At 42.2% G+C, this 72,089-nt stretch overlaps 2 pseudogenes; one reads left to right on the top strand and one right to left on the bottom strand.

Moving 5' to 3' along the window:
* The first annotated feature begins 31,478 nt into the window (after positions 1-31,478).
* On the top strand, positions 31,479-32,717 carry LOC118975297 (60S ribosomal protein L4-like; annotated as a pseudogene).
* Positions 32,718-41,390: 8,673 nt separating this feature from the next.
* On the bottom strand, positions 41,391-42,324 carry LOC118975301 (60S ribosomal protein L9-like; annotated as a pseudogene).
* Between the last annotated feature and the right edge of the window lie 29,765 nt (positions 42,325-72,089).

Genomic DNA, 72,089 nt, shown 5'->3' on the forward strand with positions numbered 1-72,089 from the left:
TTTTACAGTTACTCATTCTCCCCAAGTGTTCACAGAACCAGGTCCTGAGCAGAGGGGCATAACACTTGCGTTGATACAGAAGTTAAAGTTGGATCATTTAAACACTTGCCTTGGGGGAGGTATTGATTTTTTAGAGAGAGGTGAAGGGAGAGAGAGAGAAAAAAAACACATTGATTTGTTGTTCCATTTATTGATGCACTCATTAGTTTGGTTCCTGTATGTACCCTGACCAACACCACAATTGAACCTGCAATGTTGGTGAAGCAGGATGATGTTCTAACCAACTAAACTACCTGGCCAGGGATAAGCACTTGTGTTTGAGGAAAGGGAGTGGGGGCAGGATTATACTGTGGCCCAGTGTTATACAGGATTATATTGTGGATCTATTCTGTGAACAGGAGGAGATTAGGTGAGCCCCACACCTCAGTGGGGTTTAAGGGAAATGGGAAAAGTCCACGTGAGAGCGTGAGAGGGGAATCCAACCCCAGCCCTCACCCAGGACCCACCGCTTCATCATGCTTTGTTGAGTTTTTCTGCTTGTCAGCACCTGCAGCCACAGTTGTCTGGGGCTGGGAAGCAGGGATCAGGAACAGGTGCTGCGCTCTGCAGGGCATCTCCCCTGTGCAAAAAGGCCCCAAAGACACTACAGCCCTGCTATTGCCTATGGGGAAAAGATACTGTGGGATCACTGAGGGCTAATGGGGTGAGATCCTTCTCTAATTCCCTAGGTCTGTCTAACTCTGTCAGCCTGATGTCAGAGCTAGCATGTCAAGTGGCCATTCCTACCACCCAGCTTGTGGAATGGTATAACCCCAAAGACTGTCAACTCCAGGAACGCCCTGTGAAAAGAAAAGATTGCCCTCCTCAGTGTTATTCGAAAGGCATATACCCCCCTCCACCACCACCAAAATCTTAGACCCCCTTACTAACACATTTCTCTCTGTCACGATCAATTATCTACAGCTTTCTAATAAACCTTTATAGTCCCGATTTCTTTCCTCTTGAGATAGTTTCATGATTTTATTACCCATTACATAAAAGGGCTGGTAGTTCCACTGACTTGTTCTAATCTCAGCGATCAAGTTCAAGCCTATTGTAATATTTTTAGTCAGAGCAACTACCAGTGTCACCATACCTACCAGTGCCAAGGTCATTATTGAACTTGAACTAGAGTCAGTGCCCAGGGGGCATTCACAAACCAAGCCAACCCTGGCCTTAGGGATTGAATGGCACTCATTGCTGTCTACCTTTCTGAGAATTCTAGAGAGCCATTGCCTGGGCCTCTGGACTCGGCTAGATTACCACCACTTGGAGCTGAGGCTGCGGGTCAGTCTCTAAAGAAATTGTTGGGAACTCATTTGGAACTACCTTCAACAAAGCATGATCAATTGTTTGTGTCCTTCCTCGATGTCACCACAACACTCCCTTAGGCATGCGCCCTGTTTCCACATCAAAAGTTAAACTCTGCCTCTTCACATCAAGGAGCAAGATCTTTTCATTCAAGTAAAACTAGTTCACAGGCCACAGGTTCATACGAGCTACTCCACCTGTCAGGAGTGGAGCTGAAGTTCTCCCCTGGTGTGAACATCTATCATCTCCAGCTCATCTCAGGCTACTGCATTTCTACAAACTTGAGATAGCTATCATTTCTTCAGGGGATATCTGAACCCAAACAGATTAATTTCTGAATCAAAAAAAAAGTAGTATAGGATTAAATGGAAGTATCTTTAAGGGTATCTCAACTCTCCATATTTGAGCTTTATCCCTTTCTTTTATATATTTTAATTGGAAAGTTGTGAAAAGTGTGTTCAAGTAAGGAAACATTGTGTTTAGAATTTAGATATATAAATTAAAATATTTTACACAGGCTCCTTAGTACTTACATAATTGCAAATAGGTTTTTCTTCAGAACCTTGGGCTCCTTTGGCACTGTGGTGACTATGAGGAGTCCATATTGCTCATCTGGAAAAACTGATTCTAAAATATTAAGCAGGCATTGGTTTGGCCACACATTCAACTCATCCAGTCTGACAAGCAATGATCTATTCCTGAATGTAAGTCACTGAATACTGTCACTTACTTTCAAGTCATAGGTCCTTGTCAGGTGCTATAAGCCTTATCTCTGGCTTATAGAGGCTTTTGATGGATAAATTTATCCTGGTTAGTGAGTTTTCTGTTATCACTTTCACATAAAAAGTTATCCATGTAATTTAACAGTTCCATTTGTAATTTGCTAAAATATGCTCAACCTGGGTTCATGAGTTCAGGGAACTTATATAACCCAAGTCTCAGATAAATCTGAAGCCCAGGTGACCATCAGAGCGGGCTGTCTTCTGGAATCGCTGAATAAGACTTGCTGCAAAGATCAGTGTAAGGTGCCATGTGGGTCACACCTTCTACTTTGGACATTAAAGCCAGCATAGGGGAACATGATAGGACTCATTGTTAATATCATTGTTTGATGAGCTCACAGAGTCAATAGAATATAATATGGACTCCTTAACATGTTGCTGTCCTAGGGCATTCCAGCATTTTCAGTGGGTCATATTTCTCCAGTATATGTGAGGGTCTTCTCCATTATATTGCCAATTGATGGTTAGGTCCTCCTTGTAGGGGATATTTTAAAAGTATACATCTGAGTTCACTGTAAACCTATAATTTTTACTTTACATAACATCAGGTATATCTTGTACTGCTATTTTTAAAATGGTCAATTCGCAGAAATACTCTTGCTACATTTTCATTTTTATTTTGAATATTTTAAAGTCTTCTCACTTGGTTCCTTTTTAAAAAAAGTTCAAAGGATTAACAACCTAAAAAAAAACAAAAGAAAACATATCTGGACCAAAGATACTCACCAAAGAAGATATTTTGATGACAAATAAGCATATTAAAAGATGCTCCACATTATACATCATCAGGGAAATGCAAATTAAAACAACAGTGAGACACCACCACATACCCATTAGAATGATCAAAATCTAGAACAATGACACCACCGAATACTGGCAACGAAGGAATTCTCACTCATTGCTGGTGGGAATGCAAGGTGCCACTGCCACGTGGAAGACAGTTTGGTAAGTTCTTACAAAACCAAACATACTCATACCAATGATCTGGCGATCACACTCCTTGGTGTTTACCCAAAGGAGCTGAAAACTTAAACCTACAAAAAACCTGTACACAGGTGTTTATAACAGCTTTATTTATAACTGCCAAAACTTGGAAGCAAGCAAGATGTCCTTTGGTCTGGCCAAGGTGGAGGTGTAGGTGGAAACACTGTACCTCCTCGCACAACCAAGTTTATGAGCAACAAATATTTAAAAACCAGAACACAACCAAAACAGAGAGAAAATTAAACTGTACTGAAGTCCAACAACAACGAACCATTCATCCAGACCAGTAGGAGGGGTGAAGTCAGGTGCTGGTGGAGAGGGGTCACGCAGGAAAAAGCAGCTGGACCAACTCAAGTGTGCAGGCAGCGGATGGCAGATCCGAGGTGAGGGGTAGCAATGGGCAGACCCAGTGAGGGCGCAAGGTGGCTAGCTGATCGAGGTCACACATTCACATGTAGATAAACCAGGCAAAGGAGCAAGCAGTGAAATAGACCATGCAACCCAGGGTCCCAGTGCCAGGAAATAAAGCCTAAAAGCACCAACTGGAAAAACTCCCAGGGGTCAAGGTTCCAGAAGAGGCTCCAAGGCTCACAGAGAGTTCGTTGGAGAGACACACAGGGTTCTGGAGGGTGCACAAGCCCTAGTGAAGACCTAAGGCTTCGCACCTCATACGTAACAGGTGCAAACAGACCAAAACATTATGGCTCAAGAAGAAGAATAGCTCAAAGACCCAGAGCCAATACTTCTAAGCAACCAAGAGATAACTAACCTATTGGATGCACAGTTCACAACACTGGTGATCAGGATGCTCACAGAACTGGTTGATTTTAGTCACAAATTAGAGGAACAAATGAAGGCTAAACTAATTGAAATGAAGGAAAATGCACAGGAAACCAATAATGTTGGAAAGGAAACTGGGACTCAAGTTAAGGGAGTGAACCAGAAGAAAGAAAAAAATAACCAAACAGAAAAGAATGAAGAAACAAGAATTCAAAAAAATGAGGAGAGGCTTAGGAACCTCGAGGACATTTTTAAACGTTCCAACATCTGAATTACAGGGGTACCAGAAGGAGAAGAGGAGGAGCAACAAGTGGAAAAGTTATTTGAACAAATAATGAAGGAGAACTTCCCCAATCTGGCAAAGGAAATAGACTTCTAGGAAGTCCAGGAAGCTCGGAGAGTCCCAAATAAGTTGGACCCAAGAAGGAACACACCAAGGAACATCATAATTATATTAGCCAAGATTAAAATGAGGGAGAGAATCCTAGACGCAGCAAGAGATAAGGGGACAGTCACCTACAAAGGAGTACCCATCAGACTGTCAGCTGATTTCTCAAAAGAGACCTTATAGGCAAGAAGGGGCTGGAAAGTATTCCAAGTCATGAAATCCAAAGACCTACATCCAAGATTGCTCTATCCGGCAAAGCTTTCATTTAGAATGGAAGGACAGATAAAGTGCTTCTCAGATAAGGTCAAGTTCAAGGAGTTCATCATCACCAAGCCATTATTATATGAAATGTTAAAAGGACTTATCTAAGAAAAAGAAGATAAAAAATATGAACAGTGAAAGGACAGCAAACTCACAATTATTAACAACCACACCTAAAACAAAAGCAAACCAAGAGGACAGCTAGATCAGGAGCAGAACCATAGAAATTGAGATCACATGGAGGGTTAGCAACAGGGGAGTGGGAGGAGGAGAGAGGAAGAGAAGGTACAGAGAATAAGTAGCATAGATGGTAAGTAGAAAATAGACAGGGGGGAGGACAAGAATAGTATGGGAAATATAGAATCTAAAGAACTTGTGACACATGGACATGAACTAAAGGGGGGAATGGTGGGGGAGGGAATGTTCAGGGTGGAGGGGAACAAAGGGGGGAAAATGGGACAACTGTAATGGCATAATCAATAAAACATATTAAAAAAACATGTCCTTTGGTAGGTGACTGAATAAATAAACTGTGATACAGACAGGCAATGGAATATTATTCAACGCTAGAAAAGAAATGAGCTGTCAAACTGTGAAAATGCATGGAAGAAACTTAAAGGCATATTACTAAGCAAAAAAAAAGCCAATCTGCCAATTTTATGATGTTCTGGAAAAAGAAAACTATTCAGACAAACTATAAGAGAAAATACTAGTGGTTGCCAGGGATTAGGGGGAGAGATGAATGAAAAGGCTGAGCACAGGAGATTTTGGGGGCAGTATCTGTATGATACTATAATGTCACTATGCATTTGCCCAAGCCCACAGAACACACAACACCAGAGTCAACTCCAGTGTAAACTATGGACTTTGGGTGATGATGGCGTCAGTGTAGGTTCCTCAGTTGTAACAAGAGTTATACATCCTCTGGTGGAGGACGTTGACGACGGAGGAGGCTGAGCACCTGTGGGGGCAGGCAGCCCCCTTATTATTTCCAATAATATAGGATATCTCTGTACCTTCTTCTCAGTTTTGTTGTGGGACTAAATTGCTCTTTTAAAAATGTCTTTAAAACCAAAACAAAAAGCCAAAGGATGGTTGGAAACAGATTGGTCCGAAAAAGCGGGGCAAGGGCACACACAGACTGTCTGAATATTCTAGTGCCTCCGGTGCATCTCTGCACGCGCTGGCAAGTGTCCATTCTGTAAAATCCTGCTGGTTTTCAGTTTCTGCTTTGTCTTTTTATGAGCATAGCCGGCACACTCCCGGCCCACAAGATGAGCGATTAGGGAGGTGTCAAGTGGAGAGATGCTGCCAAGCCTTGCAAATGAGTTTGTAGTTAATGCTGATGCCAGTTACTTTCCAGATGCTTTCAAATATACGAAGGACACTCCCTGAATGATGAGCTTTTAACCTGGCAGCTGGTCATTTATTTTTCTGATTAGAACGTGCCCCTGTCTCAACTTCCAGGTGGTTGTTCACCGTGAGCAATAATGGCCTCTTGTTTACTAATCTCCAAACCGTGCCATGTGCCACGGCTCATTACTGTGTGTGGTCCCGCCTCTGAGTGCCAAACATTAGTGGATAATCACTTTTGATTCTTTTCGCTTTGTTGTGTTAGAGAAAGCCGTAGAATACTTAAAATTCTAGCATTTACTTAGGGAAGCAAAAACTGTGTTTGTGCATATGTGTTTTAAAACCAGAAACTTGAAATCAGGAAGTTCCAGAACACAGAGCACACCCATCCAACAAAATGTGCTTTCCAAAGTAAACTAAGAAATGATGAAACCCCAGGTAAAAGCTAATCCTCAGGAACATTTTATCTTAGCCAATCAAGCCCTGGGGGCCACACTCTGCTACTTTATGATTTTGCATTTCCTTTGTGGCTTTTATAATTTACCTCTTCTCTGTCCCTCTGTAACCCTCACCCACCATCTAAACTTTAATAAAACCAGGGATTTTAGCAAAATTCCCAGTGGGGTGTACTTTCAGAATTGAGCAAAATCCCTTTATTATAGCAGACTCTGAATAACCGTTTCATTCTTTCAGTGAGACAAAGCCATGATTGCTAAGCCACAGCGGTGTGTAATATGGTAAATCAGCTTAATGATGTGTGAATAAACCTACATTAAGAAAAAAAGGGCTGTTTCTCTGGATTCAAAAGGGAAGGGGCAAAAAACAATTCTGGGCGCTGGGAGGCTGAAATTTCTGCGCCACAGAATTCTAGGGTGTTTTTTTTTCTTCAAAGCTTTAAAACAACATGAGAAAACTGAAGTTTCGTAGACAAAAGGCAAGCTCATGAAACCCACTGTGGGTGAGACCTGAACTTGGTTTGTATTTACACATTATTATCCGTGAGTTAAAAATTTAAAAACCACCAAAGAACTAACCTCGCTTTGAAGGGGTGAGCTGGGGCTTGAAGGGAAGGCACTTTTTCCCCCATAACAACATGAAACCCCAGTGTTCACTGCATTTGTCGTAACAACTGTTTTTAAATAAATTTTTATTATTCGACAAATACTGGCATCCCAAAAAGGGCCACCTAAAACTTCTTACCTATTCTTATCTTCATAAAAACTGGCTTCTGTGGCTGAGGAAGAGAGAAGGCGGGATTCTCAGTTCTAGGGGCAATTTTCAGACTTTTTGTCTGCATTGCCCACCATCCCAATTTGCTCCCCCAATTTCCCATTCTCACAAGCTGTCTCCTACCTGGGCTAGAAAACAGACAGGGCACAGAGCAGAGATACCATGAGGCCAGTTCAGGCTGCTGTGCACTAAATGAGAAACCTAGTTGCTGAAAGAGATTGGATTTCAGGAAAATGCCACCCTGAAATCAGTATGTTCTAAAACTCTCTCTCATACAGGCTATTTCCTAAGACTTTAAGATGAGTTTTTAAAAAACGGTACCTCTTACACATGGAAATTATTCACACAATGCAAAAGACTTACAGGGAATCCTAAACTCCTTTCCTATCCCAGGTTCCCTCCAATACTAACCCCAGTACTGGGTTTCATGCGTATGCAAACAGATTCATTTTTGTCTTTCCTTTATTGTCATGCAAATATTTAAAACAGTACACATACTATTCTGCACCTGGCTCTTTCCACTTAACACGTCTTGGAGAATATTCCATATCAGTATTTTGAGCGGGCTGCTTTATTCTTTGTCACAACTGCGCTGCTCCATTCCTATTGGTTGCTATTTAGGTTGTATTGAGAGTTTCGCCCCTGTAAACAGGGCTGCAACAAATAGCTTTGACCTTTTTTCTGTATTGCCCTAGCCTGATAATGAGCCCCCTTGCTTTCCATATTAATCCTTTCCAATTTTCTAATCCCCCACATTTCTGCCTGAACGATCTAGCTCCACAGCAATGCGGATTCTGTCACATCACAGCTTTAACCCTTCAAAAGTTTTCCCATCACCCACAGAATCCGTTCAAATTTATCAGCACATAAAAATCTTCCATGGGGTCCCATCTGCCTTTTTTGTCTCACCTCTTACTGCTTCCCACCAAACCACTCAGGGTGAAACAAGAATTCTTAAAATGTTCCAGCTTACCTGTGCTCTCATACCCTTGGCATCACTTACCTTTATTCTTTCTGTGATTTGTTGGATGTGCCACAGGTAATGTTGGGATCGACATTTAGTTCTGAGATTGGACCCTCCAGGGAAACCATATTTAACTGCTTGCTGCCATAGGTTTTTACCTGCTAGTCTCAGATGAGATTCATACCAGGCATTAGCAATTAGCACGTCTGGAGTTCTTTGTACAAAGTGGGACTTGACCTGTTGCTAGAGTTTGCCTCCTGACACCCTACCTGAACCTCAGATCTGCTTTGCTATAGCCTCTGCAACCCACGAGATGCCAGAAGCAAATTATATGCCTGGCGTGTAAAGGAATATTCAGATATATTCTTTCCTACAACAGTCTATTTCATGAAGGAGTTATGTCTTATTTTTTTCCCACTTAAACATCTACTTTAAATATTCTGGTCCTGGCCAGGTTGTTCAGTTGTTTGGAGGGTCATCCCACACAGCAAAATGTTGTGGATTCAATCCTGGTGAGGGTGTGTGCAGAAGACAACCAATCAATCTCTCTCTCTCTCTCTCTCTCTCTCTCTCTCTCATCTCTATCACTCACTCTCTCTCCCCCGCCTCAACTCCCCACCACCTTTCTTTCTCTCTAAAATCAATAAAAGTGTATCCTTGGGTGAGGATAAAATAAAATAACTGAATAAAGTAGCAGTTGCTAAATACAAATATATAGAGACTTTTCCTTTTGCAGTGACATATTGCTGCCCCTACCGAAGTACTTCTACCCCACTGCCCCGCTCTGATCAAAGTTCCAGACTCATTTCTTGGTCCTAGAAACTAGCTTTCTGCCCCTCTTTCAGTCTGACAACATCTGGCATTTCCAATCTTAGCAGTCAGCAACTTTCCTTTCTCCAAATGCCCTACCTGGCATTATGTTACCCAGGTTAAATATCATATTTCCTCAATTCTAAAGTAGGTTGATTCTGTCTAGCTAGTGAAATGCCATTTCCCCCCTGTACAAAGATGTCAGCACACAAAAAACTATTTGCTCATCAAGCAATGTTCTGACACAAGTTACAAAAACATGCTAATAGTGGGATGTCTCCCTGTTCCTTTTCCAAAATCAAACATTATTTGTGCCATAGACAACCAACTGAAGGAGTACACACGTTACCATGTGAGTGTGGCTAACTGGTGTACTAGTCACGCATGTTCGAGGGCACAGTTGACAATGACACAATATGCCAAGTGTAGACAGGAGTACCTTTAATCAATGCCATTTAAGATGCATACTGAGTGTGATTTCTCCCTTCCCTCTACAAACAGTCATCAGGTAAGAAGGAGTAAGTTTCTCTTTTGAGTAGGATCATTCATGGACAAATGGAAGGACATGATGAAAATAACAAGTGAACTATTTTAAAATCTCTTCTATGAAATCAGTTGTTCTATTTATTTCCTGCGCTAAGGCATTGTCTAAAGAAAGACAATATTAAAACACAAACACCTCTCTCAGCAGGGGCAGAGATACGTTGATGGAAAAAGAAAAATATCTGTATATTTATATGTAGCAATTGCTACTCTGTCGAAGAATATTTTAAAGTATATATTTAAGCAGGAAAAAATAAGACATAACTCCTTTATGAAATAAACTGTTGTAGAAAAGAATGTTCAGATACTGATATGTATTTAAAAAGCAGATTTTAAATGAGTGTTTTAAAGTAATCTCATTTTTATAAATTAAAAACTAATGCAAACGTCAGGCCCCCCTTCCTGCCCAGACAAACTGAGAGAATAGGCCATACAGTGTTCATAGTGTTAAAACCTGAGTGGGGGTGTGGAAGGTTTATATACCTTCTTTTTACCTCTTTGTAAAGACTTTTTATGGCCACACATTTCTATAATAAAATATCCATAAAAGTTATGATGATAACTTTTGATTATAATCATAAGTTATGATTATATATCTTGTTGGGAATCTGGTTTTCCCATTTCTAAGTGTTTCTAGGTTTAATTACAGTACACTCTCAGTGTAGATGAGCATTTAATGTGAAGGGGAATGAGCAAATGGGATTTGAAAGAGAGACGGTGCATTGCACAGATACTTTCTCTCCTGGTAGCTGAATCGGAAGGCCTAAGGGATTATTCCTTGTCTCTGAGACAAATGAGATTCTTGGCAGGTAGAGCAGGCCCAGGGAAGGCTCGGCGTCCATGGGAACCCCTTCCCTCCTTCCTGAGGTCCTCCATGGAGGTAATACACTCAGAGAGAAACTGCCTTTCTAGGCTTTGACACTGAGCAGAAACCACCTGGGTCGTGGGAGTGGCCAGGTCAGTTTGTGAACAGCAGAAATACTGAGGGGAAAGTAAAAGTTCTCTCCAAGAAAGAAAGGGGAAAATTTTGATTAAGTAGCAATCGTTTGAAGTTGATGCTTATGTGATGAACTTACCACATTATACCTATGTTAAATAGTAATAAACTTTATTTGTATTAAGAAAAGCAATATTTAATTTTTAAAATAAAGTGTGAGGTCTGGAGAAGGGAAAGCACAACTAGTTGACCATAACCCCACCCTGATATGCAAGACGCTGCAGCCCCTCTTCCCTCTCCTGAGTCCCCTCCATGACCCCTCCATGCGTTCCGCCTCCAGAAGGTCATGGGGAAAACAAAGGAGGAGGAGGAGGAGGAGAAGGAGAGGAGGGAGGAGTAGGGGAGGAAGGAGAGGAAGAAGCAGCCGCCAGAGCTGTACTTCCCTGGTAAGGCTGCGCTGCTTTCATTTGCATTGCTTTCTGTCCAATGATCTACTAATCAAATTAAAGTGCAGGCGTTTAGAGCCTTTCATTTCCAAACACTGAGTGGAGCAGTTAATAAAAGGAGAACATTTTTTAAAATTACATAGGACTTTTAAGTTTATAAAATGCCTTTATATTCTCATTTCATCTTCAAAACCAATTCGATTTAAATAGTTATTTCAAATTCCATCTCTAGTTTACCCTGCTCAGAATCCATTTTTCCCACTTCTTTTAGTAACAAGCTTCATTTTTCCTTTGGTGAGGCAGGCCCCTCCCACTTCCATGTGATTTGGATGAGTCTGACTTTATTGCTTCCCAAAATCCAAGTGTGGACATGTAACTAGGTCTTGGACAAACAGTGTAGCCTACCTCCCTGGCCACAGTGATTGGTTCAGAGACAGGCACATGACTTAAATCAGTCCCATAGACTAAAGTCTGGGATTTTTCTGAAGTTGATAAGCCAAGAGGCTTTAAAACAAAAAGCCCCTGCAAATCGGTGTGATGGAAAAGGCTGCCTGGAAAGCTGCCAACACAAAGGGGCACAGAACAGAGAGATGGAGAGGCATCAAGTCTGATGGAGCTTGTTAGCCCTGGAATCAACTGTACTTGAAGCCAGAGATAGATACCCTTACACCCTTATGTTATGTAATCCAGTAAGTACCCTCTGCTTCTTGGTCCAGTTGAATTCATATATGTGTCATTCACAATTAAGAGTCCTAGCAGATACAGTCTCTCCTCTTCATCAGCTCTGGGAAGAGTGGAGCTGTCAGTCCATGCAGGTCTATTCTGAGACGCCATTGGTCCTCTGAGGGCAGCTACCTGAATTGGCTGTTGGTGCTCAAAATAAGAGAGAGAGAGAGAATATTCTAAAAAAGAAGGCTAATAAGTCATGATTCATGAGGTATGAGTTATCACACACTGCTAATAGTAGATATTAGCATCCATTAGCAGAGATCCATTCATGGAGATCCTAAGTATCAGTAGGCAAGTTCCTAAGAGAGTCAAGTCTGATTAGGAAAAACCCATAGGCTTTAGAATAAAGATAGTATCCAGCCCTGGCTGGTGTAGCTCAGTGGATCTGGCTCAGGCTGAGAACCAAATGGTCACTGGTCCAATTCCCAGTCAGGGCACATGCCTGGGTTGCAGGCCAGGTTCCCAGTGGGGGTCACGTGAGAGGCAACCACACATTGATGTCTCTCTAACTCTCTTTCTCCTGCCTTTACCCTCTCTCTAAAAAATAAATAAATACAATTTAAAAAAAAGAGATAGTATCAAAAAAAAAAAAAAAAAAAAAAAAAAAGCCCTGGCTGGTGTAGCTCAGTGGATTGAGCGCGGGCCTGTGAACCACACGATCATGATTCAACTCCCAGTCAGGGCACATGCCTGGGTTGCAGGCCAGTTCTCAGCAGGGGACCCACGAGAGGCAACCATACATTGATATTTCTCTCCTTCTCGCCTTCTTTCCCCTCTAAAGATAAATAAATAAAATTAAAAAAAAAAAGAGATAGTATCCAATGACCAGTTCTGTAATCTTTGCCTAATTTCTTAACCTTCTGAATTTAAGTTTCCTTATAAACAGTAGGAGTAATAATATCACCCTCACAGAGTTCTTGTAAAGACCTATGCTATTGTAATATAAAATACTTAGCACAATGCTGGGCACCAAATGGATTCTCAGGAAAGAGTCATTTTTGTTAATAACCTGGGATGCTTTCAATGATATAAAAGAAGTAGGAATCCTCAATGGGATAGCCCAACACAACACCCTGACCAACTGGAGAGAGAATAAACCCACTAATGAAATGAGGAGTTGGGGGCCTGCAGTCACAGAAAGATCGGAGGTACTAAAGATGAGTGTGTTGGAAACCACGGTTTTTCCTGGGACGAGTACTGCCAAGGAATATTCTTTTGAAGCTGACACCTGCCTGTCACCAACCATCCCAGGATGCTGTGTTTCCTGGAATTCGAAACTTCTAAGGCTAAAACCACAAAAGTCCTAGACAACCCAATGTGAAGTGGTCACCCTACCAGACACCACACCACACTCCTGTGAAGTGAGGGCTCCACAGCCAGGAAGGGAATTTGCAGGAAGAGCATCCTGACACTGCGACATTGCGTCCTTACTGAGGCAGGCCAGCGGTTGTCACTTGGTGCTCTCCAAGGGACTCAGTGCCCAAAGGGCCAGGCAGAAATTTTAGAAGAAAGCTAGTAACAATCAGTTCCCTTGTTCCATTTAATCCTTATGTAATTAGCAAAAGAAAAAATTAAATCATCCTAATAGCCTTATATTTCCGTCATCAAGTGCTGAATTAAATGGAATGCAAACACTGAAATTTTACACACTGCTAAAAATGAACATGTCTAAAATATTAATAGCAACTCTAAATGATTTATAATGGCCTCTTGGGCCTGTTTTATGATTTATTGATGTCATTTTAGCTGCGCCATGGGTGACAGAGTCACCTCGTGGTGTGTGTGCTTTGGTGGGTTTCCGGGCTCGTTATGCAGAAAACCACACACTCAGACCTCTGCTGCGTGCGCTGAGGATTGTAGGTGAAGCAGAAAGAGGAAAGATGCGATTTCTTTTATAAATCAGAGAAGCGAGGGGCTAAAAGTGATTTAACATTAGTTATTTCTTGTTTACTTCATGTAGGGCCATACTGAAGTTGTCTTCAATAAATATGATCACAACCTCCCTTATTAATTTATAATGTCGTGTTTTGTTGACAAGAAATTTTACTTTAGATCTAACCTATTCCCCTTTCTGCATCAATCAAAGCACATTTTCTGGAGAATAACTCATGATTTCTTTAGTAGTTCACTTCCCTTTTTTGACCTACTATTCAATTTTTCAAAACACCGCCTGTCCCATAGATATTACTGCCTCCAGCTTTTCACCTTGCAATTTACTTCCAGTCTCTCTACAGTATTTCTAAGACTCTGGTACGGTGCCCAAAAGTCTGCTCTAATTAAAACTGGATTTGTCTTTTACTTCTTCCCTGACACTGTTTTCATCTCTCAGTTGTTTCTCCCTCTGCAAAGACCGAAAGATCTCATTCTGTTCCCTGGACACCCGAAACTTCTCTTCATCTCCTCTCCACTAGCAGTCACAGATGTCTAAACAGCAGTGACACAGGCCTATGTGTCTGGGAAATGGCCCCTGCTCAAAAATCACCACTCCTTCTCTCTCCTGCCCTGCTTCCAAACTCCACGCCCCTCAACATAGGGACATACGGATTTGGCCAGGGGTGGGAGGACTCTCGGAGAGACCCTCCAATTAAATCATGTTGACAACTGCCCATCACCCTACTTGAAACTATAACCAAGACCCAGAATTCTGGGAAGTATTCATAAACCAGAAACAAACAAACCAATAACTCTCAGAGTCTTTTATTCTGGGTTTACTTTTCTGTATCCAAAATGTGATTTACTTTTTGGACTCCAGTTCAATGTTGCTGACTCATGGTCCCTATATTTTTTCACTATAGTCACGATGACTTCTTATCTTCTTCTTATCTTATTTTGGTGACAACTGTTTTTCCTCACTATGTTACAGAACTATAATTTCATAGGTAGTAGCCCATCATTCTATGATGTAGTATGTAATTGCTTAAGTTTAAACCCTAACAAACAATTTATCACAGGGCCGAAGGCTAAACAGAGGCATGGTATATAAATTTGCCAAATTTCTTTATGTCAGACATATAAAAGAGATGATTATGCTTATGAAGCTATGAGTACACAGTGGTAACTCGCTGTGCACTTGTTTGTGGAGTGACTACATCATTAAGCACCTGCCTGGCCATAGACGTCTAGTGAGTACCGGGCCAGGCCTAGCCCGGGATCAGCGGCAGGTCAGTGACTCGGATTAGGCTGAGTGGGAGCTCTCACTTGAGTAGTGAGAGGTGTTGGTTGAGACCGCTTGGAGCAGACACAGAGATGTCATTAGGAATGTACTATACTGGGGAATAATATCTGTAAAAAGAAAAGGAGGGAGGAGGATTGGGTATGGGGAGCCATCACACCATGACACCAACCTGAAGAGGCTCTGCTAGCCCAACAAGGAGCCTGAACAAAGAGTGTCCGTAGGGGGGTCAGCGTTAGTGGGCACGGTCAGGCCTGGGGGCCCGAGAAGATCTGGGCCTGGGCGCCGAGGCTGAAGCAGACCTGAAGGAGTTAACAGCTGGAAGTATCTGCTAACTCTACTCTTCCAGCCTGAGCAGACAGTGTTCTCTCCAAAGGGTGTCTGAGCAATGCATCTGTGCGTCTGCCACGTGGGCTAAGGCAGAAAAAATAAGGGAGAGCTAGGATCCAAATTAAGCATATTACGCTAAGAATTATAAACTTGGTGAGATGGGTACAAACCAACCAAGGTCAGGATTTGAAAGGGCGGGAGTGAGTGTTCGAGCTCTGGCGCGACCTGAGCATGAGGTTTGACACCAGCTGGAATGTAAGACCTTCTTTAATGGGTAAGAGAAGCCACAGCCATGGATGGGTCATTCTGGCTGAAAGGGCCAGGGGTGTGATGGACAATAAAAAATAGACAAAACATTCCACAGGTGCCTCTGCTTTAACTAGAGGTGTGACTGAACTTTGGGGAACATGTGGTGTTTGTTCTATGTTCTGCTGCTCAATAGGCAAAGCCAAGTGGCATAGACACCACTGCCACTTACACACGAATGAAGCCAAGTGGTGGTTAAGGAGGCAAGCTCTGGAATGAGGCAATCAGCCCAAGCCCAGGACTACCTTTCATGTTCTGTGACCTTGAGAAAGGTTGTTATCCTCACAACTCTATTATATGTAAAGTATGGATAATAAATCATACCCACCAGGTAGGGTGGTTGTTCAGGTTAAAGGCATGTTATGCAAAGTGGGTGTCCTGGGCCAGCAGCAGGGCCCCCACCACCTGGAAGCTTGTTAGAAATGCAGGCTCTTGAACCCCATCTCAGGCCAATGGGATCAGAATCTACATTTTTTCAAGACCTCCAGGTGATTTTGTGTGCACACGAACAGTTGAAAAACACTGGGTTGACGATGTAATGTACATCAAATGTTTAATACAGTGTTTGGCAGGTAGTAACCAATGACACATATTACTTGTCATTGTCTTGGTTGGAATATCATCTCAGGTACCAAAGGGTTGCGGGCTTGATCTCTGGTCAGGGCATAAACCTAGGATGCAGACTCAATCCCTGGCCCAGGAATGTACAGGAGGCAACCAATTGATGTTTCTGACGTTAATGTCTCTCTCTCTCTAAAGCAATAAAAACATATCTTCAGATGAGGATTTTTAAAAAAAGAAGAAGAACCACCTCAGCTTTCTAATTGCTAAAATGGGGATCATAACACTATCCAACTGTCTGAGAACCAGATCCTTGTTTTAAGTCCTTTCAAACTGCAGGAGACTCCTGTGATTTGATCACGGCCATGAAATAGCTGCTTACTACTTCACCGGCATGTGTGACATAGGTACTATTTTTAGTGCCATCTGACAGATGAATAAACTGAAACATGCATATATCAAAGAACGGCTCCGTAAAATCAGGATTTGAACTTCAGCAATCTGATGTGACAATTTACACTTTTACCTTGTCTCTATTCTGCCCCTCTAACCAGGCCCTCGAAAAGGGAGTTAAACGGAACTAACCTGATTCCCACACAATCAGTGTGGCCATTTGTGGCATTGGACTCACCATGGTGACAACAGGCAACATTCAGGCTGTGGCTGCCTAAAAAATACATTAGAGTATTTTTTGAAGAGTGGAGATTTTTTAAAAAATACAGACTTCTTATGTCTCATCTTCAGAGATTCTGTTTCAGTGGTTTCGAAGTGGAGCTCAAGCTTCTTACCATTTTTTTTTTTTTTGAGCTGTTAGAGATGAATCTGACACAGAGTCAAGATGAGGAATGTGTGGGAACGGTGGCTAGCAAGCCGCCACTTCTGTGTTCAGTATACGGTAAGTCCAACTTCTTCTTCTCTTTTTTCTTTTCCTGGGACGTTCTTTATGCTTCCACTTATATTCTCTCAAACTTTAGGATCTTCTCCTTTAATTAACCCATCAACCCTCCATGGCAAGAAGTGAAAAAAACAAATTCATATACATCCAGAGTCTTATTTCTATAAGGCAGTAAGAAGTTGCAGCTCAGTGCAACCAAAGTAAAGACAGGGATGGGGAGGGCCCAGCCCTGCCTCTGCTGAAGAGGAACAGGTGGGGAGGGGGCATGATGGGCAGGGGTGGGCTCGCCTCCCACCTCCTCACGCTGTGGTGATAGGAAACCACACACATTCGGATGTCCTCTGCAGCAAGAAACCAGGGGTCCTTTTTTTTGAAACCAGAGGTTCTTGAGTCACAAAGTTGGAGCATGGACACATCTTGCATCACTCAGCCCCCACAAGGCAGCTGTGTGCGCTTTAAAAGCCCCGAGGGCACCACCAGAGCCCTGGACACTGTCTCTGCTGCCAGCCTGCTCCCTCTCTTTCCGCCTGAGTGCTTCCTCCTCCACAGTCACAGCTCCAGCCACCAGAGCTCCAAGGAGGACTAGCACCACCACTGTGCCCTCGCTGGGGGTGACAGCCTGAGGAGGCAGCTCCCCTCTCTGAGAGTCGGGGCTGGGGCAGCCCCTGGCGCTGTATGTGGTACATGTATCTTTGCTTCCGTCCAGAAGGCACCACCACGACTGCCCACTCCTGAAAGGTCCTGCCACCTGCGGACCTGGTCTCCACAAACCCCACGTCCTGGGTCCAGTCCTCCCCATCAAACTGCCAGGTCAGCGTGACCTCCATGGGGTAGAAGCCCAGGACCCAGGACCTCAGGGTGACCTCATGGTCAGAGATAGGGTTGTGGGTCATATGTGTCTTTGGAGGGTCTGCATGTTACAGTGTCTCCTTCCCTTTGACCAGGTGTCTACAGAGCTGCTCCATGCAAAAGCTCTCCGGGTAGTCCCTGTAGTGCTCCCCCCCCAGCTCCCCAACCCACCCCCCACCACCCTGCCTCCCACTTGTGCTGGCGATTTGAACTGGGTCCAGGAGTACAGGTCCTTGTTGAAGTCAAGTCTAACCTGAACTTCTTTACAAAGTGATTGGCTGGAAGGGAGGAAGAGAGGAACAGCAGGAAAGAAAAAGGGCAGGGCAGTGGCTGGCTGGTTATGGAGGGATAAGCAATTCTTCCTAACTCCAGCAACACACACCCTCGTGTCTAAGTGGTGGCCTTGTACGCAGCCTGGACTGGAAGCATGCAAACACATCTGACCACAGTTGCTCGGGGGTTGTTTAATGGCATGGAGTGGGAAATACCTGGGTGCCACCAGGGAGGACGCCATCTCACCTGACCTCCATGAAGGAGACACTCTTTCAGCTAAAAGTAGGTGAACAGAAGTCTCCACACCACGCAAAAAGACAACAATGAGAAGACTACACCACCGCTGGAAAAGAGAAGGGGGATGCAGGACCATGCTCAGGTGAGGAGGAGAGAATGGAGGCACTGGCACCCAGGGCTTCTTCCCAGGCACGCACGTGGAGGAGGGCATCAGGATTTTCTAGAGCACTGCACACTCAAGCAGGCCTGCAGAAACAACAAATGAAGCCTAGACTCAAAGCAAGCTTTAACCCTGACACATGGAGAGCCCGAGAGCAGTCTGAAAATAGCGACACAGGCTCATTCCAGCCTTGAGAGCCCACGGCACTGAAGACCACGGACTGTTGACAAAGAAAAGGGGAAGCCAGGAACACAGGTATTCTAACAGACAGTATCCCCTGAGCCACCCGTGCCAAGGACAGAGAACAGGAAAATGAGATCGAATTCCACTTTAGAATAGATTATAGTTTGTTGTCTATATCAGTGCTGAGGTTGATCATTAGTTTTAATTCCAGGGTTTGGTTTCGATTGTCCTCCAAAATTATTTTAGTATCTTTATAAAGCCCTCTGTTAAAAAGATCCTCAAAGTATATCACGCAGGTAACTGGACCAAATGGACCCGAGCTGCACCTTATGTCAGGGTTCTGACACCCAGCTTGAGTGAACAGAAACACCTACAAAACTCTGCCTCAAGTTTGATTTTGCTCTTGCTGTAACACATCACACAGCCACTCCCCAGAGGCTGTGGAAAGATAACAGGTTAGCGAGCGATGGGGAAAAAAAAAATCACTCTTTCCGTGACTGGGGTATTTTGAATTGAAAAAAGCATAATGTACTAGACCAGAAAATACATAGCAAGGATCCTAGATTTGAATGGAGTAAAATCAATAGCTGAAATTAAGGATGAATTTAGATTAAAAAACAAATGTAATTGTTTATAAGTAAAGCCTTAATTAACATTTATCATTGAATGAAATATTACAACATTTACTTTGTGTCATTTAACATCTCAGAATTCTTCAGGGATGCACCGAGTACAAGGGACTAACCACAGCAGTGAATAATTCATGTGGAATATAGAGCCATAGAGTAAATAATTCATGTGGAATATAGAGCCGTAGATAAAAAGAGAAGAGCAGTTGATTGTTTTTTCCCCAAGAAATTGTTAATGTGACATTACATTTTATTGAACTGAAGCCTGAACATTATTGTTGCCATTATTACCTTCCCTTTCCAAGTGCCATATCTTATTCTCTCCTGGGCTGATACATTCTGATTACTTCTGCTCACTTTAGAGATTTGCTTTTTCTGGTAAAAAAAAAAAAAGACTTGACTAGAACCTCTCATATTCTAATTTCTTCAGTTATAACCACTTACTATCAAATTTCAATCCTCTCCTTATTTTAGTGGAATCCGTTTGTTCACTTCCAACCTACACCTTCCATGTACAGAACACTTCAGGAGCGCCCTCCCTCCCTAACTACCAAGGACAAATGTGCCTTTCATTACCCACAGCCATGGCTGCAGCCCCATCTCGTCCAAGGCACCAGGACCGCTGACGCGTCTGGGCAACTATGCTGATGGCAGAACCAAGTGTGACTGAAGGGCTCCATGGGTCCAGTTCACCTTGGACTGAGCCGGGGAACTGATTCCCAGGATCTTGCAACCAGCTGTGGTGCAGCAAACAGGCAATTTAGTGAGAGTCACAGATGCAGGGCCTGCTTTGGGCTGCGTGCCTCTCTTCATTTGCAGAAAATCTTTGGTGGCCGATACTGCTTCCTGTTTCCTATCAGGCTTAGCATTGTTTGTTGAAAGCATGTTATTTACCCTGGTGTATGAATGTAATGATGCACCAAGGGTCTCTGTTTGTTCAGGGTTTTGCCTTTATGATTTGGGGTTTGGCTGTTTGTTTTTTGTGTGTGGGGAGGGGAGGTTAGTGTTTTTGTTTCTGGCCATTGTTCAGAGAAATTAAGGTCAGAGCTTCTTATATTTAACTTTAAGCTGTTAGGCCTTTCTTTTCTACCTTTGATAAAAGGTCTAATTCTGCACAGAAGAAATATACAAATTGGATAAAAATTGATCTTTGTGAGTTGTACAAACTGCCTTGGTTTGATAGGAGCAGCTTGAGGGGGAGCTTCGGATACGGAAAATCACGCCAGGTCCAGTCCCTCCCGGTTTGCTCTCTTTTCTGCCTAACCTGTCGTCCTTGACTGCTTTAGAAAAAAAATACTAAACCTAAATCATGAACATCTTACCCTGGGAGGTTTAAACAACCAACACTTATTTTTCACAGTTACGGAGGCTGCGAAGTCCAAGGTCAAGGTGCCCACAGCCTCAGTGCCTGGCGAAGCCAGATGGCCATCTCCTCACTGTGCTCTCACATGGTGGCAGAACTCTCTTGGAGGTCTCTCTCACGAGGGCACTCATCCTGGTACGGGGGCTCTAACCCCATGACCTAGTCACCTCCTAAAGGCCCCACCTCCTAATATGACCACATTGGGGTTAGGATTTCAACACCTGGGGGGACATAGCCTGGGCTGTCTATTGTTCCTCCGAGGAAGGGACAGTCTTTAATTTGGTCACCAGGAATATTTCTCTGAAGCATCACTACCCTGAAGTCCAACCTGACACCATATCTTCTAGGTATCTCTATTTAGACCCCAACATGGACTTCGCCCTTCGCCCAGCTGCACAGAGTCCCGCAATGGGTCATTTTGAGTGGCCGTTAACCTAAACCAGCTACTTGCGAATGTGATGAAGAGCCCTGTGCCTGAAAGGCAATGTTTCAAGGTTCAGGGAGGAACTTTTGAAACCTGCTGAGGAGTCAGTGATGTTTCTGAATATCAGCTGTTTTCACTGCGTGGCTCTGGATGAGTCCCCTTAAGCAATACAAGGTTTATGGCCAGGAAGGACCTCAGTGAAGGAAGGCAACTGGGCAGGCAAATATAAAATCCTGGGCACTGCTTTGGAGAGCTTGGCTATTGCTGTCTCACCCCGCAGTCCCAGGAGACTAGAGAGCCATGCAGGGTGTTGCCTGGAGCCAGGAAAAGACCCTCTCCCCCAGGCTCACCCAAGGAACTGCAGGGTGTTGCGTGGAAGTATTTACACCACAGAAATCTGCGATGCTACAAATCAGACTTTGTTTTTTTTCCCCATCCCTGAAAAAGCAGGTTGTCAACTATTTTATCAGCACACCACCGGAAAAGCTCCACCTTGGAGACAAGCTACCTATTCCAGAGCTCTCCAAGGAAGCTTCCATTGGTATCCCCATGCAGGGGGCCTGTGCCCCACATCCACTCTATAACCATTTTCCAGCACTCACTGTAGGCAGCTCTGACACCTGCTGGGCCTAAACAGAGAGGATGTCCCACCACCTCCCACTTCATCTTTTCTGAGGAGCCTCCGACCCAGCCCTGCTGGCTGCAGAGGGTCAGTGGGGCCCTTCAGGAACCAGGGGGACTCAGATAGGGTTGGTCTGCCCAGCATGCAGGGAGGGCTTCATCAAGGAGGGGCCATCTCACAAAACCAGGCCTGGCAGGAGTCCATGGTCGTGGGGGCTGAAATAGCAGCTGCACCACTAGCCTCACTGGCTGCTGGCTGCTGGCTGCCCTGGGTGCCCACTCGTACCGCATGTAGCAGCCACAGCTGGAGCCACAGAACACACTATCCATTCTCTCATCATCCTTGTGCCAAGAACTCTTAAATCAAGGTGGGTGGAGCAAACAGAAGACATACAAAAGCAATAACAGAAGGTGCGGTAGGCATGCCTGTGTCACAGTTGGTTGAGATTACTTTTAAAGTTTCCAACACCAGATATCAAGTTCAAGAGAAAGACCAGCAATGGAATTTATAGATGCTACCATTCACTACAAAGATATGTAGTTGTTATAGTTGTTAGTTAATTTAAAACGTATCCATGCTGTCAGAAAAGGTAAGGTTTCATACTTTTTTTGACTGAATATATTTAGTCGATAAAAACAAGTAACCAGAGTTGCCAGTGTCAGGAGAAGTAGAGATGATATCAGTAAAATATAATATACACTACTGGTATACACATGTCACAGACTGTTTCTTAAATAAAAGCTAGCTTTGCCCCTGGAGGGTCCCTGGTGTCACACTCAAGCCCTGGCATCCATATAAGCAGGAAATCTGTTTATCTCTTGGAGTCCCTTGCCCCTTCCATACACGTAGAAATTTCAGGATGCTAAGTAATCTCAGGAGGGAATTCTGCTAGTATCTCTCTCACTGCTTTGATACTTTGGAGTCAAATGTGCTCCCTTAGAGCTGAAGAAATTAATAGCAGTGACTGGGGCTGGTGGGCTTAGCGTGAGCAGGCACAGCAAAGGCAGGCGAAGCAGTAGTAGCTGAAGCCTGGACAGCCTAGAGTGGCTTCCTCTGCCTGGGGCTGTGGTTTCTGCTGGCGTTTAAATCGGGTCCAAGTGATTAACTGAGGCTGGTCTCTGCCAGGACACCCCCTGCCCGGGAGCTTCCCTGGGTTCCAATCCCTTAGTTCCCACTGCAGCTCTTTCCATTTCATTTCCGGGCCTTTTCCCTATATCAGGTGCCCCATCCTGGATGCTGGTACTAGGGATGTCATGGACCCAAAACCACCTGACCTCCTACTTATCACCCCTTAGAAATAGAGGTCCCTTCTATTTTTAGACCCCAGCCCAGGCTCCGACTCTATCACCAAATGAGTGAAAGGGGAGGGAAAACTCATCAATAGTTATTCTTATAGGATCTCTAACCCTTACACCCTAAAGTCTTTTAGGTACAAGGCAATCGTCTACTTTTATGTGCAATGCTTTCTTGGAAAGATGAGTAACAGCTAAATGTGAGAATTTTGAAAGACTTCTTGGGATCTATTTCATGTGGGCTAAAAAACACATTGAATTATATATTCATGTTTACTAGTAGTGAAAGTGGTTGCTTCTTATGATAAAGAAATGGTAGGACAAAAATCAGAAAACAATTATTTTTCATAAGACAACAGATGAAACTCTTTGACTCTTTAAAATACAACCATTTATAGATTTTATAATACAAGACACAAAAAATTTAAGGATAAGTTCTACTCTGTGACTTTAAAAAAGTTTTGAAGATTTCAATGACATATTTCACAGAACGAGAACAAATATTTTGAAAATTTATATGGAACCACAAAAGGCCACACACAGCAATAGTAATCCTGAGAAAGAAGAACAAAGTTGGAGGAATCCCACTAATATCAAACTATACTATAAGGCCATAATAATCAAAATGGCATGGTACTGGCATAAAGACAGACACATAGATCAATGGAACAGAATAGAGAGCCAGGAAATAAACCCATGACTTTACAGTCAATTAATATTCAACAGAGGAAGCAAGCACATACAATGGGCTAAAGATAGTTTATTCAATAGATGGTGTTGGGAAAATTGGACAGATATGTTCAGAAAAATGACACTAGACCACCTTCTTATACCATATATAAGAATAAATTCAAAATTGACTAAAGACTTAAATGTTAGGCCCAAAGCTATAAAAATCCTAGAAGAAAACACAGGCAGCAAAATCTCTGACATTGCTTGTAGCAATATTTTACCAGGTATACCTCCCCAGGCAAGGGAAACAAAAGGAAAAAATAAACAAATGGGACATCAAACTAATGGGTTTTTGTATAGTCAGGAAAACATCAACAAAATAAAAAGACAACCTAAAGAAAGGGAGAACATATTTGCTGATACGTCTGGTTAATATCCAAAATTTATAAAGAATTTACAAAACTCAACACCAAAGAAAACAACAACTCAGTTTAAAAATGGGCAAAGGACCTGAATAGATGCTCCAAAGAGGACATACAAATGGCCATTAGACATATGAAAAGATGCTCAATCATCAGAGAAATGCAAATTAAAAATCACGAAGAGACACCGTCTCACACCTGGCAGAGTGGCTATCATCAGTAAATCCACAAGTGCTGGCGAGGATGCAGAGAAGAGGGAGCCCTAGTGCACTGTGGGTGGGAACGCAGACTGGGGCAGCCACTGTGGAAGGTAGTGCGGAGTTTCCTCAAAAAATTAAAAATGGATCTACCTTTTGACCTAGAGATCCCACTTCTGGAAATATGTCTAAAGGAACCCAAAACATTAATTTGAAAGAACATAAGCGCCCCCTTGTCATTGCAGTGTTAGTTACAGTCCCCAAGACATGGAGGCAAGTGTCCATCAGTAAAGGAGTGAGTAAAACAACTAAATGAGTGTAAATGAGTGGATTTGCACAATGGAATACTACTTGGCCATAAAAAAGAAGACAATTTACCTTCGCAACAATATGGATGGACCTGGAGAACATTATGATAAGTGAAATAAGCCAGTCAGAGAAAGACAAATACCATATGATTTCACTCATAGATGGAATATAATGAACAAACTGAAATAACAAGCAAAATAGAGACAGACTCATAGAGAGACGGATGACAGCTAAGGGTGGGGTGGGGGGAGGTTAGAGGGTGGGGGATTGAGCGGAAAGGAAACCAGACTCATGGGCACAGACGACAGTGTGGTGATCACAGGGGAAGGGGGGGAAGGGGACTACATGGTAATGGAAGAAAACACAACAAAAAATTAAGTAAAAATAAATAAATAAAGCTTTGAAGAGAAGTCAGTCATATATATATATCATTATATATACCATGGCATAATAATCCCATGTATAATATACACAACAATGTGGGTGCTCATTATATATATATATATATTCAGGAAAAAGAATGGCTTTGGAACTCCCAGCAACCACAGAAGAAGCCAAAGGCAATGGAGAAATGCTAATTTTTGAGGAAAATAGTTTCCAAATTAGAATTCTGTTCTCAAAATCTTATGTCTTGCAGTAGACATTAAGACACCTTTAGAAATCTAAGACATACTGACCAGGTGAGTTTGATACAGCAGAGGTTACTCTAGCCTGTCGTCTGAATGTTTGTGCTCCCAACACAAAAAATTATATGTTGAAATACCAATGTGCAGTGTAATTATGTTGGGTGGGGGATGTTTTGGAAGGCGATTAGGTCATGAGGATGGAGCCTCGTGAATTAGAGTAATGCCCTTCTTTAAAAAAAGATTCAGGGAAGCTCCCTTGTCCTTTCCAATATGAGAGGGCTCCCCGAGAGGCTGGCAGTCTGTAGTCTGGAAGAGGGCCCTCACCAGAACTCAAGAATGCTGGCACCCTGATCTTGGATTTCCAGCCTCCAGAATGGTGACAAATAAATTTTTGTTGGTTTTATGCCACCCGGTGTGTGGTATTCTATTACAGTAGCCTAAAAGACTGAGACACCAGTTCAAGCCAAAAGGTCTAGTTATGAGGTAGAGGGAGCTTACAGGCTGAGGAGGAGAAAATAGCCCATGCACCAAGGCGTGACACTGCAGCGGCCAGCACCCTAGCCCCGAGCTGCCCACCCAGGGAGTGTTGTCTCCCACGTAAGCCGAGACCCACTGGCTCCAGCCTCCACCTGCGCCGGTTCAGTGGACAGCTCAATCAGGCACTTGGGTCGCTCTGTGGACTCCAGAACCCCGCCCTGCTCCCTTCCCCAGATCTGCACCTGCCAAATGAAGGCCTCAGGCTCCACTCCTTTCCCAAATAGTCAGCTCTGGACCCGGACTTCGACTCTGACACGTGTTACTGATTGGTGGAATCAGAATCACATGTCTGCAATCAAGCAACTGGAAAATGACCTGGAAAATAGTCTCTGTTAAAAATGTAGCACTCACGGGCCCGGTCCGGTAGCTCCATTGCTTAGAGCATCACCCCACACACCAAAGTTATGGGTTGGATTCCCAGTTGGGGCTCACACAAAAATCAACCAACAACTGCACAAACAAATGGAACAACATACCAACATATTTCTCCCCACCCAAAATCAATTTTTAATGTAGAATTTACAAGGTGAGAAACTGCCTAAATGATGGGAAGGGGGTGTTCAAAATTTTGAGGCAGCCTGAATCACAAATGGCTATTACATGCAGACTTGAATTTTTGTCTTATGAACTCTGTCTTAGAAAACAGCCAAAACATGCTAGTTTCTTCACCAAACAAGGGAAAGAATTAAGAATCAGGGGGACACAGCATTAGATAATAGAAGGACAAACACAGGGAGGCCACAAAGGAAGTTGCCAAGATGATGACGGAGGGAAGACCCAAGCAGCACGGGTGTGAGCTTGCACAGCGGGATGTGGTGGGGGAGGGGGAGAATCAGATGGGTTACCTGATGCTTTCACCTGTACTGAAAGTACCCAGACCACTGAGACCCCGGAGATGCTCTCTCAGTGCTGGGGGTCCCACCGTGGGAGGCAGGGCAGTGCTTACATTGAAGAATGGAGGAGAAGGAGCTTGAAGGGATAGGGGGCACAGAGGCCTACTGAGCGAGAGAGGGACAAGCGTGAGCCCGGGCAGAATGGGGAGAGGAGGAATGCAGGGCTGGAGGCAGGGCTGAGGAGGTGTCAGGTCAGGCTGAGGTAGATTTATTGGGTCTCGGGCCTAGCGATGGCCTGCGAAAGGAGCAGCTTCTTATGAAGCCCCAGCATGGCTGTCTGCAGACTGTCAGCCTGGAAGTCATAAAGTTCTGGAGCCCTCCTAGGAGCACCAGGGACCTCACCAGGCTCCCCATGTCCACTCTGGCCCCCATGCTTCACCCTGTGTGCTGGGGAAACACAGAGGCTCTCCCGAGTGGCCACCTGATCCAGCTCTGCCTCAGGTTGATGGGGACAAGATAACTCAAGTGGTGGCCACCACTTCCCCATGCCCTGAGGTGAGCCCAGGAGCCTCAGGCTTTGGGGGCCTCTCCTGGAATTCTCCTCTGCACTGAGGCACCACCCACCAGGGCTAAAGCTACTACTAGTGCAAATGTGGCCATCTTTTCAAAAAGCCTCTTTTCCCAGCATTAGCTCCTGGTATTTATTTCTGAAGGGAGAGGCAGTCCCCAGCAGACCTGCAGTTGCCCTGGGAGGGAGTGGTGCATTTCCCCCTCCTGGCAGGAAACTCCAAGCAGGTCCTGTAAGCTCCACAGGGTGCAGTCACAGGTACCGGGAAGGTGGGCACTCTGGAGGAAAGAGAGAAAGAGAGAGAGAGAGAGGAAGGAAAGACGTAAGTTCATTCAGAGAATTACGACAGATAACAATTTGGGGAGGAAAGGTAAATATTAACTCTGAGAAAATATAATCTTATCATGCTCCATGTCTCAGGTGTGGGTAGCATTCTCGTGGGCATGACAGTGGAAGCACAGTACTGACAGTGGGAGCAGCCATACAACTATGCAGGCAGGTTGGGATTGTAAGGGAACAACAAGCAGTTGTGAGCAGTAAGTCCTCATCTTGTACTTTAGGAAGCCAAACAGAACATCTAACATGAAAAAAAAATCAAGAAACAGTAACATAAGCTTGTGTTAGAATGTGGAAGTAAACACAAAAAGAAAGGTTTTTGGTTTGTTTGTTTGTTTTAATGTCACAAATTGTTACCTTGAGCCCTGGCTAGTGTGACTCAGTGGATTGAGTGCCAGCCCGTGAACCAAAGGGTCTCCAGTTCAATTCCCAGTCAGGGCACATGCCTGGGTCGTGGGCCAGGTCCCCAGTTAAGGGTATGCAAGAGGCAACCACTCACTGATGTCTCTCTCCTTCTCTTTCCCCCTCCTTTACACTCTCTAAAATACATAAATAAAATCTTTAAAAATTGTTACCTTGAGAGGGCAGAATTTTGGAGTAAGAAGGGATGAAGACTGCTGTTTTCACTCTAAGCCTGATTTTATATATAACAATAAAAAATTTAATGCAGAAAAGAAGTGTCATTTGCAGCCTCTCTCCCCTAGAGATGCATACATTTGTCTCAAGCTCTCCCCTGTCCATGGTGCACCTGCTCATTCTGTAAACCATTCTGTCGTCCTGTCAGGATGACAGACTACTTCGGCCACTAGTTCCTTTCTGAAAATCAACCCTGGAGAAACGGTAGAAGCCAGAGGGAAACTTAGATTTGAGGAATTAACAAGAAAAAGTAAAATAAAATAAAACACTATGCAAAGTCCCTGGGGAGCCTGAAGATTCAGGAATTATTATATGGGGATGAGTGGGGAGTTGCAGCAGGAGAAAAAAGAGAGGAGTCTTAACCCCGGGCAACAGTAGCCACAGGTGGCTGTGAGAAGAGACATGAAAGAACAACTTTCTGTTCTGTTCTCCTCTCCCAGGATCACAGCCTGTCAATCACCGTGGAAACTGGCAGGGGCAGCAGGGTACATGGAGGGCAGTGCAAAAGCCCTGGGGGAGGAAGGGGGGTGAAAGGGTGGGTGTGTGTATACCAACCAGATACCCTTGGGTAGTCACTGCTGTACCTCTCCCACTCCAAACCCCCATGGAGAGACCGTTCCTGGAAAGCTGAGAATGGTGAATACAGACAGAGAGCTGCTTACCAATGGGGACACAGTCTAAGAAATGCGTTTTTAGGTGATATGTCACTGTGTGACCATCATAAAGTTTACCTACAGAAACCTGAGTGTAAAGGCTACTACACACCTAGGCTATACGATGTATAGCCTATTGCTCCTAGGCCACAGGCCTATACAGCATGTTACTGTACGAAACAACACAAGATTAAATCAAACACAAGAGAAAATGGTGCAATCGAGAGATGCAAGAAACAAATATACAAGGCTTCTGCCAACATACATGGCACACTGCAAACCTTTTTATAAGTAGAAAGAGTGCACTCTAAAATAATAAAAGTGTAGTAAATATGTAAACCAGTAACATAGCCACTCATTATAGAGTATTATATACTATACATAATTGTATGTGCCACACTTTTATATGACTGGCAGCACACTAGGTGTGCTTACTGCAACATCACCACAAACATGTGAGTAACGTGTTGTACTTGACATCACTAGGTGGTAGGGATTTTCAGCTCCATTAGAATTAGAAGAGGAGATGGCACAAGTAATTAAAATAATGAAGATGAATCTATTAAGAAGTTAAGGCTGATATCAGCAATACGAAGCAAGAACAAGAAAACATAAAAAAAGACCCCACCTGAGTACTAGTTATGAAATATGTAATAGCTGAAATGAATAAAACAACAGATAAGATATATAGCAAGATGAATATAGGTGACGGCATAAATCAGTGAGTTGGAGGACCAGATAGATGGGAACTCCCCTAGAAGTCAGCGGGAAGGGTGAAGAGGGAGAGGAAGCTGGGAGTTACGGCGGCTGCAGGGAGAAGTGCTGCCGCCCCAGCAGGGACCTGGTGCTGGTGTCGGTTTGGCTGAACTTCCTGTGCGTTTTCAGTCACGACGGGCCGTGCGCGAGATCCCTGGGATCGTGTTCCAACTGATCATCTCTCTTCATTACCTCTGGGAAATTCTTTAATTCTTTCCATGTCTTTGATGTTTTTGGATTTTATTCTGACTTTTCTTATGTCTTTTTGGTTTTTTCTCTCTTTCTGGATATGGATGTAATAGAGTTCAATCAGAGAAGCCAGACCATTAGGAGATGTGTGTGTACACAGTAACATATAAACACACACACACATATGAGCTTATTATGTTATTTGTCAGCTAGGAGGAATATCAGGTATCGATATGTTTAAGAGTTATTAGGAATAAGTAAACATGAGTAAGAGTCTTAAAGGCAACCGCATTTGAACAAAAATAGAATAACTATGAGGCAACCATACATTGATATTTCTCTCCCTCTCTCCTTCCCCTCCCCTCTAAAAGATGAATAAATAAAATCTTAAAAAAATACTCTGATGGTATTAAGAAATAAAAATTAAATCCAAAAATATCTTTGAGAAACACTCTTAAAACCAAAAGACTCAAAAAGGTTGAAAATAAAAAAGTAAAAGACCAAAAAAAAAAATCTCATGAAAGAAATCTATACTAGTAATTATAACAGCCAAAGAATTGAAGGTAAAGGTAAACAAAACAACAAAATGAAAAGAGATAACCATCACGAACACATTCATGCGAATGAATAATAGGTCACAGTAACTGACAGCATCCAGAAACATATAAACACCCGCAGCTTTAACCCCCAGCTATCAGAAATGCGTGACACAGAAGAATGCCATATTTGCCATGTGCAATGCTCACCTTTTTGCCCAAATTTCTGAGGGAAATGTAAGGATGCACACTCTATGTGGGTACAATGATTACATACCATGGGTATAATGACAGGCATAATAATCCCATGTATGATGTGCACAAACATGCAGGTGCTCGTTATACACAGCAAGATACAGTAAGCAGATTTTTATCTAAAAATATAATGAGTGGGGTTATATGATTACTTATATTATTTAGATCTTTGATAGGTATGTTCTAATGGCATGCTGTGTACAAATAAGATTTTTGAGATATATGCTACAAAAGTTCATGCAGCAAACAGCAAATATACATTTTTAGGAGTATGGACATATGTATGGGAGTTTATTAGGCCTACAGGAGATCTCAAAAAAGTCTCTAGAAACAATATCTTGTAGATTATATCTTTCAAAGATAATGAAATGACATTAGAAATGAGTAACAGCATTTTTTTAAAGGTCACATATTTTGAAAATACCATAGTATTAAATAACTCATCGGTCGAAAATGAAATTATAATCAAAATGAAAAAATATCTAGAGTTAAATGAACATGAAAACACAGAATGTATGGGACATATCAAAAGAAGTATTTAGAAGAACATTTATACCCTTAAATATGTTTATCAGGAGACATACTGGGCAACTCCTTTGCCCATTTCATGATGGGTGATTTATGATGGCACCTGCCCACACCGCACTGAATGTTCCATAGTTTTTGACAAAAAAAAAAAAGCGCATAAAAATGGCATGACCCCCATGCTCCAACCTCCCTATTCACCTGATCTTGCCCCCAAGCAATGTTTTCTTATTTCCCAGAATGAAAAAAGTCCTCAAAGAGAAACGTTTTGCCAATGTGGAAGAGGTGAAACAAAAAACAGCAGAAGCACTAAAAGGCATCAAAGTTGATGAGTTGAAAACCTGTCCTGAGCTGTAGAAAAAATGGCTCTATAGGTGTATTGCATCAAATGGAGAGTACTTTGAAGGTGACTAGCTTAAACATGTAAGAATAAATACACAGTTTTTAAAAAATAAATTAGTTTTCTCAGGTTCCCCCTTGTAGGCTCACAAGAAATTCAACTAGCCATTAAAACTCCAGTCTTCTCCTGTGGGAGCCGTCAGGCTGAGGGGTGTGCGGCCTCTCCTGTCCACACCATGGTGGGTGCTCGTCCATGGACATCGGTGTACTTCAGATAGGGGGACTCATCCAGAGAAAATGTCACTTTGTCTGCTGTGTTCAGGGCTCCCATTTCACCAGATATTGTGAACTTTTTTCACAACAACTTGTGCAAAAACAGCAGATACATAGCTCCCTGTTATCAATGAATTAGCAGAGCTGTGGCTTGAATTCCCAGAGTTTGAGGTGGTGGGACTCATCATCCAGCCAGGGTGCTTTTAGACATATAGGTCATGTGGACCACATATTTACACTCACAAAAATCTAGTGCTGTTGGCACTGCATAATAAACACACCTTGGAAGCTGTCTGTTCTGTCCTTCTGTCCTGGCTGTCTCAACATTACCATCATTCATCATTTATAAAGGTCATAGTATTGCAGAAGTTCCTAAATTTTCTCTGGTTGTTGAAGATAAAGTCAAAGGCTACAAGAAAACCAAGGAGACTGTTCTGCTTCTTAAAAACTTCAGGCCTGGAATGATGGCAAAAAGGTTTATGCCTCTCAGCGAATGACAGCTAGAAAGGGCAAAAGGAGAAACTGCCATCATATCCAGTGCAAAGGACCTTGCATCATGTACAATGAGGACAACAGTACCACCAAAGCCTTTAGGAACATTCCTGGAATTACTCTGCTTAATATGAGCAAACTGAACTTTTTGAAACTTGCTCCTAGTGGGCACGTGACCGTGTCTGCCTTTGGACTGAAAGTGCTTTCCACAAATAGATGATCTGTGATGGTACTTGGCGTAAAGCTGCCTTCCTCAACAGTAACTAGCAATACAACCTTCCCATGCACCAGATGCTCACTGCAGACCTTAGCAGAGTCTTGAGAAGCCCAGAGATCTAAAGAACCCTTCATGCACCGTGTAAAAAGATTCATCACAGAGTCCTGAAGAAGAAGCCACTGAAAGATCTGAGAATCATGTTGAAACTAAACCCACATGCAAAGACCATGCACCAGAACACCATTCTTCTCCAGGCCAAGAACCACAGGCTCCAGCTGAATTAAGCAGAAGCAGCACTAGAAGCCAAATCAGATAGATAAGAAGGGCATTCCAGACAAGAAGCCTGTTGTAGGAAAGGAAGGAAAGAAGTCTGTTGGCATTACAAAGCAGAAAAAGCCTTTGGTAGGGAAAAAATGTTGTAGCTACCAAGAACCCAGCAGCTAAGAAGAAACCATCCCCCCCGCCCCCCGAAGAAAAGAAGCCTGAGGCATAAACTTAAATGTGTTCATTCCATAAAGATCAAATCACCTTGGACAGCTAATTTTGAATTAAAAATCTGATCAAAGGCAAAACAAAGAAACAAACAGAAAAACAGCAAACGAAACTTTATCCCAAAGATCTCTAGACCTGAGTGCTTTTAAAATGGACTCTATCCAGTTTTCAAAAACACAAATCCTATATTATATATGTGTTCCAGAAAATGCAAAAAGGAACAGTAGTTCTCAGTTCATTTTATGAAGCTAATACAATCCCTTTTTCCTTCGTACTTCTGGACTTTGAGCCATGGTTCAGGAAGTTGTCCTCGCTCCCAGGTTATAGAGAAATTCATCCATGTCCTTCCTAGTACATGTATGGTTTCATTTTATGTTCACGTTTATGTCTCTGATCCATTTGGAATTTGTTCTGCCCTATACTATAAATAATAGACCCAAATTTCTCTATTCCCATATGGCCTCACAGTGGTCTGCTGGTGCTGGCAAGTGCCCGCTCAGGTGAGCTGGTTGTTAAATTTTCAGAAATTTTGTGAGCTGATTGCTAAACACAGCCAATATTACCAAATAGATCCTAGAAACTTACAATGAAATAAATCATATTAAAAACAAACCTCATCGCTTCCTAATTATTTTCATATATTTTTCCATCAAAAAGGCTCTTGAGTTATTGACATTTACAGAGTCTCCATGGTAGAAATACTACAGCATGATATGCTGCTGCGCATCTCTCCCACTCTGATAGTGAACATTATACCATAGCATGAAATTAGCTATGGTGGAAGTATTCACACCACAGAAGCTGACGACGCGAAAGTCAGGGCTTCACGCGTTGTTTTGTTGACTGGGTTGAAGGGCCAATAGGCCAAATCCAGCCTATCACTTGCTTTCATAAATAAAAATGTATTGGAACACAGGCATACCCATTTGTTTAAGCATTGTCCATGGCTTCTTTTGTGATATAATGACAGAGTTAAATACTTGAGATAGATACTACATAGGCCTAAGACCCTAAAATATTTCTTACCTGCCCCTTACAGAAAGTTCACCAACTCCTGGTGTGGACTTAAAATGAAGGAGAAAATGCTACCAAAAACTAATCTTAAAAGTGCATCATGAATAGCACAAAAAATTGGAGAAGTAATGTTTCAATATTTAAAAACTATTGTCTGATTCAACAAAGAAGTCACATCATTGACAAATAAGTCACAATTGAATATTATGTCTTTCTCATTTTACTTCCACCTTATTCATTAATATAAATGAAAATATCTACCTACATTCATGTGAAAAGTATACTCATCAGTTGCAACCAGGGGTTGGTTATGGATAAGAGTTGAGAAAAAAATCAAGAAAGCATTCTTTAAGAATGAATTAGCTATGTGGAGTTTATAATTGAGTGTTGTATTTTGCTCATTGTACATTCTTTCTGTCAGTAAAATTTGTAATATATGTATATGTCTGTTAAACATATTTACCAGCTCAACATTGGCTACACAGAATCTCAGTTTTATTTATTAAAATGTATGCTCTGGTTTAAAGTTAATACAATGGAACCATTATCTATGATACCTATCCAACACTATAAAGCAAGTAACAATGTTTCAATAATTTGGTCAGCTGAACACATTGACAAATATTATACTAAATTTTCCTAATTGTGCTAATATTTCTATAAGTAACCATAGTCATTTCTCTNTGGAGTTTATAATTGAGTGTTGTATTTTGCTCATTGTACATTCTTTCTGTCAGTAAAATTTGTAATATATGTATATGTCTGTTAAACATATTTACCAGCTCAACATTGGCTACACAGAATCTCAGTTTTATTTATTAAAATGTATGCTCTGGTTTAAAGTTAATACAATGGAACCATTATCTATGATACCTATCCAACACTATAAAGCAAGTAACAACGTTTCAATAATTTGGTCAGCTGAACACACTGACAAATATTATACTAAATTTTCCTAATTGTGCTAATATTTCTATAAGTAACCACAGTCATTTCTCTATTATTAAAAATACTTATTTCTATGGTACTTGTCTTTCTCTGACTGGCTTATTTCACTTAACACAATCCTTTTCATGTCCACTCATGCTGTCACAAAGGGTAAGATTTTCCTCTTTTTTTATGGCTAAGTGGTATTCTACTATGAAAACATACCAGAGCTTTTTTATCCACCCATCTGCTGATGAACACTTGGGCCATTTCCAGAAACAACCATGTGATTTCCCTCATATGTGGAATCTAATAAACAAAATGAACTAATATGCAAACTAGAGACAGATTCATAGATAGAGAGCAAGCTGACATCCATTGGGGGTTGGGCTCAGTGGAGGGAGTGGAGGGATTGAGCAAAAAAAGGGATAAAAGAGAACTCATGGCCACAGACAACAGTGTGGCGATTGCCAGGGGATGGAGAGGTGGAGCAGGGTGTAGAGGAAATAAATGGTGATGGGCGGAGACTTGACTTGGGTGGATGGAGACCTGATTTAGGATGGTGAACACACAATACAATGAACAGATGAAGTGTTGTGGAACTGTGCAACCTGAAACCTGTATAATTTTGTTAACCAGTGTCATCCCAATACATTCAATTTAAAAATAAATAAACAAAAGCACCTTATCAGTTCTGCTCTGTACAAACTCAACTACCTGGATAATTAAAGTTCTTTTTGTAGATTATTTGGATTCAAGGCCAAACTGTACTCAAATTAACTGGACAACTAGTGCAATGGTGTTTGTCATTGGGGATTGAAGTGGGTTTTTAATTCCATATGTAATTGCCACCACCAGAACAATGTGGATATTTCATTTAAGAACTAGAAGCAGTCTCCCTTTCAGAATAAAATCTAAATTCTAAAATTTAAAAAAATCTTATTTAAAAATGTATTCTTCCCTTTTGATTTGAGATGCTGTCTTTATTATATACTAATCTCCACACATGCAGTTTCATCTACTTATTTTTCTATTTTGTTCAATTAGTCTGTATGTCTAGCCAGGTATCAACACCAAACCGTCCTAATTATAGAGGGTTTGTAGTTGTAACATTTGGGAACTGCAACCCTTCCCATTCTCTCACTCATTTGCTCTTTTCTGTTGGGGTATTATAACTAGGTATTCTTGTTTGTTTTCTCTTTCAGATAAATTTTATAATTGACTTGTCTAGCTCCAGGGGTAGGGGAGAGTGGTGAATCTAATGATATTCTTATTAGGCTTTCATAAGTTTATAAATTAAAACAGGGAAAATCAATACTTCTTATGTTGAATTATTCTATCCAAGAGCAAGGCACATTTTTCCATTTGTTAAAATTGGTTTTTGTAATTTTTAGATATATTTTTCTCATACATGCATTAGATAATTCTAATCAAATTTTATTTTGGCACTCTTTTTTTTAATATCATAAAAAGGATCCTCTCCTCCATTACATTTTATAATTGTTTTTATTTCTATTATGAAAGTTATTTTGTAACATTAGTTTTATAAGGTAGTGTATTACTAAATTATTTTATTGTTTGAGGTAAAATTTAATTAATTCTTTTGAGTTTTTCCAGCTGTATAGTTTTGTCATCTAAAAACATAGTTCTTATTCTTCATTTTCAGTTATTGTATCCTCCCATTGTTTTATCTAATTACAGTGGTTAACAGCTTCAAAATTATGTCATGTAGGAGTAGAAATTGTCTGACTGATTTATGTCTAGTTGCTGACTTTAGTAGGAAAGACTTAGTGTCTTCTCACTAAGTAACATGTGCGGTAGGGGGCTGAAATTTATATATATAAAATCATATTGAAGAAGAAGAGTAAGCCGAATAACAGCTCTCAAAGATATCAGGTCCCATTCCCTAGAGCCTATAAGTCTTACCTTATAGGGCAAAGACTCGCAGATGTAATTGAATTAAGGATTTTGAGATGGAGAGATTATCCTGGATTATACTTGTGGGCCCTCACTGAAATCATATATATCCCTATGAGAGAAAGGCAGAGGGAGATTTGATACATACAGGAGAGAAAGTAATGTAACCATGGCGGCAGAGATTAGTGATGTGGCCACAAGCCAAGGAATGTTGGCAGCCACCAGACCATGCAAGAGGCCAGGAAAAGGTTTTCCTCTAGAGTCTCCAGAGGGTATGCGGCCATGCCAACTCCTGGATTTGGTCCACCACTACTGCTTTAGAACTTTTGGCCTCCAGCACTAATGAAAAAACTACACTTTCTGTTGTTTTATACCACCAAATTTATGATGACGTGAACACTTAAAACAACATGCGAGAACCATGTAATCATCTACCTATAAAAATTTAAAACAATTGAAATAATTATCATAACTACTCAGATAGCTAAGCATGATTGCCAAACACAACATTAACTTAAAAATTTTAAACTTATAAAATGATAAAAGGCATATTACAAAATATAATAAAGCCCTATTAATGGTCCAAAACTATAAGTAGCTAGGAATGAATTTATCCAATATTGTATAACACTGCTATGGGGAAAATAAAAATGCAATGAAGGATATAAATTTGGCCTAAATAAATAGAGAGACAATTCATATTCTTGAGTGGGGTTACTTAATATTATGAAGATGATAATTATCCCCAAATTAATCTACAAGTGCAGTGTAATACCAATCAAATGCCAGATGTATTTTTTGAAAATTGATAAATTGAGTATAAAAATTTAGAAGAACAAATGTTCACAAATAGCTAAACAATGAAAAAGAAAACCTAAGAAGGAAACTCATAGTAACAGACTGTGAGATGTTCAGCGAAGCCATTATTTAAAAAGAAAAGTGTATTTGCTCTGAAATAGACAGATAGACGAAAGCAACAAGATAAAATAATCAATAGCAGATCCAACCACTTTCAGAGTGAAATCCAGAAACTATCCAATCCAGAATTGCAAAAAAAGTATTTGCAATTCAAGTAACACCAGTAATCAATGGGGAAAGAATGAATTATTTGCAGTCAGAATTAGAAGAATTAATTTACCACATGAGGAAAAATAGAGTAACTGTTGGACCAAGACTGGTCACAAGTATAACAAAAACCGAAATGTGAAACACAAAGATATAAAGTTAATGGGAGAAAATATAGAAGAATACCTTTGTACCTCAGAAGTGAGAACGAACTTTTAAAACAAAATCCCAAAGACACAAACCATAAAGAAATATTTATGAACTTGATTAAAGCAAAACTAAGAATTTCTAGTCAACAAACAAAATGATGGCTAGAATGAGCAGACAGAAAATTGGGAGAGGATATAAGCAAAATAAAAAACTAATAAGGTACCAATATGCAGAGTATTTACAGAAGTCTTGCAAAGCAACTACAAAAAGATAAGAACTTCAGAAGAAAATAGACAAAGAATATAACCAAGTAATTTACTGAAAGGAAACAAAAGGCTAAGGAGCACATGAAACCATATTCTGTTTCTTATTCAGTGAACTGAAATTTAAACAAAAGGAGATCACAACTTCACAACTTCATCTGAAGATTTAATGTAATCTCAATCAAAATTCCAGCAAGTTATTTTATGGATATCAACAAACTAATTCAAAGTTTATATGGAGTGACAAATGGCCAAGAATAGGCAGCTTTATAGTGAGAAAGAACAAAATCAGAATAACTACCCCAAATTAAGACTTACTATAAATGTACAAATTAATAGAGTGCAGTATGGGTGAAAGAATAGACATATATAAACCAATGAAACAGAATGGAGGGCCTGGAAACAGACACATACAAATGTAATCACTGATCTTGGACAAAGGCTCAAAGGGGAAAAGTTGTTCTTTTGAACAAATGCTGTTAGAGCAACTAGACACTCACATACAAAAAAAAATAATGAACCTTACACACTTCACAAAAATTAATTCAAAATGGATCACTGACCTCAGTGTAAAATGTAAAATTATAAATCTCTTAGAACATAACATAGAAGAAAATATAGATGAACTTGGGTATGGCAATGACTTTTTAAACACAACACCAAGGGTGTCATCCATGAAAGAAGTAACCGACAAGATGGACTTCATTAAAAATAAAAACTTCTGCTTTACAAAGAACACTGCCAAAAGAATGGGAAGACGAGCCAAAGACTGGGAAAAAGTATTTGCAAATACACATCTAATAAAAGAACATTATTCAAAATATACCAAGAATTCTTAAAACTCAACAATAAGAAAACTAAAAACCAAATTTAAAAAATACACAAAAGACCTGAACAAAAATCTCACCAAAGAAAATACACAGATGGCAAATAAACATATAAAAAGATGAGCCAAATTCCCCTGGCTGGTATGGCTCAGTGGATTAAGTGCTGGCCTACTAACCAAAGGGTCACCGTTTCAATTCCCAGTCAGGGCACATGCCTGGGTTGTGGGCCCAGTCCCCAGTTGGAGGTGTACAAGAGGCAACCACATACTGATGTTTCTCTCTCTTTCTCCATCCCTTCCTCTTTCTCTAACAAGAAATAAATAAAATACTTTTTAAATTTTTTAAAAAGATGCTCCACCTCATAGGTCATTAAGGAAACACAAATTAAAATAACAATGAGGTATCACTGCACACATATTAGAATGGCCAAAATTCAGAGCACTGATAACACCAAGTGCTGGTGAGGATGTAGAGCAACAGGAACTCTCATTCATTGCTGGTGGGAATGCGAAATTGTATAGCCACCCTGGAAGACACTTTGGTAGTTTCTTACAAAACTAAATGTACTCTTACATATGTATGATCCAACAATGGCACTTCTTGATATTTACTGAAATGAACTGGATATCTACACAGATGTTTACAGTAGCTGCATTTTAGTTGACATAACTTGGAAGTAATCAAGACATTCAGTACATGGATGGATAAACTATCCAAATGGGAGAACAGAGGAGGGTCTCCTCACATAGTGGAGAAAGCACCACAGAAGAAAAGAATAGTGTGTGCAAATGGATGGTGGCAATAGGACTTACTTGGAGAACTGCGTTTAGAACTCTGGTAAAATCACAGTTTAGAATGAGAAATGAGAGCTCTTGGAGATGAATCTACAGCAGGAGACGGGGTCAGGTCAATCCATAGATGACTGTAGGTGAGGATAAGGAGTTTGAATGTGGACCTTAGGGAAACTCAGAGCCACTGAAAAATGTGAAGCAAGGAAGGGAGTGACTTGATTGGATATGTGTTTAGAACAATCACTCTAACAGCAATATGGGGGAAAAAGGGGGACAGGAAGGAGGGAGCCATTTAAAAGGATGTTGCAGTATTCCTGCTAGTTTTCATGAGTTTGTAAAAGACTGTGGTAGCCTGACTCTCTTAGTGGATTAGGCATCCAACTATAAGGCCAGAAGACTAGATAAAATGGTTCCCGCAGATCCTTTGCAGCTCTATGACTTTAAAATCCCACTTGTTTCATATTTAATCAAAGAAGGGAGTGATGAGGCATAAGCAGAGAAATTTGCAAATTTTGTATCAATATGCAGAACTCACATTTCAGCAGACAGAGCATTAAAGGCTATACATGATGCTAATTGCCTAGATAATTCTCTGTGATCAACCATACTGTACAATTAATGATATGTTTTCAAATTCAGCATTGCTGTCTTTAAAAGTTCTAGTGTTTGAAAATTTATGGAAAAACTTAAATTTAATGCTGAATATTCTAAACAGGGGCAGAAATATTTTAACTTCTCTTGAGTTACTCCTGCATCTCTCATGCAAAATAAGATTGGATTTGATAGGAAAATCTAGGACAGTGCCATGACAATTACCAGGCTTAGCCTTAATTCCAGTTAGGCTTTATATAACTCCAATCAGACCAAAAGCAGAGGGCTGTAGGAGCAGAGATGGATGCTCACCTCTGCCTCTTGTTATCAGAGTGTTCCGACTCCAGCAGCAATGAGACACGACGTGAAGCCACTGGGTCTCAGCCTCAGCCACATGTTAGAATCACTTGAGGATTTTTTTACAAATTACTGGTCCCTAGCCCCTATCCCTAGAGTTCCTGATTTAAGTGGTTTGGAGTGAGAAGGCTTTACAATCTCCCCAGATCATTCTACTATGCAGCCAGGATTAAGAACTACTACACTAAATAATTATCAAGGTAAGTCTGAAGGTGCTACCCAGGCATAGCTACAACCTGGAAATGTGCTCTGAGTGACTGGCTGTCCAGTCATTCTTGTGTATTTGGGTTGTTTTGTGGTTTGGCAAAAACAATGGACTGCAAAAGGCCACAGTGTTTTTCTAAATTCTGTTTGGTGATTTTATAGAATATTTTTTAATGAATGAGGTGGAAGTAAGGGGGGAAGGAGGGGAGGGAGGAAATGCAAAGATCCTACCAAGAGAGTTCTCGCGTAAGAATTTGAGAGCCTCTGGGTTTAAGGAGCAGGGCCCAGTATAAGAAAACAGCAGTTGTGAAAGACACCACCTGCTTCCATCCTGCTTTGGAGGTATTTTCAGCTCTATCATAATTACAGTCTTCTACATTTATAACTTGGAATCGCCAGATTTTTTTAAGGATCATGGATCATCATATTGCCAAATGACCTGTTCTCTCTCTCTCTTTTTAAAGAAGTCCCAAATCCACAGAAGACTTTTATGGCATGTTTAAAGTAACATAACTCGGTCTTTAGAACCATCCAGCATCTTGCTTCCGTACTGGACAATTCAAAGATCTTACTCATCAGCTTTCTGCACTGCTCCTTTTTCAGAGATATATCATCCAAAATCTTTCTGATATCTTTACTTTTAACTGTTGTGGCTGAATCAAAGCAGCTAAATTTGATACAAATTTGATGTCATTTCCTTTGAGACTTAACTTATCTTTCTGGTTTTGAAATACTGAATAAGCAATGCCTGGCCTCATTTGAACCCTGCAACTGTGTTTTTTACCCCCAAAATTTGAGATTTCAACAAGAGATGTATTCTCATAACAATGTTATGGGGAAGTGAAAATACATAAACCGCACTTTGTAACAGAAGCCCTGTGCCTCACCCTTGATCGTGTTCTGTAGGTGACTACAGGCAGGCTGAACCATAGCCACTGCTATAAACTGAAAGAGCAGCCTGCCACTGCTATTTCCCCACTGCTATAGATGGAAAGTTTCTGTCTCCCCCAAACATGTTGAAACCTAGTCTACAATATGGTGGTGTTTGGAGATGAGGATTTGGAGAAGTGATTAGGCCATGAGGGTGGAGCTCTCACAAATGGAATAATGCCCTTATGAAAGAGACTCCAGAGAGTCCCCTTGTCCCTTCTGCCATGAGAGGACACAGCAAGAAGACAGCCATCTATGAACCAGGAAGCAGGTCCTCACCAGACACCAACTTTGCCAATGCCTTGATCCCACCATTTGTCAACCCAGAGCCTGTTGCTCTTTCCAAGGAGACTGAGTTCTACATTGATGTGATTCAAGTCCCTCTACAGGACACCTCAGGGACCTTTCTCAATAACTATGTGTCCCTTCAGAGTAATGTCAACATACTCTGGAACATCGACAGTCTGATTGCTTAAGAGGGTCTTCACGCTCACAGATGTGGAAAAGAGCTGAGGCCTCTTGATATTGATATAGATAGGGGTTTTATTGATGGTATCTTTTCTTTTTGTCATTGTAAAAATATTATTATATAAAAATATAATTATGTATTGGCTTCTTAGTGCTGCCATAACACTATACTATAAACTGAGTGTCTTGAACAACAGAAATTTGTTGTACCACAGCTCTAGAGCTCAGAATTCTGAAATCAAGGAGTCCTTTCTTACCTCTCTCTAGCTTCTGCCAGTTTGCAAGCAATCTTTGGTGTTTCTTGGCTTACAGCTGCCTTCACTGTCACGTGGTATTCTGTGTGTGTGTGTGTGTTTGTGTGTGTGTGCATGTCACTGTCTTTATACAGCTGTCTTCTTCTAAGGACACCGGTCGTACTAGATCAGGGGTCTCTCCTACTCCAATATGACTTCATCTTAACTACTTATATCTGTAATGACCTTATTTCCAAATAAGTCCACATTCTAAAGGAGTAGGGGTTAGGATTTCAACCTATCTTTGTGAGGGACACAATTCAACCCATAACACTATACAACTAGATTATTTGGGGGGATTAAATATACAAAATCTAAATTTTTAGAGAAGTTGATTCATTAACTTCTATATGCCAAGATACCATTTGGCGAAGCCATTCCGTATCAGGTGCTCTTCACAAAAGGCCCAAAGATGAGGTGAAGCTCTGCAATAAAAAGAGAAAGCCATGACTAGAAGAACATGCCCTTAGGACTCTTCCTCTATGATGTATCCTTTTTTCAATTAAAGCAAAAGAGAAAAATGAAAGAAAATTTCTCTCTTTGTTATTCTTTACCAAACTTTAGTTGAGAGTTTATCATAAAACCTTGAGTCATGTTGGGAAGAGAATGTTTTTAGGAATATGAAAGGTTCCCATCTTTGTTGGTGCAAAATATAAGAATCTAAAAAGACTGAGGGGGAAAAAAGGCACTGTCATTTTTTAAAGCTTTTTTTTCTGTTTGCAGTTCTTATAACAACTTGCAACAGAAAGACTTTGATGATAAAAATGTTATTCCTCAAGGTTTTTATTGGTAAAGTGACCCCTATATTTTCTATGCTATTGAATAAAATTCTATCCTTCAATCTATTGAACCAAAAAGAGTATCTCTATCTAGAATCTAATGTCATGAAACCAAAGAGAAAAAAGTTTAGAATTTTTTCCCCTTTCATATAAACTTACACCAAAATAAGATTAAAGAAAGAGATATAAAGAGGTAGGTAGGTAAATATCAAAACTGCAAGTTATATTTTCCTTTTCCATTACTCCTATAACAGAGTAATCACTCCCAGACTAGCTAAGAAGACATCAAGTACGGAACCGTCTCTTCAAAGAAGGTCACCAAGGCTTTACCTGGGAACTGGGCAAGGATGTCCTCAACTAGATTGCCCCAGCCCCAGGGGAACATAGTCATGTTCATGCCTTGCAGTGACAGATGGTAAGTGACAGGAATCCAGTGGAAAAACAGCGTAAGAAAAGGGGTATAAAAGGTTTATAACTATCAAACATGACAGACAAAATAGCCCAACAATGTCCCCAGGACTCAGCTCTCTCACAGTTTCTTTCCCATCTGCTGTCCTTTCTGTTGGCTTGCTCTCCACGTGGAGACACCGAGAGCAGGCTTACACCGTCCATCTTCATCCAACAGAAAGGAAACCCATTTCTGTAGTTCCAAAGGGGCTCCGTGCAATGAGACTATGCGTCCACCTTGAACTGTGCCCAAGGGGATGAAAGCCCTTATTGGATGGCCTGAGGTCAGCACCTGCTCCAAAAGAAAAGATGTCAGCTCAGTAGTACATGAATTCCAAAGACTGAGCCAGGGAGAGACTGTGCCCTACCCTGAATCAGTAACTGTTAGCAGCGGCTCAGACACTACATAGGCAAAAACAGCCAATGCTCACTTCAAATGAGATAAAGAAGTCCAGCAGAGGGAGAGGCCTACTTAGGAAATGAACTGGGCCTTAAGTCTCCTCTTTCCGATGTTGAGGTAAATGCATATGATTAAATTTCACTTTTCCTGTGGTCCATCAGATGAAATGAACTGCTGGTACATGCTACAACACAGATGAACCTGAAAAACATACTAAACTAAATAAAAGAAACCAGATTCAGGAGGTCACGTATCTGATTCCATTTATATAAATGTCCAGAAAAATGTACACCTATAGAGGTAGAAAGCAGATGGGTGGTGGTCAGGGATTAGGGTGAGAGGAGAATGGGGACTGACCACTTAATGGGTCCAGGGTTTTCCTATGGGGTGATAAAAATATTTTGGAACATGATATAGTTAGTAGTTGAGCAACATCGTCAATGTAATGAATTGTACACGTGAAAATGGTTCATTTTGTGCCATGTACATTTCATTTCTACTTTTTAAACAGAGGAGTTCTCAAGTCACTGTGCAAGACAACCCTGGGAAGAAACCCTGATTTTTCCTTTCTTTCTATCTTTCTTCCTGATCACCACCTCCTTAAGGGCCAATGCAAGTTCATAGACCCCTACTTTTTTGCCTCCAAGGCACTCATTCTGCACTCTTGAGAAAGTAGCCTTCCCATCCTTGCTCCTCAGCTAAAGCCAGGCGTCTGGAAGCTAGCTTCCTGGCTGTAAAGTTTTAGGTGGTTTTACCGGACTCGGCCTCTAATCACTTACTCCCCCTTCACTTTCCCTGCCTCCAGCAAATAGGGAGCTGGGAGCTTGGGCTTAAGGCATGTTCTGTAAGACCACAGCTTACACTGCATTGATAAATTCCGTTTCACATTTTCCCGGAGACTCTCAAATTCCAGGAGAGTCTGAACATATGCAGGCCCATGACAACCTGGAAATCAATGTTTCCAGCAGAGAGTCCCGTCATTTGAAGAATGGCTCTGGTGAATTTGGCTAAAGGCTTTGTTTCTGCCAAGTGTCAAGTCAAATTGTTAGACTGAGGTTTCTAAACTCTGCACAGGTACCAGAAAATCAGTTGAAAACCCCAAGGAATCCAGCAAGTTTTGGAATATTGTATGAATTTCTACCTGAATCCTGACTGTGAAACTTCAACAATTCAAACAAAAACAAGAGTGATTGTTTAAGACATATTTTAGGGAGAAAACTAAACTGGTAGAGTGAATATGAATTTCAGTGAATAAATTCAGGAGTGCCAGAAATAAAACTGTGTTCTTCTATAGCAAAACTTAATGTCTATCTAGAAGGCCTAATCTCTCCAGACAACAGGAAGTTCTCTTGTCAGTTGGAGACGCTGATCCTTTCCCTAGGGTTGTATCTAAATTCCAGAAGGTCAATGTCACCAAGTTTTGGGAAGGGAAGCATCTGGTCCTCGGTTACAGTTCCTGTGGGAAGGCTGGGACATTCCCCAATCCCATCCACCTGACTCCATCTCCTATTTGCAGGCATTGAAGTCATCTTGTGATTCTCTGCTCGGTTTGGGCATGGAAGTCTATAGGAACCTACAGAGCTGTCCAGCCCTAAAGGCCTGGACTCTGGGCAGACTTTCCCTCCCTGGTCTTTCAGCGCCCCCCCCCGCCCCGCCCAGGACCCTGTCTTAGATTTACAGAGAAACATTTTGTCTCAGATGGCTTCCTTTACTTCAAGGCTTTTACCACTTTCCTGAGACTCTGCTCAGGAAGCAGATCCCAAGAACCTTTCTCTGGAATTCGCCAAACTCTCTTCTTCTTTCAACTTCCCTCTCTTTCTACCTGCCCAACCCTCAGCACACATACATACCTGCCCCGCTGAGGAGAATCTAAACTGCTTAGAACTTCCCAGAGGCTTGAATGGGGCAAGGGCAAGGAATGGAATAGGGGAAATCAGTGTGTGTGTTTTTAAATATATTCATCTTGCTTTGTTGTTTTGAAGATTGTAGATTAGAACAACAGAATTGTACATGTTCCTCTCCTACCTCCTCAAAAAATAGTGGGTAAAATTCTAAACAGAAGAATGCACCCAATTTCAAGACATTTGCCTTTATTACTTCCTCCTACCCAAGCTGCGGCATTGACCTCCTCCTAGCCCTCTCCTTGCATTAGCTTCTCTACTTGCAGCACCCACCCATCAAGGGGGTGCATTACCACCTAGGGCACCCACATACACACATATGCACTCAAACCTAAACATGGCTGTGGGTGGGGAGCATGCCTGACATCGAAAAACACTCAAAATAATGGCTTATGACTCTTAAGTATCAGTAAGATGATCTTAATACACATTTTAACTTAAGGAGAAGAATTTGCTCTGTTGAGCATTTTTGTCCACACAGATGCTATACCATTCAATTGTCTGTATCATAATTTTAAGAAGTGCCAGGTACTGTTACTAAATGTGTCTCTTTGTGTTGGGTTAGCCAAAAACTTTGCTCGGTTTTTTCCATAAGATGGCTCTAGTAGCACTTAGTTGTCTTTAATTTCATTCAGAACAATTTTGTTAGGTTGTATTGTGACAACTGTCATATCAGCATGTGTTTAAAAAATTTATCAAAATTGGTGAATTTTTGTGCAGCCATTTTAACATTGAAGATGGAAGAAAATATGCAATGTTTTTATCTTATTGTGCTTTATTATTTCAAGAAATGTAAAAATGCAACTCAAACACAAAACAGATTTGTGCCGTGTATGGAGAAGGTTCTGTGACAGAATGATCGAATGTCTCGAAAGTGGTTTGTGAAGTTTTGTGCTGGAGATTTCTCACCGGGTGGACTTTTTGGTCAACACATATTTTGGCAAGGGGCATGGGGATGGTGTTTGCTCCCCAAGTGGCTATTAAACTTCCAGAGGGCTCTGGTGGGGGTGTGTGTCTGTACTTTTTATTTTTTAGACAGGTATGGCTGTTCATTAACAGGCAAGAGAAACTGAACACCTCCCCTTCCCAACACAGTGGAAACAAATAACAACTAGCACTTGCACCAATGCAAGAATTTTTAACAACGAGAGCAAGAATTTACAACCAGTATGTATCTTTGCTCTCAGCGGAACCAAACGCACTGTACTTGTGTGTTTAGTGCACCTCCTCTGCAGAGAACACAGCCCTATCGGTGGCTTTGGCAACAGAGATTTTACTCAGTTACTGGCCATGCATAGTTCATACCTTGGACGGCCTGCTCTTTTGCTTAGGCAGCTGCATGGCAGGGGTCTGCCTGCACCGGAGCTGAGAGCTCCTTGCTTTATTTTATTCTGTGTACACAATGTGATGCTCTGTTTATAGAAGATGCCTCAAGAAATTCTTGCTAAAGAGGATAGATGAGTGAAAATCATACACTATTAAAGCTGAAGGAATCTTGAAAATTCATCAAGAGCCTTTTCTGATGCCTGCAGGCAGGCCATCCATACTCAAGCCAACTCAAATAAATGAGCTCATGCTCAATTTTTTTAAACCTCCAGCAAAAATTTCTAAATCCATTCTCATAAAATAGTATTAATATTGCATTCAGCAACTCTATCTGAAACTTTCTTGCCACATCTAATGTGAATGTGACAGAAAAAACACTGGACTGGGGACTGTGAGGTCTAAGGGACCTGGCTCTGTGGCTCCCAGGGCAGTGGCCTTAGGAGCATCATTACCATCCAGGGATTTTCCACGCTTCATCTGTAAAATGATCACTAAGCTCACTGACAACTCTAAAATTCAATTAATCCTTATTATTGATGTTCAGGGATATGAATACCAAGGCTCTTTTAATATGGCAACTTAACTGTGTTGCATGTCCTCCTTTGCTTTGCTGCTTTAAAGGAATAGAACACAAATGTTTGCTCCTATTCTCCTGGGAGGACTTGAAGACTGATAATCCCCACCACCACCTCAGGAAAGCAGAATTAGACTTTGGGCTACTAATGACTCTAGTATCTACTTTTGATGAGCCATTAAAATCTATAGTTAGGACTTCTGGTCAAGATGGCAGCATAGGTAAACATGGCTTACCTCCTCGCACAACCACATCAAAATTATAACTAAAATATAGAACAACCATCACTTAGAACAGTCAGATATTGAGTTGAGTGGAAGTGAGACAACTACAGAATTAAAGAAACTATATCCATCCAGACTGATAAAAAGAATGGAGATGTGGAATGGGTTGGTCCCACATGTACATTTGGTGGATAAAACTTTGGGAGAGGTATATTGGGAGCAAGGAAACCAGCCCCATACCAGGTTCCCCAGTCCAGTGTTCCAGTGCCAGGAAGGTAAGTCCCCATAACTTCTAGCTGCAAAAACAGCAAGAATTGAGTCAGTGGAAGAAACTTCTGGAATCCCAAGCAGTTCCCCTTGAAGAACCTACACACAGACTTAATCAGACTCATTCCCCCTGAGCTCCAGCACTGGCAAACAGGGAGGAACTGAAGTGTCTGGCATCAAGAAAAGAGCTGAGGGACAACTTTCTCCCAGACAGAAAGATGGGCAGAAGCTATTATCCCTTTTCCGAGCTCAACTTGCAAAGAGCCAGAGTTGGCAGGCAGGTGCCCTATCTGAGACTCCATCAATCTGGCTAACACAGTTTGCCCCACCCTGGAAATCCTCTTAGATTCCAACCCACCCAAGTTATGTCTTTTCTATATGGTCTTGGCTTCTGCTTCACAACTTCCTAAATCCTATAAACCTAGCAACAATTAGCTCCATTAAGCCCCAAGTCCCCATACCTCTTGCTGAGTGGCTCCAGGCCTGGAACTAGCAGCAGCCAGCCTCAATTCACAGCTTGGCTTCATCTGGGGATCTCCAAGCCCAGCACAAGTAGCAGCCTTCTCATATTGCTTTATAGCTCATTCAAGGTGCCACCAGGCAAAACACAGCTGGGGGCTGACATTGGCCTGCACCACCTTGGAAACCCCAGGTCCTGTGCACACAATGGGCAGCTAAAGACCATGTTGGAGCACCAACACCCTGCGCCTGCACAGTGGGTCCTCCACAAGGGGGAAGGTTGGTGGTCAGTGGTCATAGCCAGTCCTCACAGTTGACTGGCCTGGACAAATCCCTGCTATTGACCTGTCAATAGCAATCAAGGCTCACCTATAAGAGGTCGGTGTACTCAGCACACACAAAGGGCATACCTCAAGTACCCAGCTTAGGTGTTAAGGGAGGCTGTGCCACTGGACCCTATAGGACACCTGCTGCATTAGGTCATGCTACCAAGATAAGGAGTCATAGCAGCTCTACTTAATACATAGAAACAAATGCAGGTTGGCTACCAAAATAAGGCAAAAAAAAACAGGGCCCAAATGAAAAAATAGATAAAAACTCCAGAAAAAGAACTAAACAAAATGGAGATAAGCCATCTATTAGGTGCAGTGTTCAAAACACTGGTTACAAGGATGCTTAAGGAACTTACTGAGGATCTCAACAGCATAAAAAAGATCCAGCTGGATACACTAATTGAAATAAAGAACAATTTACAGGAAAAACAGTAGAGTGGATGAAGTCAATAATCAAATCAATGATTTGAAACATAAGGAAACAAAAAGCAAACAATAAGAACAACAAGAAGAAAAAGGAATAAAAAAAATGAGGATAGCATAAGCTGTCTGTGGGAAAACTTCAAGCATTCCAACATTTGAATCATAGGAGTGCCAGAAGGAGAAGAGAAAAAAAAAAGAAAATGGAAATCTATCTGAAGAAATAGTGAAAGAAATCTTCTCTCTAATTTAGTGGAGGAACTAGACATGCAAGTCTAGGAAGCACAGAGAGACACAAGCAAGATGGATGCAAAGAGGCCCACTCCGGGACACATCATAATTAAAATGCCAAAGGTTAAAGATAAAGAGAGAATTGTAAAAGCAGCAAGATAAAAGCAGTTACTTACCTACCAGGGAGTTCCCATAATACTGTCAGCTGATTTACCAAAAGAAACTCTGCAGACTAGAAGGGATTGGCAAGAAATATCCAAAGTCATGGAAAAGCAGGGACCTACAGCCAAAAAAAAATGCTGGGATATTCTCCAGACCAAAAAGAAATGAAGGATCTTGGATAGGGGCTGTGGAGGGAGGGGTTGATGAAGGAATTTGTGAACCTATCCTGAGGCTGTTGCCCAAGGACTAAAAGGTAACTACACAGAAGCTCATGGGAGCCAAGTCATTACCAACAAATGCCCAGCCTTCAATTAGGACTGAAACTCCCAAACCTGTGCCCAGAGCCCTCTCGCCTTGGTCCTCCCAGTCATTGGCCCAAGAGGAGTTTATTTTGCAGTACCCAGAACCTCATGACTGAGTATCCATCAGTGCCACAGTCTGTGTTCAATCTGGGCCTAAATAACCCATGGAGACACTCCATGCACAGTGCACCAGGTCAAAAGAAGATGGGATATCTAGTGAGGATAAAGTAAGGAAACTGCGATCTCTTGAGCCAAGGCACTGAGAGGGTCTGTGAAACCCCCTCAGGGACAGATACAGATTTTGTGGGGCCCAAGATATATACAATTTGAGGGTTCCCTGTAGGAAAATAAACACATTGTACATATAAAATTAGGTGAAAATGTGAATACATATTTAGAATGAGATAAGGACCATATCACAAATTTTTTAACTGACAAAAACCGCACACATACAAAATCCAAATATATATATATTTGGATTGCTACAGTACATTTATTGACTATGAAACATTTGATCACCTCTATATAAGGATCATTTTATAATATTTCCTACAGGTAAAATAGAAATAAGTCTTTCCTGTAATATGGCTAGTTAAAAATACTTTTTTGATAGCTGGGATTCATGAAACATAACTTCATCTGTGGACATCATCAATGTTTTATAGTACTACTAAAGGTTTGTACCTACAAGTACAGAAATTCTGATAGATTCTGTGTTGTGCAATTCCTGTCAAAAAAGAAAAAGATTATATATGTGGTATGTTTATAATTATATGTACTGCATTATTTTTGTAAATATTTCATATAGGTGAGAACTTTCATTTTAACTAGGCATCAATAAGAACCTAATCCTCCACTTAAAATTTTACATATGAGGTCTACCCCCAAAAATTGAAAGCAGGGTCTTGAAGAGAAAGTCATACAACCATATTCATAGCTGCATTATTTACAAAGCCAAAAGGTGAGAGCAACATAAGTGTCCATCAACAGACGAATGAAAAACAATATGTGGTACGTGCATGCAAAGGAGCATTATTCAGTATTAATAAGGAGGATATTCTGGTGCATGCTACAACATGGATGGACCTTGAAGGCATTATGCTAAGTGAAATAAGCCAGTCACAACAGGACAAGTACTGTGTGACTCCACTTATCTGAGGCCCCTAGAGTAGTCAAATTCATCAAGATGGGAAGTAGAGTGGTGGTTGCTGGGGGGATGATGGCAGAGGGGAGTAGAAAGTTATTGTTTAGTGGATACAGAGCTTCAGTTCTGCATGACAAAAAGAGTTCTGTAGGAGGGTGGTGGCCATGGCACAACAATACGAAGGCACTTAATGCCCCTGAACTATACACTTAGGTATGGTTAACATGGTACATTTTGTTGTGTCTATTGTACCACAATGTAAAAATTAAAAAAAAAATTATACGGATGATTGAAAGAATCTCCTGCAGCAGCTTCTGGCTCTACATTTCAAGCTTGGTTCTGCCCCACTGTGCAAACACTTCTGGTATCAGAAGCTGCAGGACACGTTCATGTCACTAGGTAACTTCCAGCTCTACACCTTCATGTCATGATGCCACAGTGGGCAGCAGATGTGTTTCTGGAAGCCATCCTAACCCCAGATGGCTAGAAATAACTTAGTTACACACAGAAGTGATTGTGACGCTCACAACTATGTCCCATTAAATGCAAACTAAAGGCACCCTTAGCTCAACTTCCTCTTAGTTGGATTACAGAAATGCCTCGGTGGTGCTGCCACCCTCCAACACAAGAGGAAGCGTGGCACAGGGTAAGTCCAACTGGAAGGAAACAGTAATCTGAATGATTTATGGTTAAAGGAGATTGCTTTTGCAAATTTTAGAAAAACAGCATGTGTGAGTGTATGCCTAGCGTATCTCCTGAGACCTCGGAAGGGGCCTGTGCAAAGGAGGGGCCGTGAAGGGTAAGTTTCATTGGTTTCTCCGTACATCCACCTCTGAACTCTCATTTCACTTAATATCCTTTCTCTATCAAGATCATTCCTACTTGTTTTGTTCCCACATGATATGTGAACTGCCAGTCAAAATTCTCTGTGTAATAACCCCTTTGGATAGACAGTCTATATCACTTTTTATATTCTCTCCAAATATGTCTAGTCTTTTAAACTTTTCTTTGTCGCTACTGTTTTTCAAATATTTTATCATGTCTATATCTATGTGATCTATCACAGATTGTGAACTACTTGAAGACAAATATTTCTATCATGAAACTCAGTGGAATACTATTGGTAATCATATGCCTGATAAATGTGCTTGGGCGAGGTGATGCATCTGTGTGTGTGGAGGCGGGTGGGGTGCGTGGCTCTCCTCTGAACGTTCAAGGCCTTTACATCCGTCTTTGGTTGAGGGGTCCAAAGGTGGACACAGAACTCTGCCCAGGGTGTTTAAATCCTGTTGCATTTTTACTTTGGTGTGTGTGTGTGTTTACCACTAAACACATCTATATCTGCATCAGTTAGGGATTGTGTTCAACGGTAAGACCTGAAAAAAAAGAGTAGTTTAATGAAGATCTACTTCTTGCTTGTATAGTAAGAAATTCAAAGGGGAGCGGCACAGGGCTGTTATGAGAACTCTTGTCACCAAGAACCCAGGCTCATTTCAGCTCTCTGTTCTGACAGTGATGCCCCTTATCCCTACTTACAAGAGGGCTGCTGGGGTACCAGCTTGTTGTAGGACATCATATCTGCACTCCTAGCCAAATGGAGGATAAAGGAAATGGGAAGGCAACAAAAAATTGAAAATAAAAAACAGAAAGCATGCTTCTTAGAGGCCTGTTCTGTTTTAAAGAAACTTCTGCTAAACAGCTTCCGCCTATATCTTATTGTCCACACCTAGCTGCAAGGAATGAGATGGAAGGAAATTTAGAAAAATGGTCTTTCACTAGATTCACCTATGCAAACAAAAATTGGCACCCTGATACCACAGGGGAGGGTGGGGGATATTGGGAAAGTGGCCATCACCTCTGCCATAATGCCTCCAGCTGCCCTGGTCCTAGGCAAACTGTGAAGAGAATCTCAGGCTGCCCCTGGCCTCACCTCTCTCCCTACTCCTGCTTCATAGACAAGCCCAGAAACTCATTCACTCTTAGGGACAATGATGAGAAATTTTCTATGCGTCTTCTCCCAAAAATTTAACCAGCAGCAAAGCCTTGAATTAGAAAAATAAAGTTATCTAGCCCTGGCTGGTGTAGCTCAGTGGATTGAGCACAGGCCTGCGAACCAGAGGATCGCAGTTCAATTCCCAGTCAGGGCACATGCCTGAGTTGCAGGCTGGTTCCCCTCAGGCGAGCCTCCAGCAGGGGACGCATGAAAGGCAACCATACATTGATGTTCTTCTCCCTCTCCCCTTACCCTCTAAAGATAAATAAATAAATAAATAAGAAATACATATTTAAAAAATAATAAAGTTATCTTCATACATACTCAGTTATCCATAAGTAAGACAATAGATGATTAGGTCTGGGAAATAATTGAATTTGAATTATCTTGTCTCTAAAATTCAGACCAACAAGACAATGTGCCTGATTCCTTCCTTCCTTCCTTCCTTCCTTCCTTCCTTTTTTATGTTCCTCTTTTAATTTCAGTGCATCTCTGAGCACTGGTGGTAAATGGATTACTAGCCATGAATCCTAATGTTTTCTTATTTTTTATTTGCTCATAGCTCATCATTCCCCTGATTATAACTATGTAGTATTTTTTTCTCCCTGAAATGGGTGAATGTCTTTTTAACACTGATTCTAATTGAGTTTGGGCGCTGTGGTTTTTATTGGATGTTTATCATTCACTCAGCAGTTGAGGAGGTGTGGTGTCGAAGTGCTTTTCATCTCGTGTTGTGATTACTTGATAGCAGGCTTGATTCAGCACATACTTCAGCAGCACCGAAGAGATGGTAGAAGACTTGTTATTCCACCCTGTCTTTCAAGTGGGCATTAAGCAGAAAATGAGGTTTAGTTTTCTACACAAAAAACATACGCTTTAAAAAGAGATATAATTGCCTCTGAATTAGTGTTGCTTTATTTTGAGTACTATGGGGTCTTCAGGCAAATATTTCTGCAAACAGCTATCGGAGAGGATGGTAATAGAACTGGCATTTGTAGAGCATGTTCTGGTTTACAAAGCATTTTCAGGTTTATTGTGAGTGGCCAACTTTGCTCTGCTCTCAGCTACTAGCAAATGTGATCTCAGTTTCAAGGCTTTGAGGTGGCCTCTGGAATGTAGCTTTTGATCTCCTTTGCCTCTGAATGAATACCAGCAGTTTTAATAATGACCTAAATCACAGGTTTCCAGAAGCAAAAATAAACTGACCATTTCCTGATCTTGTTCTTCTCCAAAAGAATGCTACTCCCTTTGAAGCGAATGGCTCTCTTTCAAGCGAGTCAGGGAGGGCACGGGGATTACAGAAAGGAGAGGGATGTTGCAGGGTAAGGATGATTCCTGTCCACCTCATTTCATCCTTTCTGCCACCCTCATTTCATGGTAATCTGACCCAAGACCACTGTAGGCCAACAAATACGCTCGTGTTCCTTAAAGCCATCAACGAACCAATCAGGGAACCTCAGAGTCGACAGAAAACATAAAAGAGGTGAAGATCCGTTAGCCAGATCTGTAGTTGGCACCTTTCCATTTCATTTTCTAGAAGGAGTTCCAGGAGGTGGAGTTCGAGGGAAAACAGGCCAACAGGGCCTTGTTCCAACCCACCTCCCATCCCATCCTCTGAATATTTAACCTCTCTGACTATAACAATGCTCAAGTATCTCCCATCTTAAAAAGAAAAACACTCAAGGAAAGATCCTTTATACCTTAACCACTGGCTCTCATGCACCTTTCCCTCCCTTCTCATCAAAAGTCTCCTTCCCGTGGCCCGTGATCACCACTCCTTCCTCACGTCTCACCCAGTCCTCCGCCTACGGACACCGGGCTCATCCCCACGACTCCGCCCCTTCTCATCTGCAGTTACTTCCTGTTGACAGGCCCAATGCACATGTTCAGTCTTTTTATTTCAAGACTGCAGCATTTAACATGTTGGTGGTATATCCTCTTTTGGCTGTGCTGACACTGGCTCTCCTGACCTCCCAATGGTTTATTTCAACATTTTCCCAAGCTTTCTTCCCAGGTTCCCATCCTTGGTTCCTGCATATCTTTCTCTCTACAACCCCCTGGGTTAGCTCATTCATTCCTTTGCTTTCAGTTCCCACCTACACACCTGCGCGCTGATGCTTCTTCAATTTGCTCCCAGTGCCCAGCTTTCTCCCCCAGCCCCAGACTCAGATATCATTTTTCTAAAAGAACACCTCCACTGAGTTGCTCTAAAACTGCACATCTTTTCTCCCTGTAAACCGTCTTTCTTCTCTACCCCATTTTTCACATTAGGGTCCTGCCATCCGCTCACTCCCCCAAATTAGAAAGCCCAGAAGCTCCTCTCTACTCTTTATCAGCCCAACATCTCATTTTCCAGGTAGTTCGTGACCCACCTCTTTCTTCTGTTCCTGCTATCATGACTTTAGTTCATAACTCTGTCACCTCCTGTCTGAACAACGGCCACATCTCCTAACTGATATCCATGCTTGCATATTTTTCTGCCAGAGTGGCTTGTCTGAGATGAGAATCTAAGCAGCAACACACAATCCAAGGTCCTATTGCTGCATAGACAGGGCTTTAGTCTTGACTCCCTTCTCTAATCTCACCGTCCACAAATAATTCCGGTCAGAGGATGTAATAATTCTACTTGTTACATCCTTCACCTTCCACAAAATAGACCCGCGAGGAGCCCAGGACTTGCTGGTGTGGTCGCCACCTGTATGGTGGACCCTCTCCTGGGAATGCCCTGCCTGCCTCTTTCTCCTTCCCCCTCTCCTTTGCCTAAATAGTACTTGGCCTTTAAAACTGAGTACAGTTAGCCTCCTACCAAAAGCCACTCTGGTGTGGGTTAGCTGCCTTTCCTCGGAGCCCTCATAATACTCCTTGAGTAATTCTACTCCAGGATTTGATCCCTTTTTAAAATTCTTTATTCACATAGATGAATTTACTGTGGAGTTAATGAAGCTTCGGGGCCCTCACCCACACAAACCCCTTTCGAGGCCCTTTCCTAAATGTGTATTCAGAATTTTGTATTCTTTTCCTTGACAAGGGCCCCCAAATTTGTACAAGTTTCGGGTCCCACAAAATCTGGATCTGCCCCTTTGGGGAGGTCTATTTATCCTCTAGTTCCTGTGGACAGAGCCTCTCTTATTTATCTTTGTATCAACAACACAGTAGGCACTTAATAGCTGGCTGTGGGAAGAAAGAATGACCAGAACTCTAAGGCAAGCCTGGGAAGGGAGGAAGAGACCGGCAGCGGGAGCAGGCTGAGGCAAAACAGGGAAGCTGAAGTCTGAAACTAGAGGCTCCTTGGTTCCCGAAAACAGCCAGGGAAGGGACAGTAGCCACGTGGCACCACAGTTGGAGCCAGGTGGTGAATCAGACCTCACACAGAGAACAAGGGTCAGGAGCCGGGAAGACAAACACAGGCCTGGAATGTGCAGACACTGGTAGGCAGAGCACAGCAGAAGGTTCCAGGCCAGGCCAATGGCCAGGAAACAGAGGAGCGAAACGCTCCAGCAGGGAGACAGAAACCAAACAGCAACCACAGGCGAGGCCTTCCTGCAAGGCTCTTCTGTGGTTCTGCAGCTACTGAAGCCTTCCTAGACGGGGGGTCCAGGGCAGGGGACAGGAATTGGGACCACCCCGCTGAGCGGTGTGGCACGAAGGGACAGAGGGAGCCAGTGGCCAGGACGGACAGATCCTGACTGCCAGTGTTTTTCCCACTTGGATTTGTGTCCAGGGGATATGTGTGTCCAAACCCAAGCACCTGCTGAGAATACAGTGACGAAAATGCTGCTGAGTTTCCCAAGCCCTCTTTAAATCAAAAAGGAATCAAAATCTAACCCACTTCATGGTATTCCTTTAAAGATTTGCTTTCAATGATTTGATGATGAATGGTGACATTGTAGTATAAAATCAGTATAGCAGTTATGTAAAGGAGGCAAAAATTGCTTTATTAAAATGCATGGAAGGAGAAGCAATGGATAATAGTATAGCTCATGCTACAGAGCAGATTACTGATTACCGGGCGCACGAGGGAAACAGATGAATGAAAAATAAATATGGGGGCTTCAGAAAAACAGCATAAAGCTGAATATTGGGTTGCTGTTTATCACAGAATATAAGCTCAAATGCATGTGGAAAACCACTTCTTTTCATTTGGAATGTTGAAAGTTAGTGTTATGTTCTTCTTTCCCTGGTTTTCCATTTTATTTATGTTTTGGATAATTAAAGGTAATATTTACACTCAGGACGCATCAGCATGGACAGCGGCTGCACCACAGCCACTGGTGGACGTCGAATGCAGGCGGCTTTCCCTGGAACGTCCTCAAGAGCATGGTGCAGGCTTCTTAACAGTGGGATAGTTCCTTAAGTTCATATAAAAAAAGAACTGATCCTTCCTATAAAAAAGAACTGATCCTGTCAATTTTGACAGGAAAAAATGATGCCTGCCTTAATTAACTAGAGTTTTCAGTGCATTTAAAATAACACATTATTTTAAAAACAGTGGGTAAAAACTATACAAACATAAATTGTCAGTTGCATATACAAACTCCACTAGGCTTCAGATGGATTTGGGTTTCATACGATCACGCTAACCAATGAGTAAGAAAGGCGTGCGGTAATCACCTGAAAACCACACCGACCATTTATAATGCAACAGTGACAGTGAGAGACGGGTAGTGACTATTCAAGCCGGTCAGAGGAAGATAAATACCACATGGTTCATCTATATGTATCATCTAATGAACAAATAAACTAATAAACAAAATAGAACAGACTGACAGCTATCAGAGGGGAAGGAGTCAGGAGGCTGAGTGAGAAGGTGAGGGATTATGGGAAAATAGTAGACAGACTGTAATAGGGCAATTACAGAGGCAAAGGTGGGTGACAGGGGGAGGGGAGGGAATGGGGGCATACATGGTGATGGAAGGGACTTGACTTGGGGTGGCGAACACACAATACAACATACAGATGATATATTATAGAACTGTACACCTGAAACCTACATAATTTTATTAACCAATGTCACCTGAATAAGGTCAAAAATTAAAATTAAAAATTAAAAAGTTAGCTATAGAATCTAAATAAATCCTAAAAAAAAGAATGCTATTAGTTTCTGGTATTTACTTCATTATTTTAAAATTGGACTTACAATTTCTACAATGCCTAAGGTTAAACAAGTCACTTTGAATTGAATAAGCTATTTTAAAAGTATTTATGACAATTATGTATACTTTTTATCCTTTATATGCTTAATTAGAATCTTTAAAGTTTTGAGGCAATTAAAAATAACTGAACCATATGTAAGAACTCTGAGAAAATGTGCAAAAATGCTATCAATTTTAAGATCAAAATAAAACTGTGGCAACTAATATGACATTGGCAGAAAAAAAATGAGAGCAAAAATGAAACTGACAATGTTCTGTGGTGGAACCGCCCCTCCAGGGCTCATGGGCCTTTTTTCCCTGAGAGGAAACTCAAAAAAAGGTTAATGCTGAAAATCTACAGCTGCTGTCACTGCATTTAGTCTTGGGGCCCCAACAGTTAGTTGCTCACCGTGTCCCCCTTCCACTCATCCTTGTAACCTTCCTTCACCCTGAGCTATCACCTGTGCAGCTCTTGGCGGCTTACTCGGTGGTAGGACCCAAACTTTTTTTTCCTGAGGGGTCTGGTAATCATGCTCATTTAAGCCAGAGTTGCTGCACACTCTTGGGCAAGGAAGCACTAAGAAGCGCCAAAACAAACTGTCTGAGCGCCATGTGTATTCCTTCCTTCCTCCTCTGGGTAAAAGCAGTCCTTCTCCTACCTGCAGGTTAGGGACAGTTGCCCTGCCAAGACTGTGGCTGCTTTGTTGCCTCCTGCTTTTCAAACACAGGAAGTTCAAAGTGCCAAGAGCAACTATAGCTTGTGGCTCAATGGGATCCTTACTATGTCCCTTGGCAACAGTGTGCCCTTTTGGGGGTTTAGGACCTTTCACCCTGTGGAGCCCAGTGTTGTGGGGATAACAGGCAATGCTTCCCCATGTGAGTCATTGAGAGTGATGGTAGGTGAAGCCACTCCTGATGCTACCCCTTGGTCCCAGGATTTATATATTCTCCCTGTTAAGGACATGGAGCCACATAAAGGTCTCTGACCTGGTGCACATAATGCATCTAGAATGGCAGCATTTTTTCTTGCAAAATATTTCCTTCCAGATGGCACTTCAAGTGGGCCTTCGGCTTTCAAAATTCTACGAGGCCAACTCCTCAATTATGAAGTATGTGGCATGACAGTGGATCCCATGGTCACGGCCCACAGCCCATTCCTGTAATTCCTTCACTGTGAGTATTTCCTGGTCACCTGCTATGTTGTGTGGGTTCCATGCCTGTGGACCACGCATTCCAGCAGCCCCTGGATAGTGGTGCTGGGTGAGGCTTTGAGGGAAGGAAAGGCAAACCCACACCGGGAACAAGTACAATAAGTATCTCTTCCTGAGAAAACAAACCCCTCAGCTCCAGCACAGAAGGGGCCAATCGGAGTGGACTTACCTCCAACTGGCTGGCCTCCTTAAGGAATGCGGTGCCATATAAGGTGTTCGGCATTGGTCTCTGTTCCTGGCAGTTTGGACAATAGCAGGAACAGGAGCCAGACAGGTCTTAGTAATCGGGAGCCCATACTCTGGGGCCTATGTGTAGTTTCCGTCTCTGACACCACAGTCATTCCACTCATGTGCCCATTGAGTCACTTCCATGACAGCCAACAAAGACAACTGGGTGACATCGACTAGTTGGGTCATTTTGTCTATTTGGTTATTCAGGCCTATTCTGTGGTGGATGCTTTCTGGTATATGTTAATGTATAATATAAAAATCATCCCATTCACACAGATGATATGTTGTGGAATTGTGCACCTGAAACCTGTATAATTTTGTTAACCAATGTCACCCCAACAAATTTAATAAAAAGGAAAATATCCCCCCACATACCTCTATTTCAGACCTTTTTATCTCCAGTCTTCCAGTGCTTTGCCTTCCAGGTCCCTGACCAGCTGCCCAGACCACTGGCCACTTCCTCCACACAACGTGAATGACTGGATGCACCACTTAAACAGCTTCACTCACTAGGAAGATTTTCGTTCATTGCTCTCTTTCAAAGCCACCTTTCAGTGTGGCTGTAATGCAGCCACTATCTGTTCTTTTATTTACACTAATATACTGAGCTGACCTCTTTGTAAATCAAGTTCAAGTTTTTTCCTCCTCTTTGATCATATGGGACCCTCCCATAGGAGCATAAATGGGAGAGGGATGCTAGTGCAATCTTGCAGGCGACCACAGATCTGGGCCAACTGCTCATGCAGCTTATTCAAACCCTCTGGTTTTCCTCAGGCTCCACTGTCGATGTACCTTTTTTCTTCTTAAGATGCACTGCTGCTATGTCCCTATGTCACTTGGTATCATATAGTTGTGTCCCGTTTCTACCAAGTTCCCATAATATGCCAGGACCTGTTCCTCAAACAGCTGTGTGATTCCCTGCTGGGATGGCATGGCTTTGCTCCAGAATTCCAGGGGCCTACACTATGATCCTTTGGGTCTTGCCATAAACTCCACACTGAATGTTTTCTCACCACAAACACCTCTGGCTCCACCAGCTCAATCATATGACCCAAACAATAGGGCTGCTTACATCACAGCCTGCACACAGCCCTGCCCTGCCCCAGGCCCCACGCCACGCTGGCAGCTTCTCTGTCACTCAGTATACGGGCCAGAGCAGGATTCCTATGGAATGTGCCTACTTTGGAACAGTTCTACCAGGTGGTATATTTATTTCTTTGTGGTAGGGAATGCAAGACACAGTAATTTATCTTTTACTTCGGAGGGGGACATCTTGGTATGCCCCTGAGCATTGGACCTCTAAAAAAGTTTCTTGATAGTATAAAGGTCCCTGAAACTTCCTGGGGTTAGTTTCTCAACCTTTAGAGAACTTGTTCTACCAAGGCCTCGAGCATATTAGCAACCTCTTATTGTCCTGACAAATCAATGCAATGTTATCAATATGAGAAACCAACGTCATAACCTGCAGGATATCCAGATAGTACAAATGTCTTCAGATTATATTGTGAAAGAGAGCAAGAGATTTAACACAGTCCCAGAACAAAACTGTAAATGGGTATTATTATCCATTTCACATGAATATGAATAATCTCTGATCTTTTCTGGCTGAAAGAGAAAAGAATGTTTTTGTCAAATTAATGGTTGTATGTTATGTACCTAAGACCTTGTTGGTTTCCTCCAGCCATGGCAATGGCAATGGGCCTACCGTTGATTGGGTTGTGCTAGCCTACACCCTTCCCCTAGGAGCCATCCGGTTCAGGCAGGACCCGGACTTGTGAATTAAGTGGAGATATGATGGAGGCTACTCTTGCAGCCTTTCCATGTTTAATGAAAGCATGAGTCCCCACCTTTTCCCAAAGATGATATACAGGTTTGATTTACATTCTTGGCCGCGGAGGGGTGGGGTCTCAGAGGCTTCCACTCAGCCTCCCTGCCATGATGACAAGGCCTCATTCAACAGCCAATCAGTCACTCAATGGGAGGGTTACTTCCACTGCAAAGTGTTTCCGTTCCAATAATACACCACCTTCCATGTCCCAGAGACCGCAACTTGTATCAGGAACTTGAGGAACTCACAATCTAAATGGTAGGACAACGGTGTAAACCCATAATTAAGAGTTGTTACACTTAGCTCTCAGGGAACAAAGCACTCTGGGGATATACACTGGACACATGAGTGAATACTTTTCCACATGGTCTTTCTTTTGAATAGCGTATTGTCACATCTTTAAAAAGAAATCCTCCATTATTTTCCAGTACCTATAGCAGACCAAGTTTCTAGCACAGGTTGAACATAATATAGGAGGCATCATTATATGCTTCTCTGTCCATTGTCCATTCCCCCAATATTTTCAGGTTTAATCCTTGAGAGCTAAAGAACCAAGAGATAGTATATTTACTTCTTGGATAAAAGACAAAAGCACATTCAGGATAACTAAAATCTAAATAAAGGCCCCTGAGGTCAAAACAGAATGTCTCAGGGACAGCGAGCCCTATCCCCTTCCAAACACTCATTCATTCCCTCATTTATATAAATATCACTTGAGTGCCTTGTATGAGCCAGGCACTCTGCTAGGCACTGAGGACACAGACTGAGTGGACAAAGCAGACAAATATCCATGTCCACACAGGGATTCTATTTTGGTAGTGGGGATAGGCAATAAACAAGTAAACAAATTAAATGTGTACAATCTCAAACGGCAATAAATATTGCAGAGAAAAATAAGACAGAGATAGGAGACATGGAGTCCTGGGGCAGGAAGAGGGATTTTAATTAGGTCGGTTGGGGACTGAGAAGTTTACAATGGGACAATGACATCACCAAAAGAATCATCTGTGCAAATATCTCAGGTACGACTGTTCCAGGCAAAAAAAAAAAAAGTGCTGAATATGCCCTGAGAAAGGAACGTGCCTGGAATATGTGAGAAGCAGAAAGACAGAGAAAGGCAATGAGAGTGGAAATTAAAGGAGAAATGGGGATCCAGGCTGTGTCAGGCCCCAGGGGCCCTTGTAAGAATTTTGGCTTTGACATTGAGCGAGGCAGAGGCCTCTGGAGGATTTTGAGTTGAGTAGTGACATGATGTGATCTACTTTTTAAGGGGTAACTGTAGTTACTGTGTAAAACAAGGCTGTGGAGAAGCAAGGGCAGACATAGGGAGATGATGGAGGAGGAGGAGAACAACATGCTCAATTCTGCATATATTTTGAAGATGAAGCTGACAGCATTTGCTGAGGGACTGAACGGAAATGGGAACGGAAAACAGGACTCAAATATGACATGTATGGTTTTGACCTGGCCAATCAGAAGATTGCAGTGGCCCTTCACTGACCTGAAAGTCAGGGAGGAGCAAGTTTAGGACGGAGGAGTAGGAGTTATGCTTGAGACATATTATCTGGTCTGTCTGTGAAGATCCAAGTGGGGGGAAGTGTTGCCAGTTGCTTTTACTGGTCAGGTGTACAGGAAGAGAATGGAGCTCAGGATAGATATTTTGGCATCATCAGCCAACAGACGGTTTTGAGTCAAGGCAATGGATGTGAGCATAGCTACAGAAGGGTTTAAGGCCTGAGCTGTGGGCCCCACTAATGTGTCGCAGATGATGGAGAAGAGTGTGATCCACCAAAGGAGATTGCGGAAGGTCAGCCAGTGAGGTAAGAAGAAAACAAATGCTCTGAAAGACGAATGAGGAAAACAGTTCAAAGAGGAGGTGATGCCAATTGTGTTGAATACTGCTAAAAAGTCTGGTAAGATGTGGAGCAAAATTGGCCAATGAATCTAACAGTGGAAGGTCATGGTCGCCTTGACCCGAGCAGTAGATTGCAAACCAACTGAAAGGGGGATGGGAAGGAGATATTTACCTTTATATTATTTCCCCCTTGATCCTTTGACTTTCTTTTTAACCAGAGCCCATGCATTGATTTCATAAGTGGACAGGACAAGACGAAGTAGAAACCCTGAAATCAAAGTTGGCCCTATTAGGGCAAACAAACCCAGTCTTAGTTTACAAAGTATCTCTGTGCAATAATAAAATTAGTTACCACAGATACATTTCCTTAAAGGGATTGGACCTCAATAGGCCACAAAATTACAATCTTCATACATCTTCTGTCAAAAATCAAAGGGTTTTTTTTTTGAGTTGTGGACTTAGTCACAACATTTTAGTTTTATTTTTATAAAGGTATTCAAAATAGCAAAGTCACTCAAATCTTAGATGTTCTAGAAAATCTGAAGGGTACACTGACTCGAAACAACACTCATCCTCTTAAGTTTAGGCAGAATTACATCTGTACTATTGGTTCTTAACCCAACAGTACTTAACCTACCGGCCACTGTGTGTAGAGCACTGGTCAATATGTCACTTTACGACTGGCACCTCCTTCGGTCGCTGATCCCAGAGCACCATCCGAAGGTTGTCATCTGGTTCTCCTGGAGACATCTCGGGGCAGGACATTTTAATAACTTCGGGCTCTCCTGATGAAACTGAAAACAAACCATTAAATGTTCACTTTATAATATTCTATGAAATGTGTCCAAATGAAATCCTGCCTCCATCCTCAGGGCTTACCCCATTTTTTGCCCTAGCCTTTGCATCAAAATGCACTGCCTGGGTTTGCTCATATTCCCTCTCACTGTGCTCCGCAGTGTGACAGGAAGTGACAGTAGAAGCTCGCCACCTATATGACATGATGGTCTCTTAAACACCACCCACCTGTCCGTGGGGTGAAACCATTACCCTTCCTGTGGTTTGTCTCCATGAGTCCTTTCCTCCAATCCAAGAGACATTTTTACCTCTGTTGTCAAATCCAATGGGCTTCAGAATTGTAGAAAAAGTCTGGCCTGATTTCTGAATAATTGATTTTTCTATAGTTACAAGGTCAGTATCTGCTATAAAATTCCAAAATGTTCCTTTTTAAAAAAATTATTATTATTCCTCTTGAAAACGGCACTGTCCTAGAGGAATACTGTCTTTTGAGAAGTCCTTATAGCCAGAATTATCATGTTCATTTTTCTCTTCAGTGAACTACTTTCCAGGATTTCTTCTCCTCTTCCCTGTACACCACATGCCACCAATAAAGGACCCATATTTTCAAGATGAAAACTAAGAGAGCATCTTGTGTATTCTCACAGGGAAGTATTCCAGCACATAAGTTTACAATGTTCAAATAAGAAGTTGCTTCCTACACAAGAAAGTAAACAACAAACAAACGTATTGGAAAGCTTGCTTCCTTTACAGATAGTCATCTATTCAACAGTTGTTTAAGGAGCAGCTATTATATGCAAGCTATGTGGACCCTGTTGACTCCGGCACTAATCCCACCCTGGAGAAACTTGCATCCAGAGAGGAGAAAGTGGGGCAGAACCAGTTCACATGTGGTAGAGGACAGACTGGGGAGAGATTCTTCCCAAATAGGAGCCTATAGGAGGACAGCGTGGAGATGGAATTTGAATGCCTCTTGACGATTAATTAAGTAGCGTTTAGAGTTGGGGGTTAGAGAGCTAAACTGAGGGGAGGAAACTTGTGGAGAAGAGACCTGTGTGCACAGAACAGCATCTGGGAGGGCATGAGTCGGTGCAGGGATGAGGCATAGATCACTCAGCAGTGCGCGTGAAGGGGAGTGAGAGAAGATGAAATTGGAAAGGCCCGTTAGACCCAGGATTGCCATGCTAAGGAAGAGTATGGGCAGCATTCCCTAGGCTGTGAGAATCCTCCAGGGGATTTCGGTGCAGAGAAAAGAAAAGATCAGAGTATTGACATATTGGATAGATTGGAATGAGGCCATATGCAAAAAGGGAGGCCAATTCAAGGGTTTCTGTATTCAAAGGCTGGACCTTGAAGAAGTCATAGGATCACAGGGCTGTAGAATTGGAGAGGAGGAGAAAGATGTTTCACAGAGAGGATTGACAGAATCTGGCATCTGATGGAATGTGGAAGGTGTGGGGGAGGGAGGCATCAGCGTTAACCCTGAGAGTTTGAGACTGAATTAAGTGAGGATTACTGGAGGGAGGACTGAGGAGGAAAAATGTGCGGGGGGGGGGGGGGTACTGTAGTAGATGCCTGGCGACTATTACCAAAAAAAAATAGTCTTTTAAGAAAAAATCCAGAGCTGGAGTTACAAGCAAATGTGAAAATCATCTGCACAGACTGACAACCAAAGCCACAATTTTGGATGAGATTTTCAATTGAGGAACAGCCACAGTTATTGTCTTCACATCACAAAGTCAAATGGTGTTTTGCTAATTACCCACTGAGTTTGATGAATGTAGACAGCCAATATCAGATCATTACAGGCTAGACACTTTGCAGCCTGAACAGCCCAGGTTTGTACTCCACATCAATCAAATTAACAAATCCTTGTCAAGTCTGCCCTTGGCTTTGTGCTGTATCAATACAGCCAGTGGGTGCATGCCCACATTGAAACTGAAAACCTGACTCAAGAACTTGAACCACCATATCTCCACATCTGTGGTTGTCTCAACTATCACTTGGCCATTGTACTTTACACCAGGCTCTCCCTGTGCCTTTTACAGAGAACTTCATGAAGGGCATAGCTTTTAAATGAGAGTTCAACACAACAGATAGGTTTAGCTCCGTTTCATAGATGCAGAAACATGAGGCTCAGAGCAGTTATAACTTACCTAGGGTCATATGGCTACGAAGTGGAGGTAACACTAAACCAGTCTTCAGACTCCAAGCATATGCAGGAAAGTTTTTATTTTGTTTGTCATACTAAAGTATACTGCCTGACCTTTAAAAAAAAAGGAGGAAGGAAGAAAGATCACACTCATTACTAATTAGCAGAGCTGAATGGAGCAGGAGGCTATCTATGTTCACTGTTCACTTCTTTTCCCTGATGGCCACTTACTTTGCCTTCTTTGTGTTGCCTGACGGTTAAAAAAATGAATATTATGTGGATACTGTGCTCCTCACTGATTAGCATAGCTGAATGGCACGGGAGGTTTACTGGGTCTGTTGTCTGCTTCTTTTCCCTGTGGCCACTTCTTTCGCTTTCTCTGGGTTACCTCACTGGCAATAACTGGGTGAGTGGGTGAGTGAGTGGTATGTGCCCACCCGTGCATGCCCCCACACACGTGCACACCCACACACACATGCACACCTTACTCATTGATCTCAACCTAGTAGGCCAGTTCAGAAGGAGAGCTGCATCTCAGTGACATGTTGTCAAAACCCCAGGCCCTGTTTCTAAGGGGATTTTTCATGGTTCTTCAATTGCTGGCAACCAGTAACCAGCAGTCCTGTCTCCATGGATCACACAGCACAAGATAAACCTGTAATTTGAAGTAACTCTCACATCCTTCAGAACATAACTTCTAAGCCAAGCATCATATTGAATTCTAAACTTCAAAATAAAGGTCACTAATGTTGTATAAGAAAAGACCAGTCCAAAGGAGAATCAAGGTGTATTTTGCAGGTAAGATAATGAGAAGAGCAAAAAAGTGGTGAAAATCACTATCTAAGTTGTTCTCATTTTACAAAGATTTATAATATTTCTCCAAATATCTCACCAAATCTGTTAGACCCTAACACGTGAGATTCATGATACTACACTTAGAACCAATTTTAAAAACCAATTGGAGAAAAACGTCCTAATTTACCTCTGCTTCAGCATTCTGACTGTCCTTCCTCTGAGAGGAAGAAAAAAGAGTCCATCAGACACTTCTTAACAGGGATACTTGGTAAGTCAGGCATGGAGCCTCGAATGCTGCCAGAAAATAGACCAAGGAAACAGCCCCCCCCTTCCCCTAACCATTTGTATTCACTTATTACTACTGGGTTTGAAGAGTTTTCTGAGGAAAAAAGACTTGAACCATCACACTATTGGAATTCAAACCTAAATCACCATGTCTGGTGGAGGGGTGGCCCCGGTGAAAGTCAGATGACAACCAAGGAGCAGTCAGGCTTCTGAGGGAACTTTGCCACGAAAGCGTAAGGTCAGCACGTCGCAATCCAAGTGGGTTTGTATTTCCACGTAGAAACTCCAGAGCTGGTGCCGAGAATTGGTGAAAGATCCCTTAGACTTTTCATTTATACAGAAGACACAAAAATGCCTGGACTTGCAGGACTTGGGAAAGAGGTTTTCCCTGAAGAGAACTGGGCTGTGCAGACTTTGTGTTGCCCCAGTTTGGAAGCGGGGGCACCTGCCACTCTTCCCCAGCCTAGTGATCAGGATTTCTCCGGGACCGCAGAGAACACATGGGCTGGTGTCTAACTCTCACCTTAAACTTAATGAGATAATAAATAAAGTCAAGTAATAAATTGACTTATTGACCAAACCTGAGAGCACAGGCTGCCTTGGGTTTGGTCAGCGGGAAAAATGGGTGAGTGCTTCTCATGGGCAGGGTTGCATAACTAAGAATGAACATGGGGTCAGCTTTGGTCCTGTGTAGAGGGACTTCGTGGAGGGGCAAACAGGCCCAGTGGAGAGAAGCTACAGATATTGCCAAATAGCTGGGGGCTGCAAAAGGAGCCAGCAATCTCCATAATGGAGAACACTTCACCTGGGCCAAGGAACTTCAGATAAAAGGCCCTCAGTGACAGGGTTCTCAAAGAACTGAAGCTTAGCTTAAACCAAAGCTGGGATCACAGACCACAAATCCATAAGACACTTCAGACATGTGAGAACTTTTCTGCTCCCCATTGAACTCTCTTTCTCCTACTCCATTCCAACCTGGGAAGAGCAGAAAGAGATTCTAGCAATGGAAAAAGAGGTGGAGGAGGAGAGAACTCCAGCCCTGACCTCTGTGGTCTCATCCCTTCCTTAAGTGTGACTTACCTGCGGGGGATGAGACCACAGAGGTCAGGGCTGGAGTTCTCTCCTCCTCCTCTCTCTCTCTCCTCCTGGAGAAGACTTCACTTCCAATCAAGTGTGGAGAGCTGGTGTTTTATAGGCTGGACTTTCTGACTAGAAATTGAGTTTAGTCATCTAAAAAAAATTTTTAAATATTTTATTTATTTATTTTTAGAAAGAGCAGGAGGGAGGGAGAAAGAGATGTAGAGAAACAGCCAAGAGAGAGGATCATCAACCAGTTGCCCATCAGCCATGTTCCCACCAGAAGTCAGACCTGAAACCCAGGCATGTGCCCTGACTAGGAATCAAACCAGTGACCTTTTGCTTTGCAGGAGGACGGCCACCCAACTGACCCACACTGGTCATGGTGGTAACCTAAAAAATTTTATCTAGCAGGTGGGGAGACAAAATAAAATTGCTTTATGATTACATCCCATGAGTCTTGCTTTTTCTCTACATCAATAATGCACACTTTCCTCCTACTTAGTCATTTTCACCCACTCACTTATTTGGGATCTGAGGAAGCTCCTTACGAGGCAAAAACTTTTACTTCTATGAATCCCCAAAGGCTCTCCCTCTGATTTCTCCTTTCAGTAATAAGGTTCCCAGTCTCTCTCCCTAGCCCATCACAGGGCTGTTCTATTCACTCTGCAGTTTACTTACTCAAATTTAGAACACAGCCTCTTTGCCTTGATTTCCTGGAAACACCACTCACACAAGGCCTCACTTCAGGAGATTACCTTTCAGCACAGAGCAAACAGCTCAAAATAGAACACAAGGCATCCCTGTCTTTGAACATGCTCTGGCCACTGGGGATGTCTGGCCTGTGCTGTTCCTGGAGATTGATGACCTTCCACTCTGTGGCTTCCACACTGATGACCTTCTGGTCACTCCTGCTCCCTTCTCCTCCTCTCTCTGCTTTCCTCCCCAGAAAACTCTCATTTATTTTTTATGTTGATTGGCTTAGCTATCTCTTTGTTTCAATGCCACCTTCTAAATCATGCCCTGGGGGCCTCATCTTTGCTAAATAAAAGCCTATTTATTTACTCCAGAGAGAAATTATGCTACTTCTTACAGGCTAAAGCTGCCACAGTCACTTGTGGTTTTAAATAGCACAATAACGACTTTATCTCTGCTATAAGACCAGGCAACAGGGCTTGAATTTGGAGGGGCGGGTGATTATGGTTATAGGTGGTAGAGGTTCCAGAGCTCATTGGTAGCCAAAGATATTGACAGTGTGCATTTGTCCTGAAGAGCAAGGTTCTGTGTTAATTGAAAATATATCCCAGGCTGGTGTGGCTCAGTGGACTGATCAACAGCCTGTGAACCAAACATTCACAGGTTCAATTCCCAGTCAGGGCGCATGCCTGGGTTGTGGGCCAGGTCCTCAGTTCTGGACATGTGAGAGGCAACCAACTGATATAACTCTCACACATCATTGTTTCCTTTCCTCTCTTTGTCCCTCCCTTCTCCTTTCTCTCAAAATAAATAAGTAAAATCTTTTTTTAAGTTTTAAAAAGAAAAATACATTAAAAATTTAAAAAGAAAGTATATTAAAAATCTGGAATTCTTCTGGCTCTGGTGAACTCCTTATAGGTCCTTTCCACTTTTCCTGGTTCCTCACCTCTCTATTTTACTCCACCTCCACCCCGTCCCTCCTATGCCCCAACACACACTATAAAAAAAAAAGTAGCATTTGGTGACCATCAGATGTGGTGGCTGTCCGGACCCCTGACACTGAGGCTCGGTGGAGACCTTCTTCATTCATCTTGCTGGGGGCAGTGGGCTTCCAGCACCTATGTACAATTGTATGTACAATTGGGTCTGCCCACTGGAGGAGGGCCCTGGTGCCGCCATCTGTAGCTGGAACATATCTACCATCAACCATGGAGTTGTCATACTTATCCCGGCTGGATGCAAAAAAAAATGCACCTTCCATCTCACAAAAACAACAATGATGATCTTAGGCCTTCGGGAGCAGTGGTTTTACTCCTTTTATAAAGCGACATTAGGTGTGGGACTCTCCGTCCTCACTAGCAGCAGCAACAGCAGCACTGCTAGGAGCAGAGTGGTAGACTGGGATCAGCAACTCTGTGGACACAAAGGGACACAGAGCAGTAAGTGTGGGCTCAGCAAACAGTGGTGAGGAGTAATTGTGGACATATGTAAGCACCCCGTGGAGGGACTCTGTAGAAAACAGGGCTTCCTTGAGTCAACAAGAAGCCAGTCAAATGGGGGTTTGCTTGCTCCTATTAACTCTTGGGGTTTAATGTGATGTGATTGCATTTGCAAGCAGCAGCTGCTGAATCCTGACACACTTGGATTACATGCTGCTGTAAATGGCTTTTGTCTCTAAGTCTATAAAATTAACAGAGATGCAAGGCTATGTTGCTGTAGAATGATTCTGTGTCTCTGACCCATTCTACCAGCAGGGCTTTCCAGAATGCTACTAGTGGAATTTCCACACAAAATATCAGAATAGGTAACAGTATCTGAACACCACTTCTAAATCTTTTGTTAAGTGCTAAACCTACCTTATCTCATGAAATCCCTACCATGACCCTCAGAGGTAGGTGTCGTTAGAAATGAAAAAAGGGGCTCAGAGACTTTGAATACTTTAGGGCCAGCAACAAATAAACATTTAAGCTGCTTAATCAAAGACATAAAAATAAACATTAAACTCAGCAACCGAAATATTCTGGAACAACTTGTGGTAGCCTTTCTCTTAGGTCAGCCTCCCTGGAAGCAAAATTGGAGCCAAGGATTCATGTGCCTGTGTCGTGACAAAGAAGCTCTCCCAGGGGACGCTGACGGAAGGTGAGGGAGACGGGGTGGGGAAGCAGGAAATCAAGCAAAGGTGTGATCTCAGGTAAAGAACCACAGAGAGTGCCTTCACCTGACTCCACAGACCCAGGGTGCGAGCTGCATCTCGTAGCTGTCTAACCAGGGGCGCTACCACACCTGTCGGTCAGGGTTGTCTCTGGGAGGAAAAAAAAGCCATAGAACTGACCACTGAAATGAAATCGTAGCAACCCCCCTGGCACACACACACACAGTAAAGAGGGATCTGAGGAACGCGGCCAGAGCGCAGGCATTACCCAGTACACCCACTCAACAGCGGGGCTGGCTTTCATCCAGCTGCAAATCCTTGAAAGTCATCGGCAGTAAGAGCCAAATTAGAGGGGGTATTTTTATAACTGGGGCTTCAGATGGATTGCCTATAACCAGGGAGACTG

The sequence above is a fragment of the Sturnira hondurensis genome, unplaced genomic scaffold, assembly GCF_014824575.4.
Source record: "Sturnira hondurensis isolate 20B ecotype Veracruz unplaced genomic scaffold, ASM1482457v3 Scaffold0001509, whole genome shotgun sequence".
In the NCBI taxonomy this organism is placed as follows: Eukaryota; Metazoa; Chordata; class Mammalia; order Chiroptera; family Phyllostomidae; genus Sturnira; species Sturnira hondurensis.